At 30.3% G+C, this 72,089-nt stretch overlaps 5 protein-coding genes and 1 long non-coding RNA gene across 11 annotated transcripts; 4 read left to right on the forward strand and 2 right to left on the reverse strand.

Moving 5' to 3' along the window:
• The first annotated feature begins 6,456 nt into the window (after window positions 1-6,456).
• On the forward strand, window positions 6,457-10,323 carry LOC145957709 (uncharacterized). Its single transcript, XR_014433719.1, has 3 exons — window positions 6,457-6,859; window positions 8,703-8,861; window positions 9,149-10,323. It is a non-coding gene; the product is annotated as an uncharacterized LOC145957709 (long non-coding RNA).
• A 13,978-nt stretch (window positions 10,324-24,301) lies between these two features.
• On the forward strand, window positions 24,302-29,537 carry LOC109809420 (beta-fructofuranosidase, cell wall isozyme). The gene is made up of 7 exons (XM_020372729.3): window positions 24,302-24,495; window positions 24,649-24,657; window positions 25,352-26,211; window positions 26,519-26,677; window positions 28,196-28,431; window positions 28,556-28,646; window positions 29,137-29,537. Exons 1-7 carry the CDS (start codon window positions 24,330-24,332, stop codon window positions 29,314-29,316), a joined length of 1,701 nt encoding a protein of 566 aa, XP_020228318.1. The 5' UTR covers window positions 24,302-24,329; the 3' UTR covers window positions 29,317-29,537.
• Window positions 29,538-30,075: 538 nt separating this feature from the next.
• On the reverse strand, window positions 30,076-34,336 carry LOC109806813 (protein MAIN-LIKE 2). 3 transcript variants are annotated; one of them, XM_020369314.3, is made up of 7 exons: window positions 34,094-34,334; window positions 32,439-32,622; window positions 32,165-32,276; window positions 31,434-32,069; window positions 31,196-31,360; window positions 30,723-31,115; window positions 30,076-30,636 (listed from the first exon to the last, which is right to left on the reverse strand). In XM_020369314.3, the coding sequence occupies exons 3-7, from the start codon at window positions 32,252-32,254 to the stop codon at window positions 30,427-30,429; spliced, it is 1,494 nt and encodes a 497-aa protein (XP_020224903.1). In that variant the 5' UTR covers window positions 32,255-32,276; window positions 32,439-32,622; window positions 34,094-34,334; the 3' UTR covers window positions 30,076-30,426. The 3 variants fall into 3 exon arrangements, with proteins under 3 accessions (XP_020224903.1, XP_082930905.1, XP_020224904.1); XM_083074779.1 differs by lacking the exon at window positions 31,196-31,360 and having other exon boundaries at window positions 34,094-34,336; XM_020369315.3 differs by lacking the exon at window positions 32,439-32,622 and having other exon boundaries at window positions 34,094-34,335.
• Window positions 34,337-37,266: 2,930 nt separating this feature from the next.
• On the forward strand, window positions 37,267-43,533 carry LOC109809295 (uncharacterized). 2 transcript variants are annotated; one of them, XM_020372555.3, is made up of 10 exons: window positions 37,267-37,674; window positions 37,805-37,899; window positions 38,328-38,395; window positions 38,492-38,535; window positions 38,643-38,720; window positions 38,806-38,959; window positions 40,498-40,647; window positions 40,732-40,842; window positions 42,799-42,867; window positions 43,053-43,533. In XM_020372555.3, exons 1-10 carry the CDS (start codon window positions 37,355-37,357, stop codon window positions 43,149-43,151), a joined length of 1,188 nt encoding a protein of 395 aa, XP_020228144.2. In that variant the 5' UTR covers window positions 37,267-37,354; the 3' UTR covers window positions 43,152-43,533. The 2 variants fall into 2 exon arrangements, with proteins under 2 accessions (XP_020228144.2, XP_020228145.2); XM_020372556.3 differs by having other exon boundaries at window positions 37,269-37,674; window positions 42,802-42,867.
• A 1,248-nt stretch (window positions 43,534-44,781) lies between these two features.
• Window positions 44,782-47,352, forward strand: LOC109808918 (Ribosomal protein L34). Of its 2 annotated transcripts, none has more exons than XM_083074780.1 (3): window positions 44,782-45,087; window positions 45,580-45,679; window positions 46,808-46,935. In XM_083074780.1, the coding sequence occupies exons 1-3, from the start codon at window positions 44,883-44,885 to the stop codon at window positions 46,857-46,859; spliced, it is 357 nt and encodes a 118-aa protein (XP_082930906.1). In that variant the 5' UTR covers window positions 44,782-44,882; the 3' UTR covers window positions 46,860-46,935. The 2 variants fall into 2 exon arrangements, with proteins under 2 accessions (XP_082930906.1, XP_020227692.1); XM_020372103.3 differs by lacking the exon at window positions 46,808-46,935 and adding an exon at window positions 46,962-47,352 and having other exon boundaries at window positions 44,790-45,087.
• A 16,879-nt stretch (window positions 47,353-64,231) lies between these two features.
• MYB26 (myb domain protein 26) lies at window positions 64,232-66,547 on the reverse strand. Of its 2 annotated transcripts, none has more exons than XM_083074781.1 (4): window positions 66,119-66,547; window positions 65,763-65,892; window positions 64,807-65,584; window positions 64,232-64,528 (listed from the first exon to the last, which is right to left on the reverse strand). In XM_083074781.1, the coding sequence occupies exons 1-3, from the start codon at window positions 66,249-66,251 to the stop codon at window positions 64,813-64,815; spliced, it is 1,035 nt and encodes a 344-aa protein (XP_082930907.1). In that variant the 5' UTR covers window positions 66,252-66,547; the 3' UTR covers window positions 64,232-64,528; window positions 64,807-64,812. The 2 variants fall into 2 exon arrangements, with proteins under 2 accessions (XP_082930907.1, XP_082930908.1); XM_083074782.1 differs by lacking the exon at window positions 64,232-64,528 and having other exon boundaries at window positions 64,613-65,584; window positions 66,119-66,288; window positions 66,394-66,547.
• Window positions 66,548-72,089: the final 5,542 nt, after the last annotated feature.

Raw genomic sequence — 72,089 nt, forward strand, 5'->3', positions numbered from 1 at the left:
CATATATATATAAAGAGGGATTCACTTATTTCATTCAATAACTCAAATTTCAATAATTTAATAGTTAAATTAAAATTCTTAATGCATAGCTCAAGGTTACATATTTTAAAAAAATTTGATAGTTAGTTGATATTTCATTTCATTAATGCAAATTAATGAATAATTATAAAAATATTTTATTTACTGATTTGAATCTATATAAGAAAATATATTTTAATTTAAAAAAAATTATAAACTTAATTTATACATAAAACCTTTAATTTAACTATTAAATCATTAAAATTTGATGTAGAATATAAATTTTTAGATAAAATATATGAAACACTAATACATGAACTAACTTAAAAAAATTCATATTGGAAGTTGAACTTTAAAATAGTCGTTGATTGGATCTAATTAAATTTATCAAATTGATAATTATATTAACTTAGTGCTTAATGAGACTGTAATATTAACTTCCACATGTCCTTAATTATATTTTTAATTATTAACTAGATATCAATTAAGGTTGAAAAATTAAAAATAATATTTATAAAAAAATTACCAATATTAGTTTTTTCTTCCATAAATCTTAAATACTATTAAGTTTTATTACTAATAATTAGTATTCAACCAAAAATATTTTCATAATATAGATGTTAAAATGATGATGATATATTTATTATTTTTATTTTTATTAGTTTTCAACCACAAATAGGGATGGCAATGGGGCCCCATGGGGGCGGGTAATAGTAAACCCGCCCCCGCCCCGTTAGATGAAAATTAGCCCCGTACCCACCCCATATCCGCACGGGTATCTATTAAGCGAGTATCCATGAATTTCTTGAATACCTACGGATATCCGTGGATATCCATGGATATCCATGGATATTTATAAATTTTGTAAAAAATTAAAAAAATTATATTATAAATAATTTTAAGTTTATATTTAATATCATTGAAATATTAAAAAATAAAAAATTAATGTTAATTTTGAACTTGTATTTAACGTTAATTTTGTTGAAATAATAATAAAAATGCAAGATAATCAATAATTTAAAATACATCAATCTCACAAGTAAGTTAAAGTCTCATCACAAAGCTACAATAACTCAATCTCATAATTTTAAACGAAAGTAAACAACTTAAAATACATTAGTTCAATCAAAGCTAGAAAATTAATCAAATTACATCCAACATAATTCTATAACATGCTTAACACATGTTGGTAACTTCATCAGCCTCACTTTTGTAAGAAAATAAGAAGAGAGAGTGTAATTTTAGGATTATGTGGTACAAGGATAATTAGAATATTTAAGAAATATTATTAAACGGGTACCCGCGGGTATGAATATCATCATACCCGCCCCCGCCCCATTTATAAACGGGTAAAAAATTATCCGTCCCCATTATCTGCGAGTACCCATTAGTCTATCCATTTATTATCCATAGCGGATTTTACCCGCAGATACCCGCGGGTGCGAGTATTTTTGCCATCCCTAACCACAAACATGTTTAATATTTATTATCATTTTTTAATTCATTTTTGTTTGACAGCTTATTTTTCAAATCTTTTAAAATGTTGTTAATATTATAATAGCAGTAATAATGATTTATTTTCATTAATAGCCACCTAAACCTGAAATTTATATTGTTGTTGATAGAACCTAACATAATTTAACGGATTTTTGTCTATTCATACATCATTTAATGATACTAATTAAAAAAAATTGTAAAATAGCAAAGAGAAATCACATATAATTAGATATAATAGACTTGCTAAGTTTCACTAATAAATATGAATAAAATAAAATACTAATCATGTGCTCGTATATATTTAGCAAATAGAATTTTCATGTATAGAATAACACATATTTGTTATTTAATTAAAATTTTACAAAATAAAATTGGTTTAAACATTAGATAGACTCCGGTAGAGGATGGACGAAAATTCTGTTCCAAATGAGTACAATTACTATAAAAGACAAAATTCTTCCTCTAAATATTATACTAAAACTTAAATTTAAAATTATTAACTAAGTTGGATTAATTTTTCAATAATTGATCCTGTGCTTCTCGATAAATTTTACAAAATTTAGTATATAAAACACGTTTTAAAAATAACCAAACGTATATATATATATATATATATATATATATATATATATATATATATATATTTATTTATTTATTTATTTATTGCGAGAACAATATTTTTTATGTCTGAATGATAACAATTTCTAAATTGTTAAATTAAAACAAGAATTTGCAAAAACTCGCAAACTTATCATGAAAGTTGTAATTACTAAACAAAATTCTCTTCCTAATTTTGGGTTTAAAACTATATTATTTCTGCATCCACTATTTTGTCAAAGTTTTGTATGCTTCTTTTATTTATTTTATTCCACTGTATTAAGAAATCTATTTATTTATTTTTTTTTAAGTTTTTGGTTCACAATTTCTTGCGGGATCTACCACTTGTTGGAAAGTATGATATGATATGCTGTCATGGAAATTCTGTTATAATGATAATTGTCACGAGATTATCAACAACTTGAAGATCTTGAAATGTTTTTGGTGTTTCATATTATGTATTTAACAATTTGTTGGTGAAGGGAAATATTCTTTAAAAGAAGTGGTTAGTGTTTAGATTTTCCGTTCTTGTTTTGTTTTGGTATCAATACCATCAAAAACATAACTAATCATTATAAGGTATAGTGTTTTGTATTTACTAAAATTTAATTATAGATATGTAAATTAGATTATTCATTATAAAATTAAGAATATATAAATGATTTTTTTTATTAATAAGAAGCATCTAGCTTTTATAAGAGCAACTCCATGATAATTGTTTGAGTTGTGTAATAATAAAATATTATTTTAATTAGTAGGAGACATGTTATTTTAGATTATTTGAAATTAAAAATAATTACTTATATAAATAATTATTTCTTGTGAGTAGTATATTATTTAACATTTGTGTGTACATGTAAGAGATAAATATTAGATATTGAAGAGAGAAAAAAAAAATTTGTAAGTTCAGTAATTTTTATAAAAACTTTGTATTAGAGTAAAAATTCAGGTAATATGTATAGACTCACTTTAAAATAAAAATAGGATTATTTATTTGAAATGCATTAGAGATGTTATTAAAAGTTAAAACAATCACACACAAAAGTTAGATAATTAATATATTACATGTTAATAAGAAACAAATAGGTTTTACAAAGATTTTTTTATGAATTTAGATATCTCAATCTTAAATGTTAAACTTTTTAACAAACTAAATATTCTATTTCATTTAGTTTTGGTCAAAAAATTAAAACTTCACCTGTGATAATGTAAACACTACTACATTATTTTTTTTAGCAACATTTTTTTCTTACATTTATTAAAATGTTATTATATATAAAATAAATATGTTATTTTGTAACATTTTTTTTTTGAAAAATGTCATTATAGATAGAGTAAAATTTTTATTTTAATATTATTTTTTCATTTATTTTCAAAATCGAAGTCTCATATCGAGTATAAAAATTGTCACATAGGTTATTTTGCAACATTTTTTTTAATGTTACTATAGATAAGTAACTTTTTTTTTTACTTTCTAATTGCTTCTAAAACCAAAGTATCAAGTAAAAAAAAATTATATTTTTCTCTTCTCTAATTGTTACCCATAATTAAGGTCTCACATCGAATAAATGAATGACTCATAAATAATATATATATATATATATATATATATATATATATATATAATCATATAATTATACTTTAGATAAATGAACTTTGATATTCGATATGAAATTAATGGCAGTGACGGATCCAGAAATTTTAGATAGTGGGGACAATATTTATTCGTATATTTATAGTCAGTGATGGATCCAGAAATTTTAGATAGTTGAGACAATATTTATTCGTATATTTGTAGTATTAAAAATTTTACATATAATTTTTAAAAATATAAATATATCATAATTATTTTTTACAAGGTTCTATATCTACGATTATAATTAAAAATAAAAATAATTAGGTCCGACTAGATTATATTATAATTTATCTGCCGTAAAATTTTTTTCAAATATTTGGTTAGAATTATAATCTTAAAAACCTACTTTAAAATAATTTAACACTAATAAAAATATAAAAATAAATGTTAAATTTTATAAAAACCAAGTTTAATTTATTTATGATATAAACATGTTTTTAATATCTAATATATATTTTTAGATGATAATTTATTTTAAAATATAATTTATAATAAAAATTCTAAATAGAACATAAATCTTCCGATCTTTCCTATTTTGATTTTTTTAATCAACATACTTACTATTTTCATTTTTTTAATCGCCATATATAATAAATAGAAAACACAATAGGTAAACATACATGCTACAAATTTTATTTTATCAAAAATTAATTTTTTTTAACATATTGCATTATATATGTGAGTATTAATATATATATATATATATACATATATATATATATATTATAATTAAACTTTTAAAAAAAATTATTAGTTATTGAAGAATATTCTTTATTACATAAGAGAATTAATTTTTTTCAAAAATTTGACAGACATTAAATAAATGAATATCTCCTCAAAATTTATATTTTATACAACCTATAATTTAAACATATATATTTCTTTTTATTAGAATATAATTTTTATTATTTAAAATATATTATTTTTTAAATAACAAATATGTGTGTATCAAATGGTAGTGGGGGCAAGTGTCCCCACTATACATAACCTAGATCCTCCCTGATTAATGGTGACTAATTAAGAACATCTTTAACCTTCTCTTAAAGAACTCTTAGGAGTTTAGGATACATAAAAATATAATAATAATTATACAAAAATGTTATTAAACATTTTTAGTAACATGGACTATATACATAATATTTACAAAAATAAATTAAAAATATTTATACATAATTAAATAACATTTTTTAAATGTTACTAAAAATTCTTTGTGTTTTGTGTTGTAGTGAAAGAACCAATAACTTTAAAGAATTCACACTTTATTCATGTCTTTGTGCTTAATTTTTTTTCCTAACATCAACAATGTTTTCACAAAATGAAATCACTAATGCAATATTTTATTTGTCTAAAAGATTTCAAGATTAGTTCTAATTATAAAATAAAACAAAATAATGTAAGCATTACTACCAATGATATGATATAAGTTAAAACAACAATTGTGAAGATTAATTCTTGAGATAAAAGGTACATTGATGTCTCAAGCTGGCTTAAAAACAATGCATATTTACAGTTCATATTTTAATAAGTAAATTGTGTTGAAAAACTCGTAGATCCAAAAAGAAGATAGTTTTGTGTTGTATTTTATGAAAGTTAAAAAAATGAAAGAAATGAATGAGTCACTTTATTAATATATTATATTACTACTATTAACTTACCATCAAAGTATCTCTTTTTCTTAATTATATTGTTTTTGTCTTCTGTTTGGGAGAAGAAAAAAAAAAGAAAAGGATAACCTTTACAAAGTCATGGTTACAATTAAGTCATGTTTTTGATTATTTTTCATAAATTATTATAAAATAATGTCCACATTTATTTATTTAACGAATTTAATATTTATATGTGTAAGAAAATTATATTGATAATAAATAAAAGTTATAGTAACTATAATTTTTAAAATAATTATTATAGAAAATAATAAATTTAACATATTTAATAATTAGATGATAGTATAAAATATTAAAATCTATATGTTATTTATTAATTTTGATAAATTAATAATTAAATTAGATAAATTGAGGGAAATTTAATATAATATTGTGTAATAACTAATACAATTTAATTATTAATAAATATAATAATGATACGATAGAAAGAAACGTAAATAATATATGTATATATAAATTACATTGACATTTCTTTAAATTTCACTAAAACTCGCACATTTTAAGGTTTACAATAATTTCTCTTATAGAGAGTCATAATATAATATTTTTTTAAATAATTAAAATAAGATTAAAGAATGTTCAAAAGATACTAGTGTGATATCTTTTAAATAATTAAGAGAAATTATTGAAAAGATAAAAAAATATGAAGTATTTATATAATTTTATGAAATTTCATGGAATCTTAGTGTAATATACTTAAAAAAATTATTAATTTTCAGCAACAAAAATGTCTAATGTTTATTTATTTTTATTTTTTTCAAATCGTTAAAAATACCATAAATATTTTTATAATAGTAAAAATGATTTATTTCCATTAATGACCACCAAAACCTGAACTTTATACAGTTGTTTGGAGCCTAACATAATTTAACGAACTTATTTCTATTCATATATCATTTAATGGTAATTAAAAAAATAGTAAAATGACAAAAAAAACTCACTACAATCATTGATCGAAACTAATTAGATATAATAAAATTAATTGTATTAAGTTTCGTTGTAGCACTATACATTTTGTCAATTATTATATTTGATTAATAATTGTGAATTGTGCTAATTATATGGTGTGTGTTGTTTTTGGATTAGTTGTTGATAACTCTAGAAATCAAGGAACTCTTTAAAAGTTTTTGGATGTTTAGATGGTTTCTCTAGGTAGAGGTCAAATTTTGTAACATCCTAAGATTTTTTTAATAATTAATAATTATTAATTAGGGAGGTAATAGTGATTTTATTTTATTTTATGATTAATATAAATAATGAAGATAAGAGAGGGTTTAGTGAAATATGAGTTATATATTAGAAGAGAAGGGAGAAAGGGGATATTATTATTTTGTTTCATTGCACATTCTGTGACGCTCGGGTGCTCTGAAGATAACATATCTAAAGAGCATGAAGGAATCGCCGGAGAAGAGGAAGAAGATTAGACTCATATGTTGCATCACTCTAGGTAAAGGGGGATTGAGAACACTCATTTCTAGGGATTGAATGTATGCAAGAGGGATTGACCCCAATCCCATAAGTTTTTTGTTTTATAAGATGTTATGTGCGTTTGATGTGATTTATTGAGTAGATTCTGAATATGTAATTTATTTGATGATCCGATATTTTTAGAGTAATTAATTGAGTGTTCTATAAAAAGAGATTAGAACCCTAAGGGGAGAAATTTGTTGAATTTAATGGATAAAAGTTGTAAACAACAAATTGGTGAATTTCTATATGTAAAACGAGTTCTAGGGGGTTATAATTTGCGTGATTGATTGTGAAAACGTTTATTTCAAGATCTAGCAATTTTGATGTTGGTGATTGGGTGTTAGATCGCATGCAACGCCGGGCTCAAGTGCTCAAAGTTGGGCATGCCTTCATGCATATGAAGGCCTTGCCTAGACGTACCGGCGCCTGGGCAGGAAAATGTCCACGTCAAGCACAAGACAAATTTGGTGCTCTCTGTCTCAACTTAAAGCCGGGCTTTTTTTTTTTAAGCCAGGCTTGAATTAAGCCCAGCTTGATATTTTTAAACCAGACGTAATTAAGTCGGACTTGTTATTTTTAAGTCAGGCATAATTAAGTTGTGTATGAATTTATTAAGTTAGGCGTGAGTTAACCAGAATGCTCTCTGTCTCGACTTAAAGTTGGACATGGGTTGATTGTTAGAAGACTCCTTTATGATGTTTTAAATGATGATATGATAATGTTATCAATTGATTATGTAGTGATGAATATGTATATATGTATTCATGCCTGATGAATGATGATTTTTTATCTTGATGGATGATAATTGATGTGAATGAGTATAGATTTTTATGAATGATGGATGATATAATGATCACGATGTATTTATATAAAAGCATTGATGGATGATAATTGATGTGAATGAGTATAGATGTTTATGAATAATGGGTGATATGATGATCACAATGAAGTTATATAAAAGCATTTGCATGGTTGTGACATGAATCATATTTGCATAATTCTTTGATTTTGGTGGTAACTTGTTCTGTGATTCTGGTGGGAACATTTTTGTGTTGGTAACCTAAGGTTAACTCGAGACTTAGGTACCAACTGTATATTCTTGATGATGATGGTCGAGTAGCCTATGAATTTAGATGTAGGTGCACATGTATTGCATTTCTATGTGTGTGTTGATGGATGAAATTGATGTTATCTATAATTGAAGTTGAAGTGTGAATTATGATTATTATAGTTTGAAGTATGAATTTTGATTACTATAGTTTAAAGTATGAGTTGTTATTATATTTTGAAGTATTAATTGTTATTATATTTGTTTATAGTGAAGGAATAGGTTGTTGAGGGTTGTGGTCCATTCCCTATAAAGTGAGATTGTTCTCACTCCCTGTTTGTTGTTGGTGTGTCTTCTGTATGTTTTGCAAACGAGGATCCTCAATCCTAGGAGGAGCAGGGAGAGGTGTAGGTTTGTATGGAACTCTGATGCCAATGTGACACGGGATTTGAAGTAGTTTACGAATTATGTTACTTATTTGTCATTTCAATATTTTGAATTACAGTTTGTTTACTACTACTATGTTTATTTATTTTTCAATAAACTGATTTGTTCTATTTATGATTTCTATGAGGATGTATTTGAATTTTTACGATTTTAAATTGGTATCATTTTTGGGGGTAGATAGGTGTCACAAGTTTGACCCTAAAGGGAGAGTATATAAGGTTTTTTTTTATAATTGAGTTTCATAAGTTTAGTTATTGAGAATCCTAGAAATAAAAACTAGAGAGAAAAGCTATGGAGATTTTGATCTTTCTTATTTTCCTCTTAGACTTCTCGGAAAAGCAATAGATCTTTGTTAGGTGCAAGGGTCTTGATCGAGGGCTATTGGTTCAAGATCATCCAAGTATAGAAGTGGTGTGGAGCTTCTTGAAGCTCGGAGTTTGTTTGTTCCTTCTTTCTCTTCTTCTCGATTTGGAGATTTTCAGAGGTAAGGGAAGTTAGAACCAAAATTGTTATTGAGTGTTGAGTTGTTATGCATTAATGAAATGTTGTTGTGTTGGTTGGATTCAGATTAAATGATTAAGATTTGTTAAGTTTTAATGCATGTGAGCATGTGAAGGAAGATTTTGATGATTTTGAGTTATTTGATTGTTGCATGTTGTAATTTTGACTGAAAGTGAGTTGCTGATGATGGGTATATATGGATGGTTGTAATGCGTGTTGGATTGAGTTTTAGTTGCAGATTGGGCCAATTCGTGAGTCTGTTATGTGCAGAACTCACTGTTGCATCGAGCACATCTTTACGGCATCGGAAGTGGCTTATGTTTGAGGTTTTCTATCTCACTCCTGTTGGGCACAAGATTGGTGGCATCGAGCATAAGATAAAGGAAAGTCTCTCACTTGGTTACGTTAGACGTGGTTTGAATGGCGTCAAAGTGTGAGATGAAAAAATTAGCTATGTTTGGATTGGCGTCTGATAATGTTAATTTTTACCTAGAATTATTAACTATTTGTATTAACAAAATTAACTATTCTCTAGCTTTTAACAAGTTTAGTCCTCATTTTTATATTTTTTTGTATTAATTGGATATTACCTACTATCATTTAATTATACCACTAATTTCCAATTTTTTTGTATAACATATGGTCAGGAAGCTAGAAAAACAAGCCAAGTGAGAAAAAGTGCTTGGAAGCAAGAAAGAAGAAAAGTTGAAGAGGAAGTAAAGGCTTTCAGCATTAGGCACCACTCTACCTGTGCCCGACGCTATCTAGACAAAGAGAACCATATTCTTTAGTGTGGGCGTCACTCTACTTGCATCGAGTGCAGTCTTGGCAGAGAATCATTTGAATTTCAACGTTGGGCATAAATCTACTCATGCCCGTTACCACCTTGGTAGAGAGCCTTTATTTTGTTTCTAGATGTTCGTATCTGACATGACTTAACGTGCACTAGGCGACATTTTTATGACATTATAATTTTGGCTCACTTTCCCTCCATGTTGGGCAATGAGAGGCATCCTTTGACTGGGTCACTATTGGTATGGGTTTGAGGGCTCTTTGGGCACTGTTAAGGCTTACTTGAAGACCTCCAATCCTTTCCTTGGCTCTCCATCTTCCACCACACATCTTATTTTCTTTTTGTGATCTTCATGATAATGAGAGGCTAAATCCATTTTGTTGACTTAATCTACATCAAGCAACATTTTTATGACATGACAATTTTGGCTCACTTTTTCCCTCCATCTTCGGGGAATGACATACATTCTTTGACTGGGTCACTGTTGGGATGAGTTTGAGGGCTCTTTGGGTACTGCTAAGGCTTGGTTGAAGACCTTGAATCCTCTCCTTGGCTCTCCACCTTCCACCACACATCTTATTTTCTTTTTGTGATCTTCATGACAATGAGGGGCTAAATCCATTTTGTTGGGATTAGATATAACCAATTGAACTCTCATGTAACTTGTATTGTTATGTATATATATATATATATATATATATATATATATCAATGTCAGTATTTTGTTTCTTCTCTTAATACTTGTTGTGGAGTGATCAACCATATCTTGATATTTGATTCATTAGGTATTGAAAAATATCTTTTGTAATCTTAAATTGAAACAAAATACCTAATGGAACTTTTATCTAGGGATAAAACTTGACTCATTAATTTTCTTAAACTTTTTTTATAAATGCAATTTTGTTTATACAACAATCAAGGGATTGGGGCTTAATAAGGGAACTTATAGTCTCTCTTCTAAGGAATTAGGGTTTGAGTAAACTAGTATGTTAACATTAACATTAAATATGAAAGAAGATTGTGTGATTACATGCATGAGAGTGAGGTGTTGTGAAATCTAATCTCAACATTAACAATCCATACCATTTTCTAATCTAATTCACCTTCTAACTATTCGATAAAGTACGAAAAAGAGTTTTAATTTCTCCTGCATAATATTTACTTCTTTTACAAACCAACACTTAAATCATGGAAACATTCTTTTGTTTAAATTAGTTGTAAATTCTATTAATTTTTGTGTATTACACAAGTATTTGGGAAAAATGATAAAATACTTTCTACTAACTACTTGTACGATTGGTACGCTTGCCAAAATCGCTTAACAGTGTCGGGCGCCAAAGGAGTGGCATTCGGAATGAGGTAGAGAATCATTTCGGAATGGATTGAGGTAAGGCATGGGACTTTACCATGCCAAGCATGAGGTCCCAAGGGTCTCTACCTAATCCATATCTGCGTGGGTATATGGCATTAGGAGTGGACGAGGCAAAGAGCTTTTTGCCTCAATGGCATTGGGCGTAGGTTGGATAGCCCTAAGCGCAATTTTTCTTATGAAAATGTGTTATTTGTATGATAAAATGGTTAACATGGATACGTTAGGCGAATATATTGCATGTTGATTGGTGATATTGTTCTATGTATATTGGTTTGAGATGACATATATAGATGATTATATGATTGAAATTGTTGAGAAGCATTGGTATGCTATAATTTAATGATGTTGTTAGATCTCTATATCCATTGCCTTGAGGTATTGCATGTAGATGACGATTGTTGAGGTGTTGATGCTAAGAATGTTATAGGCATTAAAGCATATTGATTGACTTAAAACTATAAGAGATGATATTTTTGAAAGTTGAATATCCTATTGTGTAAATATTGGTGTAGCACCCTAGGAGACTAATTGTTGGAAAATCCTCCTTGAGTAGGTAATAACTCTTGAAGTGGATTGTTGAACCTCCTCTAGGTCCTTAGTCAATGTTGGAGTAAGACATCAAGTTGAGGATTATAACCCTTAATTGATTACTGGATAGGTGCATGGTATCATGAGGATAGTTGGTGGGTCAATTCCATAAATGACTTGGTTAATGTATGTCAATGTCATGGTAGGCCCACACCCAAGCTATACAAAATATGATGGTGGTATTAAACTTTCCTAATTTAAGTGACGACATCTGAGAAATCATGTGGTAGGGATTGGTATTCCAATTTAGCTATCAATCTAGTAAGCATGTAAGGCATGAAAATGATAAGTTGGTTTGGTGGGATCAAGTTACTTAAATTGTTCAGGTGTTGTACGAGATCTTTGTAGATGAATGTGTGAGTGTACATTAATTAAGGTGTATGCATATGATGTGGTACTTCTTTGTGTGGTTCGTATGCTTGGTTGATGATATTGTTGAATAACATTGGTGAGGTGATATATGAATGTTCATATGTAATTGAATTGCTTACTTTGGTAAGGTTGTTGAATTCCATGATGAATTGGTTATTATGTTGATGTTGACAGTGTAGTTATTATACTTGTGTATGATTATCTCTTTCAAAATCTAGCTTACCCTTACAATGTTTTCCTGGTTGTTGGACTATGATGATCATGTTTACATGAAAGTGGAGCAGGGTTAACTAAAGGCATGTTGTGTTTTATGGAGCCATGTAGCTTGATGCTACTTTTAGCGAGAGTTGTTGGTAGTAGTTGCTTGATCGACAACTTATGATTTATATTTCATAGTTGGATGATTGTACATATAATCATTTAATTTTATTATATTCAATATAAATTATATATAGATATATGTGTGTGTGTGTGTTATAATGTACACATCCAAGCATTGTGAACATATTAATCCTAGGTAATTTAGTTATTTTTGTTGCTTGTTAGTGATCCGTAAGTGTAGTGATTATAGTGGATCGTTACATTCTCTAATAAATATGAATAAAATGGCATACTAATCATGTGCTCTCTCTCTCTCACTCACACACATATATAGAGAGAATTTTCATATATAGTATAACACATTTGTTATTTAATTAAAATTTTACAAAAAAAAAATTTGGTCTAAACTACTAGAAGACTTTAATGTAGGGCCAAAAACAATTATGTTCGAGCTAGGTAGGAAATAAGAACACTATGGGTGACAAAGTTCTCTATGTGTATTTAACATAATTACATATCTAGTATTTGAACCCAAAATCATTGGTTAAGTTGGAAAAAATCTTAATAGTTGATTCTCATGGTCATCAATAAAATTTAGCATATAAAACATGTTTTAAAAACACTTGAACATGTGTGCGCGTGTGCGTGTATATATAGATGAGGGATTTACTTACTCTAAAAGTAAGTCTTAGTAGACTTACTTTACTTAGTAACTCATGTTCCACATCAAATTTCAATGATTCAACTATTGAATTAAAAGTTCATAATGCATAAATCAAGTCCACAAAATTTTTTAAAATTTAAAAATTATTTTATACTTGTTTCATTAATTCAAATTGATGGATAATTATAAAAACATTTAATACATTGATTTGCATACATACACATACACACACAAGAAGGAGTCTATTTACTCTTAGAGTAACTATTGGTAGACTATCTTCACGTAATAACTCATGTTCTACATCAAATTTCAATGATTCAATAGTTAAATTAAAAGTTCTTAATGTATAGATCAATTTTAAATTTTAAAAATTATATGATACTTTATTATATAGATTCAAATCAACATATCAAATGTTTTTATAATTATTCGTCAACTTGAACTAATGAAATAGGGTATCAAATAATTTTCTAAAACTTTTAAAAATTGTCAGACCCTATTTATGCATTATATATATATATATATATATATATATATATATATATATATATATATATATCAAATAGTATCAATATATGAAGAGGTATCTATTTACTCGAAGAATAAGTCTATCTTAACGTACTTCACTCAATAACTCAAGTTCTACACTAAATTTTAACGATCTAACCGTTAAATCGAAAGTTCTTAACGTATAGATCAAGTCTGCAAATTTTTAAAAGTTTTGAGAGTTATTTGATACCCTATTTCATTAGTTCAAATTGATGAATAATTATAAAAATATTTTATATGTTGATCAAATTACTCCAACAATATTTCTTGGTAAAGTTACTCTACTAAATAATTATTGGTGTATGTTGAATTTCAATGATCAACTATTAAATTAAAAATTTTAATGTATAGATTAAATGTAATTTTTTTTAAATTGAAAGTCATATGATATATCTTTATATAGAATAAAATAAAGGTATAAAATATTTTTATAATTACCCTTTAATTTGAATTAATGAAACAAAGTGTTAAATAACTTTCGAAAAATTTAAAAAGTTTTTGAATTTATCCGTGCATTAATAACTTTTATTTTAAATGTTGGATGTTGAAATTTAACATACATCACGAGTTATTGTGGAGCAACTTTCCCAAGAGTCTTGTAGTAATTTGATTCCTACTCCCCCCTCCCTCTACATATGTGTGTGTGGTATCAATGTAACTTTTATCAATTATTACACTACTCAATAACTTTAAATTAAATGTGAATTTTGTCAATCTAATAAATGAATTATAACTTCATATCACTTTATATGTTTATGTCAATTTTTTGTTAAAATTGAAAATTTTGAAAGAAATCAAAGTATTCATATTTTAGTATATTTTAAAATGTATATATTACGTCAATTTTGATCTATATTGTAGTAACCCAATTTCGTCAGGAAAATGTCAATTTTGTTTAAAAAAAAATAGCAAAAAAGGTATATACAAGAAAGAATAAAAAAGACAAAAATATGGAAGCCAATTGTAATGCCTCATTTTTTTTTATATTTTTATGGGGGGTAATTTAGTAATTTTCATATGATTTCAGAACTCCAGAACGAGCCGTTCTAAAACTGGAACGGGCCGTTCCAACATCCCAAAAAGCCCCAAAATTTCTAGCCCAGAACGGGCCGTTCCAAAACAGGAACGGGCCGTTCCAACATTCCAAAAAACCCTAAAATTTCTAGTCCAGAACGGGCCGTTCCAAAACTGGAACGGGCCGTTCCAACCTTCCAAAAAACCTTAAAATTTCTAGCTCAGAACGGCCGTTCCAAAACTGGAATGGGTCGTTCCAACCTTACAAAAAGCCTTGAAATTTCTAGTCCGGAACGGGCTGTTCCAAAACTGGAACTGGCCGTTCCAACCATCCAAAAAGACTTATAAATTCTAGCCCAGAACGGGCTGTTCCCAGAAACTGGAACGGGCCGTTCCAACCTAAAAAAAGGACCTGTAATTTTTAGCCCAGAATGGGCCATTCTCGAACTACCAAAATACCTAAAAATTTTGGTCCAGAACAAGCCGTTCTGAAATTGGAATAGCCCGTTCCGAAAATGGTCGTTGTGAGTAAAATTGCAACCCCGAAACGGGACGTTCCGGATTCAGAACGGGCCGTTCCGGTCCCTCCAGAAAGTCTATAAATAGCGCCCATTGCCTTCCCAAAGGGCACCCACACACACCCTTCCCACACACATCTCCACCTTGGACCAGAGGGAACCCAGAGAAGGAGACCCACTTCTGTAGCGAAGAATTGTGAGTATATTAAATTCATTTCTTTTTATTTATTTATTTATTAATTTATTTTTATATTAGTAATATCTGCTATTAGTTCTTATTTATATTCAAAATGTGATTAAATATCAAAATATAGTGTTACAATATTTAATGTAAATATCTGAAATTATTGTATCAAAAATTTTATTAGAGGAATGGTTAATTAGATGTGACATCTTTTTAACCTTTGAATTTAAAGTACAAGTTGTGACAGCTTATCTTTAAGTTTTTCCTCCAAAAACAAAAATGTTCAACCAAGAAATTTTTTTTAACATCATAACATCTCTAGCAATAATTATAATTAAAATTTTATTGAATTGACTTTGGTGTACACCTTAGTCAATTTTATATTTTTAGGTGAATGAGCTGAGACAGTTCAAGAATCCTATATTTAACAAAAATAAAATTTAATTAAAAATATGAACACACAAATATTTTCTACCATAGAACTACGTGACTCTGATTCTTCATTACACATGAAGATACGTAGGAGCAAGAACTAAATCTTGTCGAGCCAAAAAATAAAAAATATATTATCCTCCTTTTTATATAACTAATAATTTTAACCTTTTTTTCAATGCATAATTTAAATTAGTTAAATAAAATATATTTGATAATTTTAGTGAGATAAATATTTTATAAATTATAAATGATTAGTTTAATTAATTAAAGGTAATCGTCTTAGGACGAACGTTGTGAGGTGCTAATACCTTCCTCATACGTAATCGACTCCCGAACTCAAAAGTTTGGTTTTCGTAGACTATTTTCTACTTTATGGTTTTTCCAATGTTTTTCCGTAAAAAATAACATTGGTGGCGACTCCTCTTTTTCAATTTATTTTTCGCCGTCCCGTCGCGACCGAGGTTGCTACATATATGAATGAGATATCAAATTATTATGAATTAATATAAAGTTTTGTATATATGATCTATAATTAAAGAACTTTCAATCAATAGGTAAGTTTAGAAAAATAAGGCTAAATACCTATTTTGGTCCCTTATAATCTTTTTTTGTTTCAATGTAGTCCCACTTTTATTTTTGGTCTCAATTTGGTCCCAAACTAATTAATTAGTTTCAATTTAGTCCCTAATAAATTAATTGGTTTCAATGTGGGACTTCCGTCCAAATTTCTTTAACGGAGTTAACTGTTGCATAGGTGGATGCCACGTGGATGTCACGTGGATGCATAGGTGGATGCCACGTAGATGTCACGTGGATGCCAATTTTTTGAAAACACCTGGAACCAGAACGGCCCGTTCTTGTTTCAGAACGGGCCGTTCTAGTTTCAGACTGCTAAACATGAACGATCAATGATTATAGTTCACGATTATGAATCATGGAAAGAAAAAGACCCAAGGTACAAAACATTTCAAACACTGAATTTGGTAATATTGTCAATGGAAATTGATAACTTCAATTGCTAAATAGTTAGACTATACAATGTATTATTAAGGACAATGCAATGTATCACTAAAAGATGAACCACTTACTACCAAATTGACACTACCAACTTTTTATATTTTATTTTATTGTTTAATTGTTTTTTATTTTGTGGTAAAATTATTTTCATTTTTAATGAAGGAAAAATTTACTTACTTCAATAGTAAGTCTTGATAGATTTATTCTATTTAATAATTAATGTTCTATATCAAATTTTTAAGAATTTAATTGTTAAATTAAAAGTTTTTCATGTATAGATCAAATTTATAAAAAAATTTAAAAAATTAAAAATTATATAATACTTCGTTAAATTAATTCAAATTAACATATAAAATATTTTTATTTTAAATGAATATAAAAATTTAGAGGACACTAAAAGAAAATAAATTAATAATTTTATGATGTTTTTATCCTATAAATTTTTATCATTTTATTCCTCTAATTTTAAATAAATTACAAAAAATTATAAAGTGACACTTAAATATTTCTTCAGATAGAAAGAGAAAAAGAAAAAGTTATTACTCTATTTATAAGGCAATTGTATTTTATAAAAATAAGTAATTTTAAAATTTTTACCATAAAAAAATATTTTTCAAAATTATTACATTTTTTAATAAAATTAATAAATAATATTCTATTCAGTTTTGGAACGGGTCGTTCTGATTTCAGAATGGGCCGTTCTGGTGTACTCTTGGTGTGTAAATTTCGCATTTGGAACGGCCCGTTTCCGATGCAAAATTAACAGACCGAAAGCGCATCCAGAACGGCCCGTTATGGTTTCAGAACGGCCCGTTCTGGTTTCAGAACGGATCGTTCTGGTTTCAGAACGGGTCGTTCTGGTTCTAGGTGTTTTAAAAAAAAAATTCATCCACGTGGCATCCACGTAGCATCCACCTATGCATCTAGGTGGCATCCACGTGGCCAATAGTTAACCCCGTTAAAGAAATTTGGACAGAAGTCCCACATTGAAACCAATTAATTTATTAAGAACCAAATTGAAACCAATTAATTAGTTTTGGACCAAATTGAGACAAAAAATAAAAGCGGGACTACATTGAAACAAAAAAAGATTATAAGGGACCAAAATAGATATTTTGCCGAAAAATAATCATTTAATTGAAAGTTATTCAGCGGTGTAATAAAAAGTTACACCAATATTATTTTATCCTTTTATATATGTGTGTGTGTGTGTGTATATATATATATATATATATATATATATATATGAGAAGGATTCACTTATTCCAACCGTAAATCTTGGTAAACTTACTTCACTCAATAACTCATATTTTATATCAAATTTCAACGATCGAACTATTAAATTAAATTTTTTTAATATATAAATCAAGTCTACAAAATTTTTAAAAATTTGAAAAAAATTTTATACCTCGTTTTATTAATTTAAATTAATAGATAAACACACAAATATTTTTTTACGTTGATTTAAGTTTATATAATAAAGTATCATTTATTTTTAATTTTTTTAGAAATTTGTAAAATTAATCTATATATTAAATTTTTTAATTCAATGATTGAATTATTTAAATTTAATATAAAATATAAATTATTGAGTAAAATAAATCTATTAAAACTTATTTTTGAATAAGAGCATATGTGTCTTTATATTTATATGAATATGTGAAGAGAGATAGAATATATTGTAAGAACAACATTTTTAATGTGAGAATGAACATTCTAAATTAAAACAAGACTGTGCATAACTCATAAAGTTATATGCTTATCGTGAAAGTCGTAATCGTAATTGCCCAACAAAATTCTCTTCCTAGTTTTGGGTTAAAAACTATATTGTTTCTACATCCACTATTTTGTTAAAGTTTTGTATGCTTCTTTTATTTATTTTATTCCATTGTATTAAGAAATCCATCTTTTTAAGTTTTTGGTTCACAATTTCTTGCAGGGTCTACCAGTATGATATGATACGTAAGCATATATTACTCAAAGTCTCTATTTCTATTCCTAAAACATAAAAATACCAACACAATATCGGTGTAGTACCATTAATAATTAATTGTGGGATGAACTATCACTATTGCATACAAGTTTTCTAAAATGCTTAACTTGGTTGGTTTACTTATATATTTTTAGTCACACATAAGATGATTTGCTCGAATTTGATCTTTGGGTGTTCATACTTTATCACTAACACGGGAACAACTAAATCATTTGACTTATTTGGAAAATGAATAAAAAAAATATATTGTATATAACATGTTGAACATGACCTCTAGGCATGTAAATTTAACACTTTTAATGAAAATAAAGGCAAAAGAAAAAAGCAATTCGGGAAAACAATGTAGAAATCAAAAAGAATAAATAAAGACAGTCATATAAGGCTTTCAATTCACAAAAAAAAACACATGTAAGGCTTTCAATTGTAGCCGAGTCTAGCTTAAGGAGTTAAAATGAGAATATATAAAATGATTTTCAAGAGTTTAAAATACTAATAAAAAAAGTTTTTATTAAAAATCTCATTATAAGCTAAATTGAACCAAAGAATTTCCATCACGAAATAATCAAATATCATGAAAAGGGTTTTTTTTTTTTTTTTTTAAAAAAAAAGGAGGTGTAGAAAGTAAAATTGATTGGTGCAAATAGTAATATGCAAAATGAAAATATACCTATCTAGTTAATCCGTATAGATAGGAGCACGAACGTAAAAAGAAGCCCAATACAATGTTTTTGGAAACTTGGGTGGGTTGGACACTTGGACTGCTTCTACTTGATTTTAATCAAATAAATTGCGAATTGATTGTGTGAACTGTGAAGTGATACTACGAAAGAAAAAAATATAATGAATCGATAATTTCATTATCTTCATGCTATGCAATCAATAATTTATAGAAATTCTAAATATTCACATCCAATTTTGGGGTGTGATTGAGGTGAAGGGAAGAGTGATAGAGTCACAAGAGAGAAGAGAAAAAAAATAATATATGATTTGATGAAAAATACAAAGAAAAATGGAGTAAAAGTAAATTGCATTTTATGGGAGTGAAATGTATGTTTATAAGAATGTCTATAATTCTAGCTGCATTTTTTTTTGTCATAGGAAATAATTGCTATTTAAAAATTCTGATTTTTATAAAAAAATCTCAAAAATTAATTTTTAAAATGTTAATATAAATGAACACTGATTACTGATTAGAAAATTAGTCCCCTGCCAATGTAACGATGATACCTACGAAACACCCCCAATAAATTAAAATCCTGTATTTAATACATGTGGCATAGCATTATTGGCCAAAGTAGAAGGGTATACCAAATTCCTTTATTTATAAAGGACACTAAAAATCAAGATTTTTGACTTAATAATTATAAAGTTTATGTTAAAAACAAGTGTTCTACGCAAATTAATTATTAGTTGTGAATTTTGAAATGCTGCGTGAAGAAAAAATACAAAGGATACTAAAGGGTTTTTCTTTCTTTTTTATTTTCCAATAGAATCTTTTCATATGTATGGTCATGAAATTGAATACTTAAAAGAACTAAATTATTTATCAATTGTGTTAGATTTTGTTAATAAATACAGTGGCAGGAAACAATTTAGAATGAAATCATTCGAAATCAAATGTTTATAGTCTTGATGTTTAATTTAAAAAATATATATATATATTTGACAGAAATTACGCTCTTACCTTATATACAGGATTTGTCCCTTAGAAACTCGTACTTTTGTAGCATTTCCTTAAAAAAACGAAAGAACAAACAATGCTGCTGCAGAGCTGTAAATACTTAGTCCTTTTGATATTTTGAATATAGTGTAATAACTTGCTTGATATACAAAAGAATTACATTGTTTATATGATACATTTTCCTAACATTTTTTTATGATATTATTTTTAAAATAACAAGGGTAATTAATAACTTTGAAATACATCAATATATTAAGATTCACTGAAAATGATGTGGAAGTGAAGTCAGGAAATAAAAACTTTTAATCATTTTGGGAGAGGAAGTCACGAGAAACTTACAGACTTTGTGTAAACGGATATACATGAAGTGAGGTAGTGGAAGAACGTAATGAAGCTCACGTTCATGCATGGTTGAAACAAAATGTGCATGTACATATATCAGTATATGGTTTAGTAAAACTATATTATTATTATAGATATGCTCAAGATGTTGACTACATTTGGAAAATTTTCTTTGTTTTTATCCACATGTTTTGATTTATTGATAGCCTATAAAATATTTTAAATTTATTTTTATAAATTACCATATTTGAATCATATCACCAATATAAATAGTTTTATTTTAATTTTTGCATTCTTTCGTTAAAAAAATGTTTTATATTCTTTTTCATTACTCCCTTTTGTTTTAGTTTCTCTTTTCAAAAATGTTTGTTTGTCTTAATTTTTTTTTCTTCCCCTCTAATTTTTTTTCTTTGTTCCTCTTTATTTATTTATTTTTCATTTTTTTATTAAAAATTAATTATATATTTTTTCCATTACTTCTTCTAGAGGATTTTTTTCCCTCTAATAATATTTTTTAATCAGAATTTTATAGAATATATGGAATTCATTTTTTTAAAAAATTTATGATTCATACATGTTGTGTCTTCATGGTGACTTCCTCTAAATACATACATGTTGCCAATTTGAACTATATATATATCCTCTATATTCAATTTGAATACACCTGGAGGAGGATATAACCACTTGACTTCCCTCACACAAAGGTTTGGAATGAGAGTGAACAAACAGATATACGATTAATTTGCTACATGCATAGAAATATTACCCATTATTTTTTAAATTTCCTTATCCTCTATATTTTGACTTTTAGTAGTTGTTTACGTAAGAGTAAGAGCAGGTGATGACTAGCCTATATTCATGAAATCTAGGGATGGGATGGCACGTTCCCTTAACGCAAATAGAGGAGCAGCCCCATATACAAGTTTGAAGTTTCTATCGATAATTTTACTTTTAATATATTTTTAATGAAGTCAACCACCACGGTAGTTCCAATGTAATAAGAAAAATAATACTCACATATTTAAATTTGATTATTTGTATATTACAACAAGTTATCTTGTATTGATAGAGAAATTAATATCGACAGTTATGTAATTGTCGATAACATTTTCAACGGATAATTAATTAATGTATCATAAACATTTGATGACCGTTGCATAATAAATAGGAATAATAGAAATACAGAAACAAAAGGAATGAAAAAAATTATGTACTAATCGAATATAAATAAAAAGGAATGAGAATTTTTCTTTCATTATTTGAATTACTGAATTCAAAATACTTTATATTTTTATATTTTATTTAATAAAGATGTCAACAAATTATCAATATTTATTGTACTATCTAATGTTATGGTTGATTATTAAGTTTTAAGATTTTAAATTTGAATTTGATAAGGATGATTAATTTTTAATATTTTTTAAAAATTTAAAGGTAAAATTGTCAAAAAAAAAATATAGAGATGAAAAAATGATTTTAATTATGTATTTCCTTTATATATAAGTTATTTAAAAATTTAAAGATAAAATCGTTTAAAAAATGTGAAACAAAAAATGATTATAATATCCTATCCTGTTTAAAAATAAGTATAAATGAGTGAAAAATGGAGTGAAAAGGAACATATAATTTATATTAAAAAAATATTTTTTACTCTATTTAGTATTTTTATCCTATCTCTCTTTTATTTATTTCTTTTTAATTTATTTTTTCCCAAACGAATAAAGGGTATATTTAGGAATTTTTTTTAATAAAAATATTTAGTTTTATTTATTTATATATTTTACTCCCTCTAGATCTATATATATATATATAATTAAATTTATCCAAATTGAATGAGGTAGTTAAATCCATTTTATTTTCACCATTTCATATAAAATATACATTATATTTACTAAAATATCCTTAATCACATTTAACGTAGATAATGTTTTCATTTATTATCTTAGGGTATTTTTGAATTAGAAACATTAAATATAGTTCACTTAATTTGTTAAAATTTTTCTATATTTGGGTCTAGAAATTTTAAGTATTTTTTGCTTATATATAAGTTCAAATGAAGTACAAAATAACTTTATCATAAAATAAATTATTTATCATATGTTCACAATATAATATATTTTTATTTAAATATACTTATTTTTATATTTTTTAATAAAAAAATTATAGGTATCTTCCATTGAAATTTGAAATCCAAAATTTAAATTGAGCTTACTAATTAAACTAAAATAAAATCTTAAATAATTTAATTCATGCACTATATATATAATTACATATCATAATTATAATATATTAACTTGGCATAACATCATTGACTTAGTATGACGAATAATTTTGTATTTGGTAATAAGAAATCTGTTTTTCATGTATTTATATATAGACAATTTTCTATCTAATAATAATAAAAAAAAATAACCTTCTATTGGTTTAAAAAAAAAATATTTAGATGATATGAGTCCTGAAAATTCATTAAGATCATGCTATATATCTCAAGTCTTACAAATTATTTATCAATAAATTTCTTATATTATGGTAGCAAAATAATCAAACTTGCATTATAGTAAGATGTTTGTCTATCTAGTCCATATCAACTAGAGTAACTTTTATTGATTTAAAGAAATTTCAATACCTATCAAGAAAGTTTAACTCAATTGATTGAATAAGGTGCGTATGAATATTGTAAGCTTCTTTAATGTGTTTGATTCCTATAAGTAAATTTTAATACCTTAATTCAAGATTTTAGCCATGTTTAGGAACCCATTTACCTATTGTAAAAGTGCATTTCATTTCCAAAACACAAAATAAAAAAGTAACATTTTATTACTTTCACCTTCAACCATTTTTTTTCCAAGTGGAACTTTAAATCAAACACACCGGTAGCTCTCAACTTAACCTGAAATATCCTTATTCAAAATAAAATTAAAAATTAGGTATATTATTATCATCCGTACCTCAAAAAACCAAGGAACTTATGGTATTGGATGGTTGACTTCAAAATTCTGACACTAAATTATACTATTTACACTTTGACGCGTATAAATTAAAATACTTGTTTTCCGCTTCCGGATTGCTTCTGGGTCAATATGTTTTTGAATTTTCACTCAACAATTATATAAATGTAACACAAATCACTCGGCATGCAGTGATTAATTTATATTTTTTGTTCCATTCACAAAATTCCACCACAACAACCAATATTATCTATCTATATTGTTGTAAAAAAATTATAGTCATTCCAAAAAATACATTTCTCAACAAAAAAAAAAAAAAATTGTTGCATGTTGTGACGATAAGTGTTGTTGCAAAAAAAATTTTTTGACAATTTTAAATATTGTTGTTAATGATAATGTTTTAACACTATTTCTTAACAATTATAGATTAATATTGTTGACATAAAATAGTATATTTTCTAACAACACATAATTTTTGCAACAATATTAATTTTGTTAACAAAAAAAACTCCTATAATAACAAAATTTTTATATTGTTACTAAATGACTGTCGTTACCAATAACTCATTTATTGTTGTAAAGAAATCGTTACAAATAACGTATTTTCTTGTGGTATAAATAGATAGAGTGAGCACCCCTTCTTTCCCCCACATAGCAACGATGACTATCTCTACTATTTTCCTTTTGACTCTCTTTTCTGTGATTTATGGCAGTGGTGCCACGCATCACCTTTTCATAAATCTTCAGACTCTTTCTTCTGATTATTCCTCCAATCAACCTTACAGAACTGCCTATCACTTCCAACCCCCCAAGAATTGGATAAATGGTACCCTTTATTCCTTAGTTTCTTTCTATTATTCTTTCATTTTCTTTTCTGCAATACTTTATGTCTCTAATGGTTTCTTCTTTTGCTTCTTCTTTTTGTCATTTGACATGTTATGATCATGAAATGGACATTTGTGTTTGGACTCGCATGCAGATCCCAATGGTCAGTTCACTTCTCCTATCAATGTCCCTCACTTCAGTTTTTTTCTCTCATTCTTTTTGCAGTTTAATTCAATCCATGTCGTATAGTATATATAACTCCCCTATTCTCATTATTCATTTCACAAAATATATCAAATAATAATAACCATTTCAGAATTTCTGGAATTAAAAATGATTGGATATATTGTTCAAATGTAATATAAGAAAACTATGAAAAAAAATGCAGAAATTTACACTGTTTCACAAACGGCACTTCCCTATGGAAATCAAAATATGACGTAAATATTTTGATGCAGATCCCTATGCATAGATCGAGCCATAGGGAAAGAAAATGAGAGCATCTAATTGATTAAGAAGTTTCCTTCCATTTGGCCGGTTTTCTTAATATTATAAATTTATAATAAACGTGATGGTGCATGCACGTAGATAACAGTGAAGTCAAAATGTTTGTATCTAACTAAAAAACAATTTTCTACAAAAAAAAAAATAATAATTAGGAGAGAAATAGTAGTTATGTGCCATTTTTTCAATTAAAATAATAAATAAAAAAAAGAGACGAGTAGAAAAAGAGTCATGATTTGAATCCAATGATAGGTTTAAAGAATTCACAAGTTGATAATGACATTGATACGTGTTATTAATTAATTTAGCATCTCTTATGATTTTGGGCTGAAAAATAAAAAAATTGTCTTTAGGGCCATTGAGATATGGAGGACTTTATCACCTGTTCTACCAATACAACCCTAAAGGTGCAGTTTGGGGAAACATCGTGTGGGCCCATTCAGTGTCAAAGGATCTGGTGAACTGGGCCCCACTGGATCCTGCCATCTTTCCATCTCAACCGTCCGATATCAATGGTTGTTGGTCAGGATCAGCCACACTGCTTCATGGGAACAAACCCGTCATTTTGTACACTGGAATTGACCCAATGAACCACCAGGTCCAAAACCTGGCCCAGCCCAAAAACTTGTCTGATCCATTTCTCAGGGAATGGGTCAAGACCCCAAAAAATCCTCTAATGGCACCCACTAGTGCCAACAAGATCAATTCAAGTTCATTTAGGGACCCCACCACTGCTTGGCTAGGAAAAGATGGACATTGGAGAGTGCTTGTTGGGAGCAAGAGAAGGACTAGGGGAATGGCACTTTTGTATATAAGCAAAGATTTCTTTAATTGGGTTCAAGCCAAACACCCCTTGCATTCAACCCTAGGAAGTGGAATGTGGGAGTGCCCTGATTTTTTTCCTGTTTTGAATAGTGGCCAATTGGGTGTTGACACGTCAGTGAATGGTGATTATGTAAGCCACGTGCTTAAGGTCAGTTTGGATGACAAGAAACATGATTACTACATGATTGGGAGTTACAATGCTGCCAAGGATGTGTTTGTCCCGGATGAGGGGTTGAATAGTGAATTTGTTTTGAGATATGATTATGGGAAATACTATGCCTCAAAAACTTTCTTTGATGATGGGAAGAAGAGAAGGGTTTTGCTTGGGTGGGTCAACGAATCCTCTAGTGTTGCTGATGATATCAAGAAAGGATGGTCTGGAATTCACGTAAGTTGTTTGCAATTTCTTGAATTGTTATATTTTATTGGTTTGCTAAATTTGCTCACCATGTTCTACAATCAAGACAAGACTTGATCAAATCAACCAAGTGTTGACCCTAGGCTCAATAACATAGATTTCTTCTTCTTCTTTTTTATGATATATGGTTTAAAATAACATGAACCAGCTCATACCATGATGTGAGAGTGAGGTTCCACAATTTGTTTATATTTTTTACCAAGCTTGTATACAATGTTGTTTATAAGTATTGAAATCTTATCTCAATATTTAATAATAAGGGTAATATTATTTTCAGGCAATTCCAAGGGCTATCTGGCTGCATAAATCTGGTAAACAGTTGGTGCAGTGGCCAGTGGTGGAAATTGAAAAGCTGCGTGCAAATCCAGTCAACTTGGCACCCAAACTGATAAAAGGAGGCCAATTGGTTCAAATTAACGGTGTCACAGCAACACAGGTATGCTTTACTTGCTCTATTCTATAAACATTACTACTAGTTTAATCAAGTTTTAATTATATATGTTCTGGATCATGGTTGGTTGCAAAAGTTTTTAAAATAAAATTTAATAATGTTGCGGAAAACTAGGGTCAAATGTGATACAACCACTGGCAATGTTTTTGAAGACCATAAAATCTTTAATATTCACAGCCCCAGCTGTGGTTTCAGACAACTCTTGGTTTAAAAATACTAATACACTTTTATAAGGTTAAATTGCTTAAAGTTCCATAGTTATTTAATAGATATTTTTAATTCATTTACTTATCTCTTTTAATATTTTTAAATTCTTCTAATTTAGAATATTTTTCAAAATTTTATATTTATAATTTTTTTAATTCTTTTAGTCTATGTGGTCATTTTTTTATTATTAACGTGATAAAGGTAAATTTATTGTAAGAGTTCTTTAAAATTAAATTTCTTGATGTCTTGTGTTTTTTTATTATCATTTATTATATTTATCGTTGAGATACATTATTTTATCCTCACAAAATTTAGAAAATAAAATAAAATAAAATTATTATCTTTATTACATCACACAAAATAAATAACGTTATAAAAATATTAATATAGAATAAAAAAAATTAAAAAATATATCTTAAATTATAAAGACTAAAAAAATTAAAAAAATTAAAATTAAAATTATAAGACTAAAATATTATTTTAATTTAAGTATAAAATATATTAATGATATGCAAGGTCCTTGTATTTAATTATTTATATTTGGGAACAATTTGAAGCCGACTCTAAGCTTATTAACAAAAGGAAATGTTTAATCTTGGATACTTGAATTAAAATAGAACCGATAGACATGCAAAAGTATGGGTGTAAAAGTAAGAAGATTTAATATTTTGAAAATATAAATATATCCATTTTTTTCTTCATTTATTAAGTTGGATAACAGTTAGGAAGATCGATTTATAATTATTTTTTCTACACTCATTTTTTCTTTTTGATCAATCCTACAAACGATATTTTTTTTCACTTCGACAGAACATGTTTGTGCTATGGGTGATTAACATGAACACACTTTTTAACATTATCATTTCGATATATTCTAATTTATTAAAACAAATTAATGTATAGTGATTATGTAGATCTCAGTTTTTTTCTTCAAATGTAGAACTTACATAAATTTCTATTAATTAAAAAGAATGTAGGAGAAATTAAAAATATTAAAATAATGTTAGTAGCAACCTCAGATGTTAAACATAAAACTCTTAACTCGCATAAAGAATGTGAAAATAAGAAATTAATATTACTTACTTCTGCATCAAATTCATAAAAATGTGGATGAATTACGCGAATCCAAACAAGTACTTAATTTTAGAGTAAAAAATATCTTTACTACACAGCCAAAAACAGATACTTATTATACTTCTATATTTTTAGTATAATAAATATTTCTTTCTTCAAAAACCATCTTAATACCGAGGCTATAATTGTTATAAAATTTGAGTAATCAATTGTCCTTTGCAGGCTGACGTTGAAATTTCATTTCAAGTGAGCAAGTTGGGAAAGGCTGAAGTCTTGGGCTATTTGACGGACCCCCAAATTCTGTGTAGCAAAAAGGGTTCAGCTGTTAAAAGTGGGCTGGGCCCATTTGGTCTTCTAGTTTTTGCTTCAGAGGGATTGCAAGAATACACATCAGTTTTCTTCAGAATATTCAGATACCAACACAAAAATTTGGTGCTGTTGTGCAGTGACCAAAGCAGGTTTGTTTGTGTCCTCTAATCATTTCCAATTTTCCATAAACTTAATCCAAACACTGTCTAACTTCTCCTCTGATTATTTCCATTTCCAATGTTCCAACTCTTGTGATTTACAAATGCATGATAGGTCTTCCTTAAACAAAAACAATGATTTGACCACTTATGGAACTTTTGTGGACGTGGACCCTCTTCACGAGAAGCTATCATTGAGAACCTTGGTAAGTTCCAATTGATGAAGCCAAGAGATATTAACGTGCATAAACTTTCTTCAAATGAAAAAAATTCTATAGATTGTAATGACTCGAAAAAGGTTGCATTCGAATGAAACTTCTAACAAGTGCATGATCTTACTAAAAAAATTTAGGTATATTTCTCAGAAAATAGTAAATAGTTAATATAAAAATAATTTTATATGCATGTAAACAAACAATTGCGCACACACAAAAAAAAATTGTAAATAAATGATTTAATAGCACTAATAGGAACTAATAAGTGGCTAGTTCAAATCTTAATAATAGAAAAAATGTGATTGAAAAAAAATATTTTTACCAACGATGTCAACTTTGTACCAATAAGAATAAATAAATAAAACAATATGTGTATATGTTAAAAGTCATGGCTATAAGGATTTTTCATCCTTAGTTTTTTTTGTTTTGTTCAAATGATCTTTAATGCTCCTACTAATGCACGAGTTTCTTCCTTCCACAGATTGATCATTCTGTAGTAGAGAGTTTTGGAGGAGAAGGAAGGGCTTGCATCACAGCCAGAGTTTATCCCACATTGGCAATCAATGATAAAGCAAAAATTTATGCTTTCAATAATGGCACTTCTGATGTCAACATCTCAAGACTAAGTGCTTGGAGCATGAAGAAAGCACACATACATTGAAACTAAGCAGAATAAATGGAAGAACGACGAAAGTTCACGATCACAATTCTTTTTTTTACTTCTCCTATTAATGCCTCGAAATATCACTAACGCAACAATAATATGCATGTAGTTCATCTTATATTTCATCTTATATTTAAGTTGACAAAATAAATCAAGAAAAAATATATTAGAGAAGAACGTTGCCGTGACTTTGTTATACTTGTCACCAACGTATTTAACCATTTGTCCTCACCACTTTAACTGCACTTTGAGAAAGATCCATGCCTTGTACGAGGATTATCTTTGACTCCATATATATGCAAATTTTTTATTATAAGAAAGTTTTAACGTGATAAATATTTCAACTTATTGATGATCCATTCTGGTTTACTGTCTATTTGGTCACACGACCCAACCACGGATTGTGTGACAAATATGAATATTGCATCTAAGGACTTCATGTGTGTTGATATTATAGTTACATTTAACGCTGTTGAACAACTTTCCAAAAATAAGCTCGAATAGCTTCAAGAGATGCGAGAAAAACCACGTCATGAAGCTAGACAAAACAGGCACTTAGCGTGCGTTTGTTTTTTCGGTACAAAAATTCCAAAGCAACTCAACAGGACTGAGCAATAACTGGATTGGCGTGCAACGTTGTTTTAAAGGGAGATTCAAACACACCTTCAGTCATTGACACACCAAAGGCACGATCATAAAGTAGAATGTTATATATGGAGTAGTTAAAAATAGTATAGAAACTTAGAAAACAATAAATAAAGATATTTTAGTCTTAAGCTATACAAATTGAATGCTTTTTAATCTGTTAATTAAAACCTTGAGCAAACAATACATCAACAAGAAGGAAAAGAAGGGGGGATCCAAATAAATGCCTAAAAAAAGATCAAATGTCAAATGGAGCTTTACAGTAGATACTTACAAACTATCTGCACTCAATTGTCTCAACTTTTTTAATGTTAATAAATATGCCATCCTCTTCTAAGAATACATTCTTGAACTGGTCTTTGACCAATTGATTATCTACCTTTGTCCTTTACCAACCTTGAGTTATAAATATCAGTATGGTAAGGTCAGAATTAGCTTCGGACTGCTCTAACTAATCTGGTGTTATTCGTAGTCCATACTCAGGTGGTCCTTATGCCTTCGTTTCCTGTTACCCTTCTTTTTCACTTTCTCATTTGGCATTTCTTCAAACTGCTCTGTTAAACATTTGTGCACAATACTTTTCACTTCATCAAGTAACTCTCTATTATAAGAATCCAACCCTTCTGCTGAGACTATATCAGCAATATTTGCAATTTCCCTCATAGCAGTAACCTGTAAAAGCATGTAGCAGTCCAGCATTCAAAAAACATACATTCAAGGAAAAGATACGTAATAATGATAACGAAGCAAAGACATACTGTTCTTTGATACTCTGACTCCAGGGATGATGTGACTCTCCCGATATATTTTCGCGTAATCTTCTGATACCACTGCATGTACTCACCCTCATCTGCAACGTCACCACCTTCAACAATATGAACCCAACGTTCTGACCACTCTTTGAGAGCCAAGTCCATCTTTCCCATCAGGTCTACCCCATGATCCACTATACGACTCTTCCTTTCCCATCGTTCCACGTCTTTTGGGATAGTTTGATGCATGCCAAATTGCCTTAAGCAACGATCAGGAAGGTGCCTTTCTGCCTTGTCAAAACACAATAGCATAGTCCTAGATGCCCGTAAAATTAGACTAGCTTTTATATCTTCTGGTATGGCTGTACACTCCATGTCCTTGTAAGGTAGCCACTGGACCTGTGTATCAACACTAGTAACTCAGATTTGCTGTTTTCTTCTACCTAATTCATCAAATAAGCCACATTATTAACACTTACATCACATGGATTAAGGGAGTCCAGAGCCTTTCTGTAGGACACTACATTACATTTCGTCCTAGAACCACTTTTCCCTTTCCATTTAAGTACAAAGGGAAAGCAATTATTATCAGGTTCTTGATTAAATTTTGGTTGTCCAACATTGAGGCGAGAATAACTCCAGCACTAACAAATAATAATAAAACATTATTCAGCACTGAAACTACCAACAAAAAGAGTAAAGGAAGTAATGTTATACCTGTACTAGAGTTAAACAGCCACTAATAGTGCTTTGAGACTTAAGGGATGCATTGCCAAGTGCTCTATATAAAAATGCCAATGCTCCTGCACCCCAAGCGAACTTCCCAGCCTTATCAAAGTCTTCAAACAGAGAAAGGTACATAACAGGGACTTTGTTCCCTGTTGTTGTAGAAAATATTGTGCTGCCTACTAGGTATAGAAGGTAAGCACGAGTACAGCGCTCAGTTTCCTCCAGTGATGCATCTTCAGGACACTCAGAAAAGAATTCCTTCAGCCAAGTAAGCTTCACCATTCCACCATTCAGGTCCTCTGGTACTCTCCCTAGTAATTTTTCACAAACTGAACTTGGTGCACTTATTGGTCCTATCACAGGTTCTCCATCAATAGCCAATCCAAGTAATAGTGATACATCTTCAAGGGTTATTGTCAATTCTCCAACAGTGAAGTGGAAGGTATTTGTTTCTCTCCTCCACCGCTCAACCAAAGCTGCTATCAGTGCATTGTCAAGACTCATAGCAGGAAGTGATCGTAAGTAACCAAAACCAGCCTTCTCAACCAATTTAATCTGTTTAGGTGTGAGCTTCCACTGATCAAGCATTGAAGTGTGTTCGTGGCATCTAAGTACACCACGCTCCTGAGGATTTGGTATGAATTATATCCAGTAATATGAATATCAAGAAAATTTCTTATGATTTAACATAAATTATAAATAAAGGAATATTGGCATACATGTCCATCCCAAACTGCTGAAGAAACATGATTCTCTTGATCATAAAGTACATAATTATCAATTGGTCCAGGATCTTCATTGAGCTCCATTTATTTAGGAAAGAAACGAGAACTGCCCAAAATACAAGAATCACAAAAGAAATAAATAACTAAACCAGACCAATTTCTGAAGCAATAGCATATTATTAAACTCTTGCCATTCTCCATTAAGCAATGATAAAATAACATGGGACAAGAGCATATCAAAATTGCAACTAATAATTTCGGAGCTGACCTTCAGCTTAAGTGTCAGTTTGATGTCTGTTTTGCCAATTGGAAATTGTATCGCATTAACTTGCACATACTGTTGAGCCATGTTTAAGTGAGGGTCAAAGCATGGTTAAAGTTGCTTGACTTGCTTCAACAAAACTAAAGGGCCAAGGACCTTTCTTCAAACTTATCGCACTAATTTGAACCACCTTGATGAAAAAGAAAATTCTCACATTTAGGATATAAATCCTGGACTATTGTCACTAAAATTTTAAGTAACAAAAAGCATAATTCTGCTTGCTAAACATATATTTACAGATCTACTAGAAATAAGGACCACAACATTAAAGCAGTCATCTAACGGTTTATGTTATTTATTTCTCTTTCTTTTTTAACTTTATGGTCTAACGAAACAAAGGAAGAAAATGAATTCAAATTCTTTTGGCTTTAGGAGCCATACAGCCCCATGATCCATTTTTCTATGGTCACTGCAAAATTCATTGCTATCAAGCAATCTAGTCTTATAGGTGTCCAATAGAATTTTCCATTGAGTTTGATATGCAGATTACAATCATTAATTACACTTGAAGCATTTCTCCAATCTCTGCTTTGTCCACCTAGTCTAAATCCTATGTGCGGCATTCCTGTCACTTCAAAATACAGATTCGAGATACCTAAACAGTGCAACTTGTTATATGATGTGATCCCAATTTTCATCTCCAGTAACATTGCTAACTTGTTCCTTGCCAAACATGCATAATGCATTTTATACTGTCTTACTCTTACATAACCGGAAACCCTTTCATTTCAAAGCTTATCTCTACAACTCCAAAGTTTCCTCAATTCAACTTTTATAATTCCCATTCATGACAACCATTAGCTTAATCATCCAGAGTCTTGATAATTTATCACTATTTTCACCTTGAGATAAAACCCTTGCCGAACTTGGTAAGGTAACTTCTACCTCGGTTATGATTATGGACAAAAAGGAGTAGCCAACCCTAAATGGATACCATGGATTTTCACCCACACGTAGTCTTCCATTGTGACAATAGTGAGTAAGGGTTGGAAAAGGCAGAATTTTAATAGAGTCCAGCTTATAGCTTAATGGCAACCCCCCAACTTCCTTGGGAACCTCTTGATCATGGGTAAGTAGGTGTTCAAATTCAATGCTCTCGCACACCTACCCTACCTTCCCCATCCATCCCCTACTCTCACAAAATGATGAAAATTGCTACAAGTTGCTAGTAATTAAGAGTCTGTTTAGATAAGTTAAAAATATATATCTGGAGAAGCTAATGAGAGCATGAGACAGTTTCTAAAAATTAGTTTATGCATGAGTTAATTTTAGATTTCGAAGAAACTAATTTCATTTTTCCTACTTATTTTCTTCTTCTATAAGTGATCCAGAATAAGTTTATCTAAACACGCCCTTAAATCATCTCACAGGTCCTCTAAGTACAGAGTGTCAATTGCACATTAGAGTCTGATATATTTCAAGTTTGAACACATGTCTCATCTTTCAGACCTTAAATGAGAAACAACACATGATATTTTTGTGTAGACCCTAAAGTGGATACATAGCAGGCAAAAACAAATTCAAGGCAAAATGAAAAACCCACAAAAAAAAAACGTTAATTTATTCATCACGTTGATACAGGAGAGACCGAGAGAGAGAACCTGAGGGAAGGTGGAACTCTGTTGCGTCCAGGTGAATGAGATAAGAAGTGAGTCAACGAGTTTGGAAGAGGAAGAGGAGGAGAAAAATTGAACGGTGGAACATGTGTAGTATTAATCTAATACAAAAATATAAATGTGTTTCGGTTTTGGAGACTGACGACGTCGTTCGGCTTAGCAGCAGCTGCCACTGTCAGTGTTGCCACCCAAAAGAAACTGGAAACACACGCCGGACAAGAGGAGGGATTTGGTGTTTTTTTCTTTTTCTTTTTAATGTTGGATTGATAGAAATTTAAAATAAAATATAATGTAGTTCAATTTTTTTCTTTTAAAATTTTATTAAAAGAAAATACGGTTTTTGTTTTTTAGAAAAAATACTCACAACATTTATGTTGTGTTTGGAAAAGGTGAAAACAAAAATAGAGAGAAAATAAGTAAGTTAAAAATAAGGGAAAGTTTATGTTGTTTGGTTACAATAAAATAGAAGAGAAATAAGGGAGAATTTTTTTTTTAATTGAATTTGATAAATACTAAATAAGTGAACACCTTTCTTTAAGTTTTTTGTATTCATTAGTTTATTATAATTTATGTTAAAGTTTTATAATGTAGTTTTAATATCTTATTTTTAATATTATTTTTATATTTTATTTTATTAATTTTGTTTGATTGTAAGATATTTTTTTTTAATATTTCTCATAAATATTGGCTATCTTATTATTTGAACTGATATTACGGCTATATAGGTCTTTCCATGTAGTTTTTTGACCTTTTTCTTGTTGGTTCATTGTTGAGTGTAAGACATTCAACCCTCGTATGTCCAAGTTTCTTGCACTCATAACAAATGACTTTCTTGTTATTGCCTTGACCAGGTTTCATGAACATGCCTTTCTTTCTGTTGAAGCTCCATAGTCTTCCCCTTTTCTTAAGCATGTTCTTAAAGTTTTAGACATGAAAGATATTTTATCACTTGTTGAGTTTTCAAAACTTTCATCTGAGTTGCTGGACTAATATGAAAACATTAGAACATATGATTATAACCCTCAAATCCAAATTAAATGTCATGATTATTATATCGAGTAAAAATAACATGTGACCACTAATTCTGCTAATTCACATTTTATTCCTACAATGCCTCTTGCCAATTGATATGGTTACTATTAATACGCAAAGTAGTTAAAATTGATATCATGATATCGCGATATGCCAATTTGTTTTAGAACATCAAGGAAGCGTTTTTCTCAATGAAAGAATTGGATTAGAGCTTTACATTTGATTTTGGAAACTCTTTAGAGGTTTCCTTCTTTTTGTGGAGCTTTACATTTTGATTTTGGGGTTCAAAGATGCCATATGAATTTGAAGAAGCATGGAAATCCACAATGATCAAGTTTGATTTGCAAAAGAATAATCGATTTTCTCATATGTTTGACATTAGAGGTATGTGGATCTTAACTTACTTCAAAGACATGTTTTTGGGTGAAATATTATGAATTCTAATGTTTCTTTTGTTTGAATTCTGGATCAGGTTTGACTATGTAATAGAAGCACAAAAACATAAGGAGTTACTTGCTGATAATGATTCATTACATTTTTTACCAATACTAAAGTTAGACCATGTTTAGAAAAACATGGGAGAAATGTTTATAATGTTTATACTAGTGAGAATTTTTCATATTCCAAAAAATGTTATGGATTGCATGTGTAGACTGTGGAGTTGAAAATAAAAAAGAAAAAGATGGGATGGAAACAATATATATAGTTGACAATAGTAAAAAGAATATTAAATTATGAGAAGTAGTTTATAATGCTTCTAATCACAGGGCAAATTGCTCATGCAAAATGTCATGGTCTCAAGCATACCATGTAGACATATACTTTATATTCTAAATGGAAAATGTATAAATGAAATAACAAATAATTACTTTGTTAATCAGTGGACCAAGTTAGTTACTAGCAAGCCTACTTTTAATATTGATGGTAAGGTTTAAAAAAGGGTGTTTTGAATCAAAAAATGAGAGCTAACTTATATTAGACACATGTGATCACTTATTTATTTGTATACACAAGGTTGGGCAATCTAAGGAATTTTTTCTAATAACTAAGTTATTAACATTAAAAAACAATTAATTGATGTGGAAAAAATAAAGATACTAAAAGATAATGTTGAATAGTGTCAATCAAAAACTCACATTTTTCAAATAATCAAGTATTCTTCGAATACAAAGCCTCTTCGGACTTTAAATAACCAAATATTCTTTGAATATAAAGTTTTTTCAACCTTTAAACAAATAAGTATTCTTTGAACACAAAGATTCTTCAAATTTCAATAAAATCAAATATTATTTTACAGTCAAGTATTTCAAGACTCAAGGCAACCAAATATTATTTAAATACAAAGTCTTTTTAAGCTTCAATTAACAAATATTTTTATACAATCAAGTCTCTTTAGATCCAAGATAATAACACTAAGATAAAGTTGGATAAGATAACTGTGTTATTTCGTCTTATTTTTAAGATGTGATACAATAATTTAAGTACACAACTTGTTGATAGAAAAAATGAAATATGTTTTTACAATGTGTTCTTTCTTTCTCTCTCTTTTTTTTCCTGAATCTTCAAGCTTCTTTGTATAAGTGCTTAAGTGAAAATGACCGTTGTTAATCCTTGAGCGTCTTTCATAGACTTATTTTGTCAATCTTCATTTTTGTTCCTTATGAGAGAGATTAGACCTGTCATTTAAAATTAATATTTTTATAATTTTTTATATGTTTAAATATATTTTTAATCCTTCAAATTTATGATAAATTTATTTTTTATCTCTCAAATTTGTAACTGTTGTTTTTAATCATGTAATTTTTAAAAATATAATTTTAATCCCTCACATTATCAATAACATATTTAAAAGTAATAAATTAAAACATTAATGCAGTATGAATTGAGCTTAATGCGATATTTTACTAATATGAATATTAGTTTTTAATAATTTTTATAATAAAATTTAAATATAAAAATTAAAATAATTTTTTTTTTGAAATTATAAAAAGTAAAATAACAATTTTAAATTTGAAGTTGAAAAAGTAAAATTATATTTAAATGTTATTTACATTATTAAAAGCCTAATTTCTTTCCATGAAGGCATGAAGTCATTAACAAAACACATTAAGATATTTAATTTAACCAAAAGGGGGAAAACTCCATAGTCTAGTCTAGTCCTACCCAAACCCAAACACTATCCCTCAGCTCTTCTCTGTGCTCTGCTGGCCACCCATGACGACGTCGTCCGGTTCCGTGAAGAACGCGATGCCCCCAAACCTAGAAAAAGTGCTTCTCAACAGAAAGCACCCCGAAGAAGAAGAAGAAGAAGAAGAAGAAGAAGAAGAAGAAGAAGAAGAAGGTGAAGAATCCAAGTCCAAAGCTGAACCCTCACAATCCTCTCCATCCACCGAAGACGCCGTCGCCGATGACAGCTCGAAGCCCATCGTGTTGATCACCAACAGTGACGGCATTGAGTCCCCGGGCCTCACTCTCCTCGTCGAAGCCCTCGTGCGCCAGGGCCTCTGCGATGTCCATGTCTGCGTTCCTCAATCGTGGGTCCCACCGTTTTCCCCTAAATTCTCACTTCGTTGCGTAACTCGGTCAATTTTGTGGTTTCTTTCTTCTTATTGAATCTGGAATGTCTTTGCATAATTTTTTAGTTCCTGAAAATGGTTGCTTCAGGGACAAATCGGTTTCGGGCCACTCCGTCACTCTTAGGGAAACCGTCGAGGCCTGTTCCGCCCAAATTGATGGTGCCACCGCTTTTGAAGTTTCAGGTTTGGATTCAATTGCATCAGTTTTTACTCTTTCTTTAAGACACTGATTTGGATTCTTAATTTAAGGAGTTTAGCTCACTACTTCACTTACTGTTCAGTGTTTAGAAACGTTTTTCTTTATTTTGTTAGATCCGATGTGTATTGAGTTCATAGATGATGTGGATTTAGTAGTTTGGTTTTAGACTTTTAGTTGTGTAGGAAAAAAATGGGCGAGTTTGTCAAGTTCGTGTAAACTTCGTTCACAGACAATGTGGGTTTGCTGGTTTGCTTCTTGTTGTGTATGAATAAAAAAAAAACACTCTTCATCATAATCATCTGTGGAATTTTGGGACATGTAATGTAGCTAGTGATTTTCGGATTGTATCGGCTGTTACATATAATGCATCCAGAGTTGAGTAATGCTTATTTGGGTTTGATTTATGATTCAGGAACTCCTGTGGATTGTGTTTCACTAGCGTTGTCTGGAGCCTTGTTTTCGTGGTCAAAGCCTATGCTGGTTAGCATTTATATCATACATTTGATAACTATTTGTGGGTTTCTTCTCATTATCAAAATGCTAATGGTTTATGGATGAACATGATGTAAATTTTAGGTTATTAGCGGGATTAACCGGGGATCAAGTTGTGGTCAGCTCATGTAAGTTGTTCCCTTATGCATATTATATTCTATCGTGTTTTCATATTAAGCCTCTGTGAGTCCTTGAGCACGAACAGAAGTTCATTTCACGCTTTAAAATTCACCAGGTTCTACTCTGGTGTTGTTGCTGGAGCAAGAGAGGCGTTATTATGTGGTGTACCTTCATTGTCGATATCATTAAATTGGTACATTGGTTATTATTATTTATATCCAATTTGAACTATATTTTTCCTGCTGGAGATTGTGATTTAGTACCATATTCTGCTGCAGGAAGAAGGATGAAAGTCAAGAGACTGATTTCAAGGATGCAGTAGAACTCTGTTTACCATTAATAAATGCTGCTATCAGGGATGTTGTAAAGGGAACTTTCCCCAAAAGCTGCTTTCTGAATATAGAAATTCCTACATCACCTTTAAGCAGCAAGGTCTACAAGTTTTATTATAATTTACATAATAATATAAATTGCTTTACTGCATTATGAGAATTTTCTAGCTTTGGGCTATATATTGTAGAAAATCTAATAACTAGAGAAGCATAACATATGGTCTATCATTGACCATGTATTTTGTCCAGATATGACAGGTTTTTTTGTTTTACATGTCAGCTTTTTTTTTTTTTTTTTAATTAGACAATGACATTTACACCCTTATCATTCTGTTTCTTTTGCTGCTTGGGTATTATTGTGGTGGGTTGAATATCTTTGCATAGTGACTTAATTTCACTTATCCCTCTTGTTCTGCCGCCACCTGGTGGCATTGGCACCTGCCTTTTTTTTTTTCCCCTTTCCCTTTCTTCTTCACCCATCACTCTTTCTCTTCCTCCTTTCTCGTTGCCATATACTGCCATCCATCTCCTTCTTTATTGTTGAGTGCTACTGCAACCCTGGCAAGACTATACCAGTCACCAGGTGCACAAGGCTCGAGTTTCCAGAGGGAATCCATCTGAGAGTGATTAGAAGCTGAAAATCAGAGTAGAGGGTGGAGGGAAGTCTAAAGAAGAAAAAACAGAATGGAAGCTAGATTTTATTATTTTTTTAATTTATTTTTTCTCCGATTTTTATTTCGCTTTTTTACATGTGAGATAGAAGGAAAGTTGTTGGTATTCATCTAGCAGACTTGAATTGAGACCAAGGAAAAGATTGTTCAGTTTAGGTATTCTACACAGGCTGTATTTGATTGGGATTCGGAATCAGAATGAGATAATGATTCGGCTGAAAGATATGACTGGCATTTCTTTCCAAGTTAGGGACAATTGTGTATTTATGCTGTAATATTTTTTTGGTTTTTAACTGGTACAAAGGATTGCAACTAACTCTTTTAGAACCCCCAATATTTCTCTAATAAATCTAACAGTCATTAATAACTTGTCCACCATAAACCACATTATTAACTTGACCACTGTAGCCTCAGTCCTCAGAGTCACAGTGCTGTGTGTTTAGGTTCTGCTTTTCAAGTTTTACTTTTTGTTACCCTTTTTAGGGGGATTTGTCTCTTATAATGAACGTTGTTGACATACATTTGTTGGGACTTTTATGTACTCACAGAGTACAGATAAAGTCTCAGAGAAAGGAACCTCAAGAGGCTTGGATTTCAATTAACATTTCTTCCCCTGGATGTTGGTCATAAGTTGCACAAAAACTACATGGTGTGTAGGATGACAATATTTATTCCCACATTGTAAGAAAGACTAAATCGTATAGGAGACAACCATAGTGATAGAAACACTAACTATATGGATATGTGAACCTTTTTTTTATTTGGGAAATTTCCTCTTAAAGAGGATATTGAAACTTGACAGTTTGACATTGTGATTGACCTCTATTTCCTTCCCCTACTTTCTTAATTAGGCAATACATTTTAGTTTCACCATTCTTGAAGTTTTGGTTCACTGTATTTACTCTTCAGTGAACTATTTTTGGTCCTTAAATATAATATTGCTGCTGTGCTATTGTTTTGTTGACAGGGCTTCAAATTGACCAAGCAAAGCATGTGGAGATCCACTCCAAATTGGCAAGCAGTTTCAACTAGCCGCTATCCTCCTGGTCATTTCTTGGCCAGTAAACAAGGCCTTGGTCTTCAGTTTGCACAGATTGGCCGGGATGCTTCTGCTGCTGTGAGTGTCCTAAATAATGTGTGTAATCTGGTATTTTTATGCATCTGTTGATACTGACTGTATATTTTTTCACATCTTGGCCAGGGTGCAGCCCGTAAATTAACTACACAGAAAAAGAATTTGGAGATTGTCGAATCAATTGGAGCTGCAGGGAAACCTGATTCCAACAGGGTGAAGAAGTACTTCAGATTAGAGGTAAATGGGAGGGATATATGGCAATATGGGTCAACCTGTCCCACCCTGGTTGTAGGGCAGATTGACCTGTTTTAGAAAATAGGTTTGGAAATGGCAAGGTCAACAACTCATGTCATTTCCAACTTTCCTAAAAACGTAAATAAAAGGGGTGGGTTGGTACAGGGATGGGAATGGGGCGGGAGGTTACTAAAGTATTTAGGCCTTTACATGCATTTAAATAAAAAATCCTGGATCAGACTTGTATATTAGCAGTTAGCAACTTTAATCTTCGTACACATATCTATACACAGTTGGTACCTAATACCTAAACTTATCACGTTTTAGTTAAATGGAATATGCTCTGCCGTTATTGTATTTTCTTTGACAAACTATTCAAATAAGAATATGATAGGTACTGAAATTCATTATAGGAATTATAAAGAAAATTCACAGAACAGAGTTATGATTAGAATAGAGAAAATGCAGGAAAATGTAGAAAAGGAAAGAAAATACCAGAGAATATCCTTCTCTACCTTGTGGCACAGCCACCCCTAAACTACCCAATTGATTTGCCTACCTCTTATTTTCTCCCTCTTCCATTTTATCCTTGCTCAGCCTCAGTGCTTTACACACTTCCTGCCACACATGCAAGTTTGTTGCAACCTATGTAAATTCTTCTTCTGCCCTTATCCATATAAGAGTGTCTAACAGAGTTCTATTTTAATACTAAAATTAATTATGAAAAATCTATAAACGTGCATTAGTTAAAAGTGCAACATCAACCCTATTTAAAAATATCCAAAGATTTTTCAAATACTAGTTATGAAACATAATAAGCCACATTTTAACTAAATTCAAAATCCAACCTAATAAAGTAAAAAGCAATTATATTCAATACAAAAAACAATGCAGTGTTTTAACATTGTGCTTGTAATAAGACCCTAAGGCTTGTATTCATTCTCCAAGAGTTGCCAAAAAATAATATACACAGTAATTAGTTATATATTGTGAAATTGAAAATAACACAAATAGTTAGGTTATTTCACCTCATTGTTAAAATTAGACCGTAAACACTCGTCTCAGGTTATTTCATAAGTCTAAATATTGTTTTGGTCCTCTAATTCCTAGAGGAAGTAAAACATAACAAGGAAATTAGGTGTGGGACTATCTAATTAAAATAAAATGATATACTAATACAAATATAACTGAATGAGAGTAGTCGAATATTCAGTACTTTCCTTTGCATGTTCTATCCAACTTTGTGCATACACAAGTACCTCCAATGTACTCTCATGAAACCTAATCAGGAGGACTAAACATCCTACCTCCTATGCTCAGAGCAAACTTAAAGCAACTGTCAAAATTGGAATAGCCAAAATATCCTTGACAATTCTATGCAATATTGAGTACTTGATTCCATTTGTTTTCCATCATTCAAAAATATTCGTAGGGAAGATCTTCTCTTTTAAGTAGTGATCCTACCAACTCACTTTCATTACATTTCACCGAATCAATGAAAAAGGAGTCTTGACGACCATTAATATTGCTAAAATGTTAAGATTATTTGACCTCTTGTCATTGAACTTTGCACTAGCCCCATGTTTTAGCCAGATAATCTTCAAAAAAAACAATGAGTAGCATATTTCTTGGCATTGTTCATTTGAATGGAAGAAGTACTGAAGCAACTTTAATTTGTATAATGAATTCAGAACAACGGCAATGCCCTCCATGAATAACTGGCCAACATTTTTCTAATTTTGCACTCAGTTTCAAAATCATATTTCTAATAGCTTAAGTTTTATCAACTTTGCCATTACTGCAAAGAATAGGAAGATATATATATTTTTTTCTTTTTCAAAATATGATTTTCAAATTAATTATATATGGCTTTAGTTCTTTTCTATGTGATATTTATCACAATTAAATGATTTTAAATTGTTTCTAGAAGTAAACTTAGCTATACTATACTTGTATCAGCAGTTTTTGGATAAGCAGCAGGAAGATACAGACGACGATCTGGATTACAGGGCACTTGAAAGTGGATTTGTAAGTTTGAGAACTATATTATATTTAAGCATGTTTTTCTAATGTATCATTGATTTTTTAATTAAATACTTTTTTATGCTCAAGGTTGCATGCAAACAATAAAGGTCTTCATTGGGCTGTTACTATATGCAATCGAGTTTATTTATTTCATCTGAACGAACCTTGCGTCTGATTTGAATGAACAGGTTGCAGTTACTCCTCTCTCACTTTCTCCTCGTACCGAGACGGATATTGAAATGGCAGCTTCTGATTGGATTTCATCTGTGCTTCCTGGTGAACAATAGCCTCAAACAGAGTTCAGCTTCAGCGTGATTATGTACATTTGAGATTTGAGATGATTCTTTCTTTTCTATTTTCTTGAAAGCAAAGGTGGAGTAGAAGCGGCATTCCCACCTATTCTATAGTTAATATCAATGTGTACTGTTCTTTTTTGTGCAAGATATTTTGTACTCACCTCTTCGTTGTTTCATTTCTTTTGATCGCTATTTCAGCTGTGAAGCAAATTCTTATTTGCTTCCTGTAATCTCGTAGGCATATTTTAAAAATGCCATTTCATCTGTTTGTAACTTAAAAGCTACTGGCAAAACGCCGGTGCACTTGTCATTGTAAGTTGTAACTTTTCACTAAATTGTTGTTTGGAAGATAGTTTGAAGCTTGGTTTGATGATTTTCGAGACTCTGGTCGGATATACTGCAGCCGTGTAAGCATTTCAACCTTTCAAAACATTTTTCAATGCAAAAATATCAAATGAAATTGGTTAAATGGTTCCTGAATATTATTGGTAATTGCACCACTTGCTGTCAAAAGTGATTGAATTTTTAATTCCAATATTAGTTGGCATACAATAGAATAAATTATATATTAGTTGTAACTTACATATATATATATATATTAAGTTTCCCGGGATAAATTATATAAAAAATTATAGAACTCCGAAAATTAGCTGTTTGTGATTTTATTTTGTTTAGTTAACAGAAAAAGAATATTTATGTTAAATATAAAAGCAATACACGAATTAACTTGTCATTTTTTTTAGATTTTTAAACTTTTATATAATTCAATTGTTTTTAATTTGATATCTATTAAAATTAAGTTATAATTTAATAAGTATTTGAGTTGTTTTTTGCTCTTTAATAATATATTTACATAATTAGTATTTTAACTTGCATTGCACAAGTCAAATCTAATATGTAAATTTTATAATCATACTAGCATTTTGTTTGTGGTGTATGTAGAAAGTGAAAATTGGGTGAATTTTCATATTCTCATACTATTGTATCATTTGTATGTTTGTGATATAACAATAATTACCTAAAAATTATGTAATGATGCATTACATACAAGTGTATAGATTTGATGATTCGATAAAATATAATATATTTTTTAAATTAACAAACATTTTATGATTAAAAATATAAAATCAAAATTATGAATTGAAAATCAAAGGCCATCATCATAGTGATTGGGCGTGTCACCAAAATAAAAGTATTAGTGTTAGTACGAGAGTAACAAAAGACAAAAATAAAATAAAATGGAAGATAGTCGTATTCTATATTTTTAACCAGAAGGATGGCAGTCTTATTTAAAATTCTTTTAGATTTATAGTTGGTCTATATTCCAACATCTTTGAAGAAATATACTCGTGTATATATATATACTTGTTATAAAGTTCTTATAAAAGAGATACGTTTTTAGTAATTATTTTTGGTTTTTTATTTTAATTATATATTTTTATCTCTATATTTATATAACATATATTTTCAATTTCAAATCTTAATATTTTATTTTCTACATTTAAAAAAAAAATCTTTTCTCCAAGCTCTTTCAAAATAAACAAAGTGCTTTTTATTTTATTTTTTCTTACTAATCGAAAATAAATGGGTTACAAGACACGTTCCGGGTCGGGTAATAGAAACCCGAACTCGGAAAGAGGCAAATCTGGGATCCATCAAGGTTGAGACTTGAGAGGTTGGAGATTGGTTTAGGGTTTAGGAAGCATCGCATTGAGTGAAACAATGGCGTCTCTGAGAAGTGGAGCTTCGTTGCTGAATCGCCTTTCGAAATCGCTTCTTCATTCCAACAACCCTAAACCTCTATTATTCCCTTCTCTCTCTAAGCTTCCCGCTGCAATTTCTCCCCAAAACGACGCCGAATTTCCCCACCACCAACCCTTTCTCTACCCATGCGGCCTCCCCTCTCTCCGCTTCTTCTTGCCTCAGGGTACACTCACTCTCACTTTTTCCGATGCTATTCTCGTTTGTTACGTTTCATTGGTCCAATGCAGAATGTGATTCGTGTTCTCTATTGTCACTCATTTTCACTTTTTCATTGATTCACTACGCTTCTTTAAATTTATTTCTCAATCTCTGCTGCTGCCCTTAATTTAATTGTACTTGAGTTTCAAGGGAACTTGGTTGCTTTTTCTTGCATTATGATATTGAAGAAATATTAGTACCCCTAGACGTGTGAAATTAATTTTTAGGGTTTATTGTTATATTTCATGCTACACTTTTCTATTATCAAATAGAGAGCCTGTTTTGGATATAAGCCATAAGTGAGTTTTTCTGCTGAAAATAAAGAGTTATTTCCAACAGATAAGCTCTTAGAAACACTTTTAAGCTTGTAATCAAACATGAGATGCTGTTTTATGAAATTTTAAGCATTTAACTTCCTCCCAGAAGCTTTTAATTAGAATTTCTCTATGTTTTGCAGGGGATGCTCCTTCGGCTGATGAACCGATGCTTTTATTCCCCAAAAGGACATTTCAACCTAGCCTTATTAAACGAAAGAGGAACCATGGGTTTTTTGCCCGGTAAGTCCCTCATCTTTTTAGTTATATGTTCCTTTACTATAAGAAAAAAGAGTTGAAAAGATGGCTGCTTAATGCTTCCTTTTATTCTACATGAGTGGCAAACTTCGTAATTTTAAAACTCTTGCGCAGAATGTCACCATTCTTCAGCATACACTATGACTATGCAGAGGCCTAATTTATGCATAGGATCTGAAGGAATTAGATGATCAATTATTCTTTTGATCTTGTCACATCATTCAATTTCATTATGCCTTCTATTGCTTAGACAACATGGAAATAGCCTAGAATATTCAAAAACCTTTTCGATTAATAAAAAGCAAAACCTATGCCTGAATTATAAACAGAGTGTTTCATTGATTGTGACAATGCATTTGAGTGCTATCTTTCATTGTGTTGCCTATGTCTCTAGACTGTGGTTGCTTTGTTTTTGACATAGATAAATGGGTGCCACATTTTAGACTATGACCAGGCAAAATGGCTCATGAAGTGCATGATTGTTGGGCCAATAACCATTGCTTCTTTTCTTTTTCTTATATATGTGGGTGGGAAACTGGGAATCAAGTTACACTAGGAAGAATTCTTGGTAGAGTTATTTCATTCAATAATTCTTTCTATATATTAAATTTCAATAATCTAGCAGTTGAGTAGAAGTTCTTTTTGAATAGATTAAGTCTATAAATAAAGAAAAAATTGTTGAATGGAGTAACTTTATCAAAAGTTAATTTTGGAGTGACTTGATCCATATAGATATATGTGTGTGTGTGTGTGTGTTTGTAAATTAACTATTACACCATTTAATAATTTTTAATTGGATAATATTATATCCAAATCCACATAGATCATATCTATAAAGTTTTATATTAATCCAAAATTATTTGATACCTCATTTACACACATCAAAATTAATGTAATATATACTTTTAAAATATAGAAAATAATGAATCATTTAATTACTTCTTATTGTTCAATTTTCACAAATTTTGACGCAGACAATTAATGTAATATATCATTCTAATTCAACAGTTACATAAGAATCGCATTTTATATGAAGGGATTGATGGTATAATAGTTTACATAAGTTACACTAGTATAATTTGATTCCTTTCTCTATATATATCTGCGGTGTAGGACTGTTGATGACACACTAATTGATATATCACTGGTCCTTATTATTAAGTAAATGGTCACATGCCTGCTTCCTAATCAGTACGAAGTTGTTAACGTTCACAAGAATTATGCCATGAGGACTGTAGATGACACAATTTTTCTTTTACATGAGCAGGAAAGCAACCAAGGGTGGCAGAAAAGTAATTGCTCGAAGAATAGCCAAGGGCCGGTTTAGGATTACAGCTTAGTGTCCTATTGCTTTGACATTGGAGCTAAATATTCAATCTAGAAACTTAGTGCACTTCATGTTAAGAGCCTTGTGTTTTTCTTTTGGTTTGGTTGGGGTGGGAGAGTGGAGTTGTTCTGACTCCGAGTAAAGTCTGCAATGGGCAATTTTTCAGGCAACTTTTGTGTGTGGATATGTTAAACATTCAGTATATTGTCTATTTGAAATTCTCGTCAGTAGTTGCAATAATTTGCGTCTCTAGTATTAATTTTATGTCGAGTACCGCAGAATAATCTAGCTTACTGGATTGTAAAGAAACTTGTAGCTTTGTGCTTTTTAATGTCCTTTTATGGGTGTGCGAGGATTTTATAGATAAAACTAAGATTAATTCAGCAAAAGAAGTGGTTTTTTGATTTGCGCTTTGGATACTTCCAAATTTTGTTTGGTACAAATTGAGGCATTTTGCTGCTTTGGTTCATTATCCATTTGTGTTAATGATAAACAATCATGCCCTAAGAGGTCGTCTTTCCCAAAATTGTACTATGGATGTCTTTGGCTAATTAGCTTAATTAATGCTACGTTTAGTTTAGGGAAAAAAATTAACGCTATGTTTAGTTTAGGGAAAAAATGAAAGGGAAGAAAATGGGAAGGGGGAAAAAGGTATATAGAAAGATTAGTATTAGCTCTACAGAAATGAAAATGCATATTTTGGGTTGCTTTATGTTAGGCCTGACATGATTAATAAAGTTGAAGTAAATATAATTTCAAAAAGACCTTGACATGATTTATTTAGTAAATAAGTCTATGTTAGGCCTGACATAAAGTTGGTTTGTTTATTTTTCTCTACTAATTATTCATACCATACAATGCTACAATCTAATTCACGCTTTAAATTATTGATGAAAATATATGATTTATTGATTAACCAATTTGTTTTTAAAGATATAGAGTTAAAATCATATATAATCACTCAAATTTATTTTCTATAAATAAGTATAGATTGAATGTAATTTGATTTTTTAGAAATATATGGAAGCATATACATGTGGTAAATTTGTGTACACTCTTTACTTTATATTTATCAAATTAACATATTTTCCATACTTATATATGATTCTTTAATTGTTTTGTTTTAAATATTGGAATAAAAATCGAATTCAATTCAATTATATATTAGAATTCAATTTATTTGTTTCTAGTTTGGAATTATTTTTATTTTGGGTCTTACCAACTTGTTTAAAAGCAGGCCTTAGTTGGGGAGTAATTTAGAGTCAGAATTAAAAGTAATAAAAGTATATGTACAAAAATTAATGTAGCTAATTATCTATATACCTTGACTCAATTTTTATTTTTTTTTTCGTGGGCAAAAGAAACCTCAACTCAAATTGTTAAGCATGAATTCCCTTCTCCTTACAGAATGTGACTCCTCAATTCTACTGGGATACTCACCTCAATTATCTTTTTACTCTCTGTTTTTTTTAATCATTCATTTGATCATGAGTGAACACAATAAATCGAATTGAACTTATAATTTTGCACTGAACTAAAAGAAAAAAAGTTTTCTTGAATTAAATTGAATTCAATATTGGTTGAGGCAAATTAAATTGAATTATTTTCTTTTCTCACTAAACTGTACTATTTTTCTATTTTAAATTAAAGTGTTTTGGTCTGTTAGACTAAACCAATTTAACATAATTTTTTTGTCACTTTTATTTTATTTTATTTTTATTTTTTTATACTCATATTATTGGGTCAAGTTATTTCAACACTTCTATTTTTTACATTTTTATATGAAAATATAATTCAGATCAATTATCATCACAAGTTGGAGTCAATTCGTTTTTTTTTTTTGACTATCCCTACATTTGATTGGTAAGAAATAAATAACCAATAACTAAGAGAAGAAATAAGTAGAAAATAAAACGTTCAGTTTTTGATGGAATGAAAATAGGTTAAAAAAGAAATTAAAAGTTACAAAAACAAGTAAATGAAGGGTACCATTGTATATCCACATTAACAAGCGCATAAATTGCACAATAAGCCTTTATCGACACTTCTGATTATATAGTTAACTCCGAGTGTCATTTTATAGGTAAAATCACTTGTTTTGATGATTTAATCCATTAAATCATAAAAACAAATGATTTTAATTTAAAAATTAATTATAAAAATATTATATATATATATATATATATATATATATTGAAGTTGGATCAAGGAAGAAAGGGAAGAAGGAATGTGCAAATGCAGCAGTAAACCAGATTTACACGGCGGTAGTCCGCACAATACTGGGTATCAAGGGCACACCTGACGAGTCAGACTTACAAATCTCAGGTTTTCACAAACTTTTATGATGCAGAAATGTAATGCAAGAAAGAATAAAGATTTAATACAAAAGAGTTGTATTGATTGAATAAGAAATACAAAGGCAAGAGAGAAGGAGGAGCTTCTCACTCTAGGCTCTCTTACACGAAGGTGTTTCTTACTTACAAGTTCTGCCTAACATCATGGGCAGAGATTGGTATAAATAGGAAAACTAAATTTACTATTACAACAGTGATTACTATTTCAACAATAAAATGAAATTTTCCGCTACAGTGAACTACATTGAACAGTACACATCCGCAAAATGAGCAGTAATGACTGAAACTGTTGATGTCTTCAGATTGGGTAGACGTCTATGTAGACTTCTGGACTGGAGTAATAACGGTAGATGGTGATGACTACCTGTGGTACAGGGAAATCCTGAAATTGAATGTTAATATGACCACCTGGGTATAAGATTATCATGATTAATACATAATTTTATTGATGATTGATAAAGATTAGTCCTCCTCGGATGCTTCTTCAAGATTAATTCCGAAGCAATCGTCCTCATTCTGGAAATATGATCCGGATGAAGAAGATGGGGAAGATACTTCTTTCTTTGCTTGATTCTGAGTCCGTCTGCAGTAGATCAAGGATTTGATGAAGATTTGCAGTTAAAACTTCATCATTTGTTGACGCTGCTAGGGCAGCTGCGATTTTAGCCTTCCGGTTAAGAAACTAGCAGGTTTCTGGATCAGCGGCCTTAAGGTTTTTTGGATTCTTTTGGAACCAAAGTGCCACTCCCTGAGAGTTTGCCCTGGAAGCATCAAACTGATCCCACCATTTAACAAAGGCTTGCTTGCCTAAGATTGGGAGGAGCTTGGAGGTTTTCTTGAACTGGTGTTGCCAGACAAAAATCCAAGCTAATGAAAATTTGGAGAAGAAATGAAGAGATGGGTGGAACGGGTTGGTCCCTTCTTCAAATTTTGCTTTGAATTGATTGTATCCTTCCTTAATGTCTGGGGGAAGGATATTTTGAATTGGTCCGAAGAATTCCCACCACTCAGCAAACCATTGTGGAAAGAAATATCGAACCTTTTGTTTGAAATAAATAAGCCAGGAATGCCTATGATGTTTGTTTTGAAACCAGAAAACATTTGTCCAGGCATTGATGTAATCCCAGTAATTATACCCTATTGGGTCAAAAGGCTGAGAAAATTTTCTGACTTGATTAGGTTTGTTTTCAAAATCTTTAAAAGTAAAGATTTTAAGAATTTGAATTGTTGAATGTGTGATAAGCTGGTTATCACTTTTGTCAAAATTATGTTTAATAGAAACAGACTTTGAATCCACCAAAATAAATTTGTAAAATTTCCCTGTCTTGTTAAGACTAAGGGGTTTGAAAAGAAAAGTTGGTGGAAAGATTTTTTCACAAATCTTGTTTGGGTTTGGATCCTAGAATTCGGGCTCCATTTGGATTGTTGGGTAAAATCTTCCTTCTTTTGGTAGATAGGAAGAGGGTTGTTTCTGGGTAACTGGCTGAGGCTGCTCAACCAATTCTTTTGATTGCAGAGTAACCTTTGATTTGGCTATTTCTGAAATAATTGATTTCATGTTTTGGTCCCAGAAGAGGTCATTAGGTTCTTCTGAAAAAATATGTTTCAAAGATTTGGAGGGAAGATTGGTCAGCCCACAATCCTAAAGGGCTTGAAGGGTTGGAAGAGCCATAGCATAGTCTGATGGCTTAGCCGGTTGGGTAGATGACCCAGATTTTATAATGGCTTGCTGAGTAGATGACCCATCTTGGGTAGATGACCCCTTTTCAGCTTGGGTAGATGATCCCTTTTTGGAAGTCTCTGAGGAGACTTTGATTGATTGGGCATCCTCTGTTGAGGATGTTGATTTTCCTGGGCGAGTTGATTTACCCAGAACTACTCCTTTTCCTCTTCCCCTGGAAGAGGTTGATCGTAGCCGTAGTTTTGGCGTCATTTCATGCTGTTTGTCCCTGAAGAAATTCACGGGTAAGATAGTCAGGTAAAGTATTTGAGCTGCCTTTGATGTATTCTATTTCAAAAATCAAAAACACTTAAGATTGCTTGCCATCTGGCAAAAATTTGTTTTGATACTAAATTTTTAACATCCTTTTGTAAAATTTCTTTGGCTGATTTACAATCAACCCTTACTAAAAAATTTTGATTTAGTAAATCAGATTGAAATTTTGAAATACATAGAACAATGGCCAAAACTTCCTTTTTGATAGTAGAATAGTTTTGTTGTGCCTTGTTCCAATGCTTTGATGTAAATGCAATGCAATTTTCTGTATTATGCATGCGTTGATTAAGGACACCACCATAACCAATGTCAGAGGCGTCAGTTTCAACAATCTTTGGGAGATTGGGATTAGGCAGATATAGACAGGGTAAAACTTTAACCTGCTGTCTAATTTGTTTGACAATATTAGTATGGACATTGGTCCATGGAGGGGGAGATTTTTTAAGCCTTTCATCAAGGGGTTGAATAAGGTTATTGAGCTGGGAGAAGAAATCAGCAACATAATTAAGGCAAACTAAAAATCTCTGGAGTTGCGTTTTTTCAAGAATTTGATTAGGAAACTTATCAGCAAACTCGATGACTCGACAAATAGGCCGGATAGTCTCCTGAAAGATGATATGACCAAGAAATTTGATCTTCGTCTGAAAGAGACAGATTTTGGTTTTAGAAACAACAAGATCGTTACGTTTGATAACATTGAAAAATATTTCAAGATGTTTGAAATGTTGATCAATGGATGTAGAAAAAATAAGAACATCATCAATATAGACAATGCAAAAATTTGAATAAGGATTGAAAATATCACTCATGATATTCTGAAACTCTGAAGGAGCATTTTTAAGACCGAAGGGCATTACATTCCATTCGTATTGCCCAAAAGGAACAATGAAAGTTGTCTTATAGCGATCACTGGGGTTGATTTGGATTTGCCAGAATCTAGATTTCATATCAAATTTTGAAAAGATCTTTGCAGAGTGCAAACGGGCAAGCAGATCTTTCTTATTGGGGATTGGATATCTAATCCATTGAAGAGATTGATTGAGTGGTTTGTAGTTGATGACCAACCTTGGGGCACCTCGTTCGATTTCAAAAGCCTTATTGACACAAAAGGCTGCACAAGACCAAGGACTCTTGCTCTTTCTAATTAATCCTTTGGGGAGAAGATCTTTAATCTCCTTTTGGCAATGGTTAACAAGTTCATGACTCATCTAGATAGGCCGAGCTTTGGTCGGGATTTGTCTATCGGTAAAATCCTTTTCGTAAGGAAGACTAACCATATGTCTTTTCCTATCCCAGAAGGCATTAGGAAGATCAGAGCATATGTTATTCTGAAAACGATCATGAAGACTCATAATTCTTTGTTTGATTTGAGGTTGGGAAAGCTGGCTTTCGATGTGTTTGAAGGATATTTCTTCTTTAAGAAAATTGATCTGATTGAGTTTTTGGTCGATTTGATTGAGACTCCGATGGAGAGGTTTGTTGAGGAATCTAAAAGTAACTGTTTTCCCTAAGTGCTGGGTAGAGATGCCCTCACTAGAAATATTAATAGGGAAAATAGATTTGATGAATGGTGTTCCTAAGATTACTTCATTCTTAAGATTTTTTACTAGGAGAAATGGAGTTTCAACCTGGAGGTTGTCATTTTTTATGATTGCCGAAGGAAGCTTATACTGGATCTCAAGCCGTGAACCATTGGCAGTCCTAAGCTTCTCAGAGGTTTTATGAAAGTATTTGGTCGGAATAATTCCTTCCAATATACAGTTGGAATTAGCTCCAGTATCAAATAGAGCAATTGTATTTAAGACAAAGTCTTCGATAAGAATGGTAACATCAATATAGAATTTCTGGATGCTACACTGATTAATCAAGGCATTGAAGAGAGCATCCTCATCAATAGAATTATGATCGGAATCATGGTCATCACTATGATTGTCATGGTCATGCTGAACCATTTTATCAGAAAAAGCTTCAGTTATCTGGGATATAAAAGTCTCATGCAACTGCTGCTTCTTTTTGAGGTCTCGGACCTCAGATTTAAGGGAGTTGATTTCAACCTGTAGGTCCTGAATAGTAACAGGTTTGGCTGCAGATTTTTCAAGACGTTTGAGGGTTTGAGTAAGGTCAAACTTGTTATTTACAAACCTATTATCAAGTTGTGACTTGTTAGGCTTGTGAAGGATTGTTTTGAGTTTTTCCAGATACTCATCCCTTTCATGAGGATCCTGAATAGATTTTAGGGCATCAAGAAGAAGATTTTGCTCATTATTGTGAATGACATTGATGAGAGGAGAATTAGAGCTTTCGTTACTAGAGGAGGAAAGATCGTCATCCGCTTGAATGTCTTCAGAAGACATTTGCTCTTCTTCTTCATCGCTACTGCCGGAAGAATTTATCAGAAGATTATTAAGCTGATCCTGAATGGTAGGATCCAGATTAAGTTCTCTAACCTTAGAGGAGATTCTACAGAATTTGGCTAAGTGACCACGACGGCCACATTTGAAACAAGTCCTAGTTTCCCTAGAATTGTTAACAGGATTAGGGCTTGGAGGAGTGGTCTTCGTTGCAGGAGGCCTACTGGTGATTTTCCTAGGCTTAAATCTAGAGATCCTGGTTCTAGGCTTTTGATGTTTCTTCAGCTGTGGCTGAGAAGATTTCTTATGTTTAGTTTTAACAGGGTCCTTAGAACAGGGAAGACCGAATTGATGGCAAAAGTTTCCTAAGTCTTTGCGATTCTGTGCCTTTTCTTTGGCTAATTGTTTCTGGATTTTGTCATCCTGACAGATTTTGAGGGCTACCCTTTGAACATAGGCTATGAGATTTCCATAACTTAACTGGTTGTAAGGGATATCGCCATTAAACTGGGATCTGATTTTTTCCCTAACTTTATCTCCTAAAGATTTTGGGAGTCCAGCTAGGAACTTTTCTTTCCAGAATGGTTGGTTACTATTATCTCGGTGTAGACTCTAGTGAGGAAGGTGTCCTTATACCACCTAAAATCTCCTAACGTTCTACACTTAAGATTGGATAGGAGCTCACCAGATCTGTCTTTCCAAATACTTGGATCTCCAATAAAATGTTTGACAATGGCCATGATAAGGGTATTAACAGCATCAGGGATGGATTCTCCTTTGGCAGTGGTGATGATGTTACCCTCTGTATCAGTTTTGACAGCCGTAAGGATTTCATGTTTCTCTTCTTCAGAAACATAATTATCCCACCAACCTTTGAGTTGTCTAGAAAATCCAGACGTCAGGATTTCAACAATAGCCTCGTCAGCACTATCAAGAGCAGTTTGATAAGCTGTAGAAACCATTGTCATATGTTGGAGAGTATTGAGAATGTTATACTTCGTTAAACCATCTATGTTCCATTCATAGATGTTAGTGGCGCTAAATGACCGAAAACTTTGATCATTCTTTTCCTCTAGCAGGAGATCAGGGGCAGTGGCCCGATTATAATAGAGCTTAGAAGGCTGTCTCCAGTTAAGAGCCTTATTGATAACAGGATTAACTTGAAGAACAGATTTACTACTAGGCTTAGTTTCTTCTTAATCAGAACCTATAGAGGAAGTTCCTAATTTGTTAATCCTAAGGGATTGATCTTTATGGGAGATACTCCTAGTAATCGGTCCTATCTTAACAGATCCAACATGAGAAGAACTAGGGGTATCAGGGATAATGATGGAGCTATCTTTAACCTTATTGGAGTCTTCTAAGGTCTTTGTCCAATTTTGGTGGATGGCTCTAAACTTGTTTCTAGTCTGGCTAGTTAGACTAAAAGGCTTGAATAAAGGTTTGGTCATCGATTGAGTTTCATCATCCTTAGTATCAGAAGATGAAGATTTTCCTACAAGGCTCTCTCCTAAGACTTGGAGATACTTGTTGGTATAGTTGTTTTGTTCCATAAGGGCTTTAATATCCTGATCTCCTATGGTTTCGTCTGATTTGTACTTAAAGGGCGAGGCTAAATATTTGTCCTCTAAGTTTGGGATGAAATAACTACTGTTCGGAGGAAGATCAGATTTAATTAATTTACCATCTTTACGATGCCAAACAGTGAGTGTATTAACAGAAAGGTCTTCTGTGATTGTAATAGTTCAAGGAGGATTGATTTTGTTTCTGAGAAGGTATACATTAAGCCAGTCAAAGAAACAAACATGGGTTTGAACATTGTTAAGGAAAGTATAGAATAAATCTATGATTTTTGATCTATGATCACTCTTAAAATTGCTAAGGAACCACTTTCTCTGAGGTGTCCAAACGTCAGAGTAGAATTCCTTTTGAAGGGAGGGCTTGTCTATGGTGTAACTATTCATAAGTGACCATACTGCATTTCTGATTGAGTAGGGGAGTGAATCTCAGATAAAGTTTCTTCTTCTGCCCTACTATAGATAGTTCTAGGAATGGACGATGAATTGTCTAATCCTTGAAGATTGGTTTCTAGAATAATGATCCTAGGAACAAAATTCCTACTTGAGATGCTACAGAAAAAGATCTCCTAGCACTAGTATACTCAGATCTAGTAGCTTCTGATCTTGAAGAGAAAGAATTTCTCCGATCAAAAATGATTTCAACTTTGCCAGCCTCAGATTGCCTGATTTCTTGGAATTCAAGGGCTTGTCTAGGAAGGGTTGGTGTTGCCCTGTCGATTTGCCAAGATGTAGGTAATTCAACCTCATCCCACTTTATGAGTTTGGGAACAGCCACATTGGCTTTTGTCATGTCTGTGACAAACAAAGGTGGTTTCCCTATCAGTAGTTTTGAGTAGAACCCTTGAGTTGCAAGTGTTCATGACTTTGTATTGAATCCTATAAAGGAGAGCTGCAGGGATAGAACCTTCTTTCATGTTTAGCCCATGCAGTCTGATGTTTAAAAATAATGAATCTAAGACATTTCTGTCTAAAAGGCACAGTTTTGTTTGGAAAACAATTGAAATAAACAGGACCATGTCCTAAACTTGTTTCGACGGTTCCTATTAGGGAGTCGTGGAATTCGTTGTGTCGAATATCTCTAAGACACATAAGGATTGAGGCATTAAGACCTTCCCTGATAAGGGGTTTGACAGCTACTTGAATGCATCCTATATGGAGGTATTTGTACTTCCTAGAATGTTCAGTAACAGATTGTTTAGTGAGAAGGTGGAACTCTTCACCAGCTTGGGGGTCCAGAGGGATATTGTTTTCAGCAGTCTTGATAATATAATCAGAACTGCGGACATGTTTGTTTTCATCAGGGATGTAAAGCTCATCCTGAGGGATTTTGGGGATTTCCAGTTATCGATAGCTTGATTGATATCTTCAAAGCAAACTTCTTCTTTGAAGATGTTGTTTTTGGGAGGAATTTCTTCCATTGATTGGCTTTGCTCAGTGAGCATATTTTTGGAAGATGAAGAGGAGGAGGAAAAGGATGCTTTAACAGCAAGGCGTCGGGAAAGGGAGCGAAGAAAACTCATGGTTTAATAAAATCCAGTATCATTACCCTCACTTGGGTTCATAAGAAGTTATAGTAGGATCTAAGTCAGAATTAATACAAAACCATCATATAAGGTTATTCAAAAGTTAAGGTCTATGAACCATTTTTTCCCGGAAAAAACTTTTTTTTTTTTTTTTTTAGTTCGTGGCGTTGTTGGTGACTTAGTGACAAGTCTCTCTGGGTGTGTTCGAAATACACTCTTCTGAACCAGAAGATCCAGAGTTTTCCAGCCAATAAACCATTTAAGCGATCTTTACAAAGCTTTCCAGATCAAGCAACTATTCATGATGATCTACGGTCAGCGCTTAAACTCCTGGACTTACTGCCTCTCACTAGGTCTTACTGCCTCACGCCCCATTCCAGAAACACCATGAATCCTTACTCAATCGGAACAAAAGTTCACAAAATAAATACAAAACAGAATTAAAAGGCAGATACAGAAAAGGGGAAAGCATAGTTAATAGATCCAGAACATAACATCCTTATATAATAATTTTAATAGTAAAGGTAAACTTAGATCCAGCCATAAATTCCTACTTCCCCATCAGGCTCTTATATCATACATCTATCGAAGTTGATTGCAGCTCATCTTACACACAAAAAAGATGGTGATGCTTAATTATTATTTTCACAATATCTTCTTCATTGCAAATATCTGACTGAGGAGCAATTCACCCTTGTTATTTATTTATTTTTTTAAATTTTGTTGATAAAAATATTAATTTAATTTTGTATTTTGATATTAAACTTTATGTTTCTTTTGTACTTTAGGATTTAGGGTTTATGACATCAATGCAAACAACATAAAAAAATTAATAATAGAAATTAAAAGAATTAAAAAATTGTAAGTATAGAAACTAAAGAGACCTATTATTTCAAAATATAAGAACTAAAAAATATTAAAAAATAAATTTAGGAGCCAAAATGCTTATTTTAAATTATAGGGATTAAAAGATAAAATAAATAAAATTATAAAGATAAAAAATATTTTAACTAAATATATTTTATTAATAATTTTATTGGCTTAAATATATTTTTAGTCCCTCACATTTAAGACAAATTTGTTTTTGGTCTCTTAAATTTAAAATTGTTGTTTTTAGTTCCTGTAATTTTCAAAAATCTTATTTTAGTTCCTTAGATCACTACTAATATATGTAAAAGTGACAAATTAAGATGATTTTGCAATATCAATTAGATTTAATGTGATGTTTTCACTAACAGGGACACCAATAAGTAGATTTTATGCAATGATATTTGATAAATTTCTTAACAAAATTTGAATATAAAGATTAAAATAATTTTTTTTTTGAAATTATAGGAACTAAAAATAACAATTTTAAATTTGAGAGACCAAAAATAAATTTACTCTAAATTTAATATACTAAAAACATATTTAAACCTAATTTTATTACATTGATTCACAGTTGGCATCACTTATCAGATGAAGTCTGTGAAGGATTTATTGAATGAGAAATGAGACTCATTAAATAAAAAAATGAAATTATCAAGAGAAGAAGCATGTGGAAAAAATCTTAGGAATAACTTTATAGTTTGTCCTCTGGTAATTGACTTGCATGTGAAGAAAAGGCGCACAAAATGTAATGAATCTGAATGTGGCCCATTAGAAAGATAAACTTTCTGCACCTCTCTCTTTCTTATGAAACTTGTTGGAGTGTCCCCCTCACTCCCGGCCCAAAAATCAAAGAAAGGCCAGCCCACCAATCACTTTCGGGAAAGGACACCTCCTTTTTTATTTATTTATTTATTTATTTATATATATATTTAAAATTTATTTAAATAATTATTTATATTTATTTATTTATTTAATTTTAATTTTAATAATAAGTACATCTCTCTTAAAAAGAATTAAAATATCTTCAATTTTTTTTTAATAATAAGTGCACCTTCAACATTCAATTTAATATTTCTTTCTTCTTTTTCACACACCTCCTTTCTTCTCCCCTTTCAATTTTTACACTATTACTCTTTCTCTCTCCACTTTTAGTTTTTATACCATCCAAGATGTAGAACTAATTTTTGACAACGTTATAGGCATATGACTTCTTTGTTAATGTCAAAAGTGTCTAACTAAATATATGCTTTTTCTTTGAACACTTTTTTCCCATTTATATCTAGTAAGCATACCATTAATTTTAGTATTCTAAATAATTTTAGTGTTTCAGAAATTACTTTTTGAATTAGTGAAATTAGTATTCTGAAAAATATTTTTTAGAATTGTATTTTTAATATACTTTCGAAAAGTATTTTCTAAAATTACTAAAATTAGTGTTTTAAAAAATATTTTTTGAAAGTATGTAAAAAATACAATTTCAAAAAATACTTTTTGAAAAATATTTTATAGAATAGTGGAATTAGTATTTCAAAAAATATTTTTTATAACACTAAATTTAGTATTTTGTTGGAAGTGTGAAAGGGAAGGAAATCTTCAAAGAAAAAATGATACACTTTTTGGATACATGTGAAAACCTAAAGAGACAAAAGAAAAGAGTGTAATGCAAAAATTAACAAAATTTAAATTCTTTACTAAAAAATGAAAAAAAGGCAAAAAAGTATATGTGAAAATTAAAAGAAAAAAAGTAAGTCAAAAAGTAAAAAAAGTGATAAGTTGAAAGTGTAAAATTAAAATTTTAAAAAATTAAAAAAAGTAAAAAGTTGGAAGTGTAATATAAACGGAGTATTTATTAAAAAAAGTGTATGTGTCATGAGAAAAAGAAAAAAGATAATGGACCATACGCCGTACAGCACGAGCACATTTCCACCACTTTCATCTCCTTTGAAAATTGAAGCTAGTTTTGACTTTTTATAAACTTTTTGAAAAGTTCTCATAGGAGAAGAAAAAATATATATAATAAATTTAATATTTTATAATTTTTTTTGGTAAAGTTTTTCTTAAAGGATTTTTCAATAAATTAAAATTAATTTATATATAAGTTAATTTATAATAAAATTATATTAATTTTTTAAAAAACTTTTATTTAACTTAACATAAGATAATTTTATTTTTTGTAAATGTTTTAGAAAATTTTATTCAAACAAGCTTATAACTAACTTTAATAGATGAATGGTATCACATACTTGAATTCTTCATTGTCCGTTGGAGTGACATAATATAAATAAATACCTTTATAAAACCACTTTGAATATGATTTCTTTTTGTTTTGCTTTGGACTAGTTCTCATCCTCTCTTAAGTTTTATTCAAGTGTTAAAAAAAAGTGTATATTACATTGACACTCTTTTAAATTTATAAAATTGCATTGACACTCTTACTTTTTTTAATGCTTATACTTTCTTTACAAATATGACAACGTAATATTCTTCGAATAATTAATAACAATGTAATGTTTAAGGAGTATATTTATATAATTTATTAAAAGTAATTATAATTTTATCCTACCCCACCCCCTATATAAAGAGAAGAAAAAAGAGCATATTATTGAAGGGGCCGGGGCTATGTGGGCCTAAGATAAAATATGTTATGACATAATCATAATCATAATCAATGTGGAGACATCAGGGAAGAAGTACAGAAAATAACAATGTTAACACATGGAAATTGGAATCTCTAAATCATTTTCTACCACTCTATGATATTCACAATAATTAAACAATATAGGAGGAATATTTCTTTTTGGGTCGTACAAATATATGGGAAATTATATTCAGAATCTCTAGTAATTATCAACCTTCATCAATACACAACAAAAATGTAGAACCTAATTAATTAGTTTCAGAGTGGTTAGAGACATTTGTTGAAGTAGAGAAATATAGAACCCACAAGCAGAGAAAAGGTGATTAATATAATATTGACATCAAGATGATAGGAATTTTGAAATATCTCCGACATTATCTCACTAGATTTAGTCTTTTTGACAAATCCAAGCAACTAATGGTTTAATTGGTCTTTCTCTGGTATTTTCAATTGTGTAATAAAGTAGAAGCAACGAATTATTGTTTTTCACAAAAAGGAACAGTTGAACTCGTACATCTCATAAGAAGAAAGTGAGTAGGAAGAAATATGATTGAAAAATAAATATATTTAATTTTTTGTTTTTTTAGACAACATAGTCAAGTATTACTATTTTTTAAATTTAATAGTCTTTTTTGTTATTGTTATTTTAAAGGTTATAAATAATTACATTTACAAGTTAATGACTACATTCATCTTCATTTTATATTAATTTGATAATTAACTAAAATCTATTACCATTGTTAATATAAAGTAAGCTTACAAACACTATACAAATGATTGACACATGTGACAACTTCAACTTTAAGACTGATTAACGAATATTCTCTCATTTTATCACCATTTTTATGTATTCTTTTTATTTTTCTCATATCGTCTTTGTTCTTCTTCCCTGTATGTGAGATTATAATGTAATTTTAGCTTCAATTACATAATCTATATAATACTGTATTAATTTTGAAAAAAGTAAATCAAATATCATTTTTCACCACATGATCATTAGAATTCAATTTGCATTATAAGACAATGTGATCAATTGTCACAATATAACTTAGTAGATTCTTAAAACATTATTAGATTTTGCTACGTATATTTAATTTTTTTTTTTAGATTACGGACAAGTTACATTGTGAGTATATATATATATATATATATATATATATATATATATATATATATATATATATATATATATATATATATATATATATATATATATATATATATATATATATATATATATATGAATTCATTCACTCTAAGGATAAGTCTATCTAAACTTACTCCATTAAATAATTCATGTTCTACATTAAATTTCAGCGATTCAATCGTTGAATTTAAAGTTTTTAATGCATAAATCAAGTCTGTAAATTTTTAAAAAAATTTGAAAATGATTTGATACTTCATTTCATTAATTCAAATTGACGGATAATCATAAAATTATTTTATATATTGATTTAAATTAATGAAACAAAGTATCAAGATAGCGAGACAAGTCTTCTTACCAATCTTTGTACCTCTTCAAGACATTGAGGACTTCTAATTTTAATCAAAGCTTCACACTCATCTGGATTAGCTTCAATTCCTCTACAAGTGATCATAAAAAACTTAAGAATTTTCCTCCTTGAACTCTGAGGATACACTTTTCTGGATTTAGTCTCATGTTGTGTTTTCTAAGTTGTTGGAACATCTCAACCAAATCATCAACATGATTTTTAGCAAACTTTATCTTGACAACCATGTCATCAACATATACTTCAATATTTTTGCCTATTTGATAACTAAACACATTGTCCATTAATCTTTGATAAGTAGCACCAACATTTTTTAGGCCAAAAGGCATCCCTCAATAATAAAAAATTGGATTGTTTAGTGACAAATAATACTGTGCTTTCCTCAACTGGGAGATACATCATGATTTGATTATAGCCAGAATAAACATTAAGAAAACTTAAAATGGCATAATCTGAAACTCCATCTACTAGTCTATCAATACTGGGAAGTGGATATGCATCTTTTAGACAAGCTTTATTTAAATATGTGTAATCAACACACATAGCTATCTTCCATTTGATTTTTTCACCATTACAACATTGACTAACCAAGTTGTATATTTAACTTCTATGATGAAGTTGGCATCCAATAATTTTTTTGTTTCTACTTTGAATGCTTCTCTTTTTTCTCCACCCATTTTTCTTCTTTTTTGAGCTATTGGTTTGGCTTCTTTGCAGAAGAGAAGGGAAGAAATAAAAGTTTTGAAAGAGAAGAGAAGGGATCCACTTCTTCTAAGAGTAAGTTTATTTAAACTTAATCTATTCAATAACATGTATTTTACAGTAAATCTCAAGATACAACTATGAATTAAAATTTTTTAAATACATAAATCAATTCTGTTTTATTAATTTAAATCAACATATAAAATGCTTTTATGATTATTTGTCAACACACACACACACACACAATTCAAGACTTAATTAACCGTTTACTCCAAATATCCTTGTAATTGTAAGTGTAAAGAAATTCTAATAACACACACACACACAATTCAAGACTTAATTAACCGTTTACTCCAAATATCCTTGTAATTGTCAATAACCGTTTACTCCAAATATCCTTGTAATTGCAAGTGTAAAGCAAATCGGATAGTTAAGACTTAATTAAACGTTTACTCCAAATATCCTTGTAATTGTAAGTGTAAAGAAATTCTAATAACTACGAGAAAATCGGATAGTTAGGTCTAAGCCTTTTTTATTTCTATGTAAAAAGAAAAATCCTTTAATGAGTTATAGATAAAAATAGATAAAGTTATGATGATCTAACTCATTTTTAACAATTCAAGACTTAATTAACCGTTTACTCCAAATATCCTTGTAATTGTAAGTGTAAAGAAATTCTACAAACTACGAGCAAATCGGATAGTTAGGTCTAAGCCTTTTTTATTTCTATGTAAAAAAAAAATCCTTTAATGAATTATAGATAAAAATAGATAAAGTTATGATGATCTATGACTCTTTTTTATTTTTATATTACCTTAATTTTGTCTATTTAATGAATGAGTTACATAATGCTAATTTGATTTTTTTAAATTATTTTCTTTAATCGGTTAGGTTTTATGAAAAATAATTATTTATGAGTTGTTATTAATTAATAAAAGTTTTTATTTTAAGAGTTCTTTTGCAATTGTGCTCGCTTAAACTTCTTTTTAATAAGAAAACAAGTCTAAAACAGTTGAATAAATCTAATCGATCTTAAATTAATTTGCTTTTTAAAAACATTAATTAAGGAAGTTGCTATATAAGTTGTTATTTAACTTTTAAATTTAAGTTATTATATAAAATGAAAATTGTTGACTCAAATCTAATATCTTATGAGAAATTTCAAATTAAAAAATTAATAAATATTTTATATTAATAATATAACTAATTAAATAAATTATAAGCATCATAATTTTTTATCCATCTTTTTTTTTTCCATCAAGAGATAAGATGACATTTTGTTGTTCTTAAACATTTGTCAAAGTTTAACTAATTTAGAAGGAATGTACAATTTTTCCTGCTTGAGAAAGCGAATTTCAAGATAGAATTTAGATTTATTGTAGTCAGGAATCTTTGCCATGTTTATGTAATCGGCTAATTAGGATCTTTGGACGAGGATTAGACATTTTACTTTTATTTCAAGAAACCTAACTTAAAAAAAACAAACATTTGAGATGTAGAGCGTCAAATTTCATTTAAAAAAAAAAACTTCATTAATTCGACTGTATAAATGTATGAACAGAGATACTTTTTAGTACAGAAAAATAAACTAAAAAATTAGAGGAATATGCCAAAATATGGTTTCACTATATGGTTTCACTGTTAATATATGCATAGTTTTACGTACCAATCAACGTCAAGGAATCTTAATTAACAAAAATTTTATCTTTGATTACAAGATAGTTAACATTTGTCCATGCTCTAAACAGTTACGATAACCCCATAATGTATAAAGTATATGCATGATGGACTCCAACCTAGGTGACACTTTTTTAAGGACACTTTGTCCTCGATCGAGTTGACCATGATGTGTACGTCTTTTGTCTTTGTTGGGCATCGTCATCCATTAATCACAGAGAGAGAGAGAGGAAGCAATGGAACTATGAGTTAAAGTACACAACTAGCTAGGCACATGATTGGTGAACAAACATATACATGTAGCTCTGCATCAATAATTCATATATAGTATTAGGTGACAAATATGTGAAAGAACCTAGACACATTTATGGAACTTCAGCAGACATCGATTAAAGGAAGAAACCCCTGAACTAGCAAGGTTCAGGTTTACCAATAAAAGAAGATCTACACTTTTGTGCAAAAGTTCAAGAAACAATTAATGCATGGAAACAATTGAGCTCATTGATCATTTAAGAGATTCCCCCACTATTAAATTAAATATACTATAAATAGATAAAATTAAATTCATATCTATATATAGTACCAATGTTCAAGCCTCCCATCCTGAAGGAATAATAGGGTTTTTGACTATTTGGCTGCTTGATACCGATGAAGTTGTTGAAGATGGCAGTGAAGACACGAAGGCATCAATGTTGTTCTCTAATTGATTCGCTGCCACTGCTAGATCTTGTGGATAATACTGAAATTTTGCTGTGGCATCATGTTGCTCCTGTGAAGCAGATGAGTATGGGATGGTACAAACATAGTCCTCAATGCTCTCACTGACTAATTTTGGCTCAGTTGGTTCTACTGAGTGACATGGATCGTATTGCTGCAATGGAGTTGGGTTGATGAATTTGTCAACAACATAATATGAGGTGGTGTCACTTTTGGAGATTTGATTTTCTTGAGTTGGATTGAGATGTAGAGGTACATAACCCAATGACCATGTATCTTCATAAGACGATGGAAGAACTATTTCTGGTATTGGATTCTGAATATGAAGGAAATTAGCATTGTAATTGTTAATGTCAAACTTGATATCATTGCTATGATCAAGACCTTGTAGGATTGGGGATGGTGTGGGAACGTAGAGCTGGTCAGGGTGATGATGAAAGTTTAGGATCACATTAGGGTTTGTAGCAGTAAAAGGGAATAAACTTTCCATGGAACCAATATTGCCTTGGCTGTGAAAATCAGAAAATGTGGCCAAAGGTGGAATAGCATCATGAGCAAGTATTTTCTTCTTTATGCTTGAATTCCAAAAGTTTTTCACCTCATTATCTGTTCTTCCTGGTAGGTGTTTGGCTATCTGAGCCCACCTGTACCCAAATTTGAGAAAAAGTAAATAAAGCAACATTTTGATCATAATGTTGATGATGATGCACATAAAAAGAACAACGGGGACAAAGAAAAGTAGAAAGAAAGAAAAAAGAAAAAAATAGAACACGTGACTAATTAACAATGTCAAGATTATACTGAAATAAACCATGGTTATACCTGTTGCCTAAAATACTGTGGAGTTCGATAATGAGGGCTGCTTCTTGAGGAGAGAAACTTCCACGTTTCAAATCAGGTCTCAGATAATTTATCCATCTTAATCTGCAACTCTTTCCACACCTTTGAAGGCCTAGCACATCATGAAATGAACACATAATAAGAAACTCAAAAGTTTTGAAACTCTTGATTCTGTTTAGATACAGGTTTAAGAGAGTTTTCTTATTAATATAAAGAATTTTTTTCAATAAAAAAGTTCTTAGAAACACATCTAATTTGTATGTAAGCTGAGTCCAACGAAGAAAATGAGAGGTAAGAAGAGTTGAGGTAAAATTGTTAATTGTATATATGTATATTACCTGCAAGTTTAGGGACAGAGCTCCAGCAACCATGTCCAAAAGTTGCGATGTAGTTGATGAGTTTTTCATCTTCTTCAGGTGACCATAACCCTCTTTTGACCTTCTGCTTGTTGCAGCAAGAGTGATGGCCCATGTTTTTCTCTCTTATCTCAATTTCTAGTTTCAAAGTACTAATGCACCCAATGGAGAACAATATGAGTTATTTTTTAAGAGAAAAGGTGAGATGTGAGGACAAAGGAAGCAGTATTAGTGTCTAGGTTTTAGCCCAAACTTACAAAGAGGTTGCATTGAATAATGATGAGAAGAATGGCTATGATTCAGAGAAATGGATGATATGAAGCAAAAGTGTGTAGAGTGAGGTGGTGAATTTAATGTAGCATAGTGGACCAGTTATATGGTTTGTGGAAAAGAGCTAAAAGCTGCTATGTCACCCTGCAAGAGTTGTATGCCTTATAAAGGATCCTTCATTGCTCACAGCCATAATGGGTTGTACACGTGTCACACATGCAGCTGGTAGGACCCTATTTGTTGCCAGGTCCCACCTGTTCAAAATTACTGTCTCTTGTCCTTTAATAGAAATAAGTAATAATATATTACTCTAGTCTTATTTATAAGAAAAAAAGTCAATTAATTGAGTTTAATTTTATTAATTTCATAATACTTTTTAAAAATATTTTGGTTAATAGTAATAAAAGAGACCTGTTGTTAAAAAATCATCTTTTTTATTAAAAGAAGAACAATTTAAAAAATCATTAAATAAAATAAAAGTGATTAAAATTTTTTTATATTTAAAAATAAATGTATATAATTTTTTTTCTTACAAGAAGAAACAAAGGAAGTGTCTTTGGTTTCATATAATTTTTTTTGGAGATAATACTATATAATTATGTATTATCCTATCTCTAACAAATCTCAAACTAGTTTTTACTTGACATATCATTTATTATAAGATAAAATAAGTGATACACCGACATGTAATCATAAATTAATTATTTATAGTAAATTTTTAATTTTCATAAAAATAAAAAAATCATATTAACATATATATATATATATATATTATTTTTAATGTATAATCATTAAACTGTTTTTATAATTTTTTAAAACATTTTCTCTCTGAGTGTTAAGTAAGCCAATGAATTATTTTCCTATTTTGGAGATGGCATATATATCTTTGTCAGTTTTGTCCCTTTGCAAGTGGTAACAATTAGAAAAAGATACATGACGAATGATCATGATAAAGCGGGGTATAGCTTTAAGAATTTATTTGTTTTAATATATATATGATGAGCCATGAGGTGCTAACTACAAGATATATGTCTCTTTTATTGAAAAACTTGCATGCTTGTATTTTGAAAAAGATCTCACGTGAAAATCATTCATAAGTAAAGGTGGAGTTGAGTCGAAGACACACATAGAAGTCAAGACCTAAGTTGCCTAACACAATTAACTACAATAATTATTTTTTCTTACCTTTATGCGGTAATTTCAAATTGCTATTTTCCTTTACGCGGTGTTTGATAGAGGATACGGAAGGGACATACGTTAGGTACGGAACTAGCACTATTAAGATGTGTATTAATACATATATTAAAGTGAAACTTGTAATACAGTGAGTTGCAATAGTGTTATATTACTCTTAATTGTATTATGATGTTAAGTTAAAATGTTTGTGTTGAGGAGATTCATGGGGTCAAATGATCTCTTTTGAGCTTCATTGGTGTTGAGAGAGAGTTTTCTAGACATACCTAATTTGACCATAAAGGAAAGAGTATATAAGGTTTATGTTTTGAACAGGACCTCATAAACTCATTTTCCTTAGGTTTTTAGAGAGAAGGTTTCTACTGTGAACTCTTTTTCTCTCAATCTTCTTATCATCTTCTTCTTAATTCTTTTCTAAGTTTCGTTCTTGTGATTCAGGTGAAGGAAACCTCGAATCAAACTGTTGAATTTGTTGTGGGACTAGTCGTTCTTCTTCTACCTTGAAGTTGAGTTATCCGAGGTAAGGAAAGCTAGATCTTTGTTTCTTTATTATGTGATGGAGTTGTTCGATGATATTGGTGTTGAATGTGGTTTGGATTTCAAATTAAAATGGATGAATTGATGATATTGGTGAAAAGAGGTGTGAGGGTTGAGGTTGAGTTGCATGAAGTAGGAGATGTGATGATTTGAATGTGTGGTTATTGCATGTTGATTTTTGTGCATGATTTAAGTTGAGTAAAAACATTATATTTTGTTGCATGTGTTGGATTTATGCTGGGTTGTAGGTTGTGGCTCAAAATCAAGTTTTACATATGCAGAATTCTGATGTCACGTCGAATGCGCCTTCAAGGTGCCAGGTGTTGTTCTAACTCGAGGTTCTTTGTCTCGATCACTGACATCATGTGTGATGAAAGAGACTTGTTTTGGGTTGGAACTGTATCGGGCATGGTTGAATGGTGCCAAGTGTGGGAGCCTTGAAAGCCCTCTGACTTGGTGACGTCGAGCCTAATGTTGTCAGGTGCCCAGCATGGCCAAGCCAGAGCTTTCTATCTAGATTTCGTTGGGCGTCGAAGTGATGTCTTTAGATGAGACTCAGGTAGAGACTTTTTGTCTGAGATGGGACTAGGCATGGTATTTTACCATGCCATGCATGAGGTCCTAGGTAGGGATGGCAACGGGGCGGGGCGGGTATGGGTTTCATGATACTCGTCCCTGTCCTCGCGAGGCAAACTCATCCCTGTCCCCGTACCCGTACCCGTCGGGTATGTAATTTTCATCCCCATCTCCATCCCCGTCGGGTATCGGGTATACCCGTAACTGTACCCGTCAAAATTTTTTTTAATATAATATTTTTAATTTTTTTTAATTATATTATAATTATAATTAGATTATTTCTTTATCTCATATTATAATAAATAATCACACATAAAAAAATATTAAAATTCTTTAATATAATTAAATTGAAAGTGGATATTAAATTAAAAATGGAAACGGGGACGAGTACGGGTACGAGTACGTGGAGGGTAAGTACATACTCGTACCCATACTCGATTTAATATATCGGGTTTTACCCGTACCCGTACCTGTACCCGGTCAAACCGGGTATTTCTTGTCAAAGTCGGGACGGGTTCGAGTATTACCCATGGGTACGGGTATATTTGTCATCCCTAGTCCTAGGGGCCTTTGCCTTAGCCATGCTGGGCATGGGTTGTGTATCATTGGGCGATGGCAAGGTAATGAACTCCCTACCTAGTTGACGTCAGACGCAAGGTGAGTAGCGCCAGACGCGAGTTATTGAAGTAAAACATGATGGTATGGTTGATGAAATGTTTGTTTTCTTATTATTTTGAGTTGTATATGATAATATGATGAACGAATTGTAGTGATGACGTAGTATACGATGAAGTAGACATGAGTTGTAAGTTGTGTGTTGACTATGTTATGTGTTGACTGTGCAACTATGTTGAAAGCATTATGTATTATTGAGATGCATGTTGATAAATAGTTGAGAATGAGTTGTGATGATTAAGATGTGAGTTAAAAAGTTGTGTGTTGATTTTGCTATTATGTTGAAGTTATAATGAGCTACTGTGTTGACCATTTTGAATTAGAGGAGATGTTTTCGAAAGTTTCATATTCCATTGTGTTGATATTATATTGTGGTGCTCTAAGAGCCCAATTTGTTAAAAAATCCTTCTTGGAAAGTTGATCCTTGAAGTAGATGCTATATTGTTCTCCTCTATGACTTTGTTGGTATTGTGTGTGGGTAAAGTCGAGACACATATGTATGAAACGACCACAATATAGGGGTTAAGTCGAGCTATACTGATTACAAGTGACCAATTGAGTAAAGTACAATGTTGAAAACTTATAGTTCCTAATCGAGTACCGGAAGGTTGTAGTATTTGGAGGATAATTAGTGGGTTAATCCCATAGGAGACTTGGTTAAGCTACCTAATGTTGTGGTATAAGGTCGTACCCAGTTGTTCTATCCTAACATTAGTACTATACTTTCTTGTTTGAGTGGCGATATTTGAGAAACTAAGTTATATTGTGGATTTATATCCAAATTGCTGTTGATTTAGTAAGCTCGTAAGGATCACCCTGTGTTGTCGATTCGGTAGGATCAAACCACTTAAACTGCTCACCTTGTGTTGTAGGATATCTCCTAATTGAAATACATGATGATGCATATGAGTTGCTGTATTGAGCATATGATGTGTTAAAGTTGACTGTGTTGTTCATATACTATGTTAAGTTGAAATGATTTGTGATGTTGTATTGATAGTTAAAATTGTATTGTCTTAATTTATGTGTTGTATATTATATAGTTCAATTGTTGTCATGTTCAAGATGAAATGATTATGTGATATTCTTGTGATGTAATCTAAATATTAGTGTCTTATAGAGAAATTTACCTGACAGCAAAAATAAAATTAATGGCCATATTGTTATGTCGATGATTAAAAAAACAAAAAAGAGATAAACCGTGATTTTCGTATTTGAGAACTTAAAGGAATATGACTCTTCAACTTGGAAAACCTTTCTCGAAGGTTTTCTTTCCAAACATAATTGCTCGGTGTTTGAATACATGCTTTGTAATGATGTTTCATAGACAAATGTCACTCTTATTATTACTAAGAAAATATTCCTTTAAGTTTAATACACTTATATTATTAGTGTAAAAATTTGTAGATTGTCAATTAATTAGAAATAATCTTTAGTTAGATTTTTAAGATATAATTATTATAAAAATTAACACATCATAATTTGGGAGTGAATGATATTACTTATAAAAAATAATTATACTATCAACAAATATATCATTTATTCTTATTATTTTATCATTAAAATGTACGTGTAGGTTGTATAAAGATTTTTTTTACATCATTTTTTAATTATAAACTATCATGTATGGTAAAATAATTGGTTGACTTTTTACAAATACTATATAATATGTGGGGGGAAAATAATATGTAATTATTCATAAGAAAGTATACATATTATACTATTTTCTACATTTTAAATAAATAAATACAAAGATATATATGATTATGTATTAATGTAAAAACTATTAGTGTTTTATCCTCACATCACATGTACACAAATTGCATAAAAGAAGTTAAATATGAATTCCAAACTACACTCAATTTACTCAGTTTTCTTTTAAAAAAATAAGAATAAAATTTATTTGTCTACGATTCATCAAATTATTCAATAATATTATTTATTGTACTTTATATTTTTCCATGTAAACTTAAACTATAATAAAGTAAACTATATATAATTCTACTTATTCGATGAAATTGATGATTGACTCTATCTTATATGAAGTTGTGATTTATCCTAACCTTTTCTTTCATATTTTTGTCGACTCTAGCATTTAATTATAAAAAGATGTATTATTCAAATTAAACTTCCCATTAATTTTCTTTTATATATATAATTAACATGAAACAAGTTTTTTCACGTTAACCCAATTTACTCTATGTTCAAATATCAAGATTCAAAAAGTCTAGTGATCACGCAATACAGGTCAAGAGGTTTCAAAATGTTCATGGAGTTGGATGTCAAATTTGTGACTTATACTTGAGCCCCATAAATGAGCCGTAACGAAAAAATTATAGGTACACACTTTCTCTTATAGTATGCTACTTTATTATTTTGCAAATTTATTGTGGCATTAAAGTGTTTTTACAAGTATTATTTGGCATCCATCCATCCACATTCATCATTAGTTCAGTACTCTAAACTTCAGATCCAATGGAAAGATCATTTAAGCATAATTAGATGATAACTTTTGTTATTTTTATAAATTATTTTGAGTTAATTTTGTAAAAAAGTAAATAAGGAAAATAGTTATATATTATATCAAATATAACTTCAATCAATTGATATTTAAAATGTTTAAAGCAGTTGAGAAAGTTGTGATATAGATTCATGCGGAGGATTGAGAGCTTATATTTTATCCTTAACATCATTATTGTAA

Source organism: Cajanus cajan, chromosome 5 (assembly GCF_000230855.2).
Source record: "Cajanus cajan strain Asha chromosome 5, NIPB_CcT2T_4, whole genome shotgun sequence".
In the NCBI taxonomy this organism is placed as follows: domain Eukaryota; kingdom Viridiplantae; phylum Streptophyta; class Magnoliopsida; order Fabales; family Fabaceae; genus Cajanus; species Cajanus cajan.

Bases quoted from the DNA above. Each gene is read 5' to 3' on its own strand.
- LOC109808918 (XM_020372103.3), top strand. From the start codon at position 44,883: ATGGCGTCTCTGAGAAGTGGAGCTTCGTTGCTGAATCGCCTTTCGAAA. The intron at 45,088-45,579 runs GTACACTCACTC...TATGTTTTGCAG, and splicing joins CCGCTTCTTCTTGCCTCAGG to GGGATGCTCCTTCGGCTGAT. The intron at 45,680-46,961 runs GTAAGTCCCTCA...TTACATGAGCAG, and splicing joins AACCATGGGTTTTTTGCCCG to GAAAGCAACCAAGGGTGGCA.
- LOC109809420 (XM_020372729.3), top strand. From the start codon at position 24,330: ATGACTATCTCTACTATTTTCCTTTTGACTCTCTTTTCTGTGATTTAT. The intron at 26,212-26,518 runs GTAAGTTGTTTG...TATTATTTTCAG, and splicing joins AAGGATGGTCTGGAATTCAC to GCAATTCCAAGGGCTATCTG. The intron at 28,432-28,555 runs GTTTGTTTGTGT...AATGCATGATAG, and splicing joins TTGTGCAGTGACCAAAGCAG to GTCTTCCTTAAACAAAAACA.
- LOC109809295 (XM_020372555.3), top strand. From the start codon at position 37,355: ATGACGACGTCGTCCGGTTCCGTGAAGAACGCGATGCCCCCAAACCTA. The intron at 38,396-38,491 runs GTTAGCATTTAT...TGTAAATTTTAG, and splicing joins CGTGGTCAAAGCCTATGCTG to GTTATTAGCGGGATTAACCG. The intron at 38,721-38,805 runs GTACATTGGTTA...ATTCTGCTGCAG, and splicing joins TTGTCGATATCATTAAATTG to GAAGAAGGATGAAAGTCAAG.
- MYB26 (XM_083074781.1), bottom strand. From the start codon at position 66,251: ATGGGCCATCACTCTTGCTGCAACAAGCAGAAGGTCAAAAGAGGGTTA. The intron at 65,893-66,118 runs GTAATATACATA...ATGATGTGCTAG, and splicing joins CTCTGTCCCTAAACTTGCAG to GCCTTCAAAGGTGTGGAAAG. The intron at 65,585-65,762 runs GTATAACCATGG...ATTTGGGTACAG, and splicing joins CACAGTATTTTAGGCAACAG to GTGGGCTCAGATAGCCAAAC.
- LOC109806813 (XM_020369315.3), bottom strand. From the start codon at position 32,254: ATGGAGCTCAATGAAGATCCTGGACCAATTGATAATTATGTACTTTAT. The intron at 31,361-31,433 runs GTATAACATTAC...ATTATTTGTTAG, and splicing joins GCTGTTTAACTCTAGTACAG to TGCTGGAGTTATTCTCGCCT. The intron at 30,637-30,722 runs GTATGTCTTTGC...ATGCTTTTACAG, and splicing joins AGTCAGAGTATCAAAGAACA to GTTACTGCTATGAGGGAAAT.